Source organism: Saccostrea echinata, unplaced genomic scaffold (genome assembly GCF_033153115.1).
Source record: "Saccostrea echinata isolate AGI-Se365-2 ecotype Australia unplaced genomic scaffold, CSIRO_AGI_Sech_v1 ptg000025l, whole genome shotgun sequence".
In the NCBI taxonomy this organism is placed as follows: domain Eukaryota; kingdom Metazoa; phylum Mollusca; class Bivalvia; order Ostreida; family Ostreidae; genus Saccostrea; species Saccostrea echinata.
The window spans coordinates 13,908,244-13,970,000 of record NW_026889774.1 but is presented as its reverse complement, the minus strand read 5'-3'; the positions used below and the strand labels follow the sequence as shown (position 1 = coordinate 13,970,000).

The 61,757-nt window shown below is 34.4% G+C and overlaps 1 long non-coding RNA gene and 1 pseudogene across 1 annotated transcript; both read right to left on the bottom strand.

Annotated features, from left to right (window-relative positions):
* Positions 1-21,391: 21,391 nt before the first annotated feature.
* LOC133192914 (uncharacterized) lies at positions 21,392-43,962 on the bottom strand (annotated as a pseudogene).
* A 691-nt stretch (positions 43,963-44,653) lies between these two features.
* LOC133192648 (uncharacterized) lies at positions 44,654-47,250 on the bottom strand. The gene is made up of 3 exons (XR_009721843.1): positions 47,191-47,250; positions 45,134-45,298; positions 44,654-44,673 (listed from the first exon to the last, which is right to left on the bottom strand). It is a non-coding gene; the product is annotated as an uncharacterized LOC133192648 (long non-coding RNA).
* Positions 47,251-61,757: the final 14,507 nt, after the last annotated feature.

Sequence of the window (61,757 nt, the reverse complement as noted above, 5' to 3'; positions counted from 1 at the left end):
TAAAAATATCATAAATGGTTTATTTAAAACGTAGATAAACACTAATTTAAAAAAGTGAGGTCAAGGTCAAAGGAAAAGTCAAGTTCAAAAAAGTTGAAGCAAATGATAGCTCTCAGCAGTATATATCAGCATATGAAGCTTGATAAATATATCTTGAATTATTTATTCAAAACTGATCTAGACACTAATTTAAGAAAAGTAAGGTCAATGTCAAAGGAATGGTTAAGATCAAAAATTTTGATGCAGTTGAAAAGCTTACATCAGTATGTATCAGCATATGACGTTTGACTGAAGTCGGACAAGACAAACACTATATGCCTCGGCCATATTCATGGCAGGGCATAAAAAACTTGAATCTACACTATATGAGGATGTTTCCATATCAAAATGACTAACAAGCAAATTCAATCAAAGAATTGTGGTCCCCTGCTTTCCATGTCCTAGTGGATGGGATGCCATTATTTATGACATATTGTTTCAAATATGCACGCCCTATCATATGTCATTCAAAAGTAATCACCAAAGTTAAAATTTTTGTAAATTAGGTAAAAGATAAAGGTCAAGGGGTAAAAAAATCATAGCATGCTCGGAAACATCTTGTTACAGGTAATGTACATGCCAAATATGAAAGTCCTATCTCTTCTCAATCAAAAGTTATAAGGAAATATAACATTTTTGAAAAGTAGGTTAAACTTCAAGGTCAATGTCACAGAGTCAACATTCATGATATATTTAGAAAGGTCATGTCACAGGTAATATACATGTATAATATGAATGCCCTATCTTTTCTCTTTCAAAATGATCAATTTAAAATAATGTTAATTTTTTTTTTAAAGTAGGTCAAACTTCAAGGTCATGGGTTCAAAAATCATAGTATGTTTAGAAAGTTCTTGTAGGTAATGTACATGTGAAATATGAAAGCCCTATCTCTTATTATTCAAAAGTTATAACCAAGGTTAAATTTATTGTGTCAGACGGACAGACTGACAGACAAATGAGATTTAATGACCCCTAGGTCCCTTTTGTGAAAACGGATGACAATAATGCCCTTGCTGTTCATGAGAAGAAGATTTATGATGGAAAAAATCCCTTGCATTTTTCTATGTAAATCATTGGATCCCCATATGTGGCCCCACCCTACCCCAGTGGGTCATAATTTGAACAAATTTGAATCGACACTAAGTCTATGTAAAGAAAGTTTCAACTTTTTGGGCCCAGTCAGTGGTTCTTGATAAGACTTTTTTAAAATGATACCACCAAATTTTAACTAGTTCTTGATTATCCCCCCTTGAAAGATGGTGTGACCCTTCACTTGAACAAACTTGAATCCCCTTTACCCGAAGATGCTTTGTGGCAGGGTTGGTTGAAATTGGCCCAGCGGTTCTAGTGAAGAAGACAAAAATGTGAAAAGTTTACAGGCGGAGAGATGGATGACAAACAAAATGTGATCAGAAAACCAGAAAAACTCAAGTGAGCTAAAAACTTATGATCACAAGTACTTGGAAAGAGTTACAGTATTTGAAAAGCAGTTTTTTTCATGCATTGTTTTCAGAAGCTGAAAAGGTATGCATGTTGAAAAAACTTCACATTTCAGAAAACAGTATGATTAAAAATAGTTAATCAAGGTGCTTTAAGTAGCAAAATAAGCTAAACTGGTATAGCTAATTCAACCACAGAGCTTCGTCAATTTTAAAATGCACGACCTTTTCAACTCTTAATCATTCTTAAAATATTTATATCATCATTTCTGATTCAAGGGAGAACTAGAGATATGATCAGAAGTATATCCGTTGACTAATAAACATATCATGTACATTGTGTTTTTAAGTCATTAATGTTAAAACTTTGTTGTTAGATGTCCCTCTCGGGAATTTTTCACTCATATGGAGACACCAACACTTAAAAATAATGAAGACGTACAAGTCGGATATGAGGTTAACATTCATTTTAGGAGTTTTCAACAATTAAGACGTAAGAGATAACTCCTTCTCCTTATCCCTTCCCCTTCCCAGACCCCTGTTTGTTCATGTATGCAAATTAATACTTTGTTTTGACATAAAAAATGTGAATATATACAAATAGTTTAATGGTCCATCTCTTTGAATGATTTTCATACCTAATTCTAGGAGGGTACATGGGTTGACCCAAATTCATGAATGAAATGTCAAGTAATCTTATCATTGATTCACTTTTATTTAATTTGATGTAGTCATATTGTGAACATTTCCAGTTCATTAAGAGAGTGGGGCTGACCTCCAGGGGTTCATAACTTTAAACCATTAGATGTACATAACATAATAACACAAGAAACAAAATTATGTATAGTCAAATGGAAAAGTTTTCTACTATTTAGGAGTCACATGATCATTTGTCATTTCAGGGACAGGGAGCGGCTAGGGAGATTGGAACCCCCCTCCCTTGGAATTTGCAAAGTTATTTAAATAGGACTATATACTGATTTAGAGAAGCAAATAGAAAATGACTTTGGATGCCCTCCCCCTTTAAAAACATGGACCCCACCATCATTGTTTTTATTTTGTTTGTTTGTTTGTTTGATTTTTTTTTTTTTTGCTCCTCAGGAAATTCTGGGCTGGAATTTTTTTTGACTGAGATGTGGACACCCCCCCCCCTCCCCCGGGAAAAAAATCCTGGATCTGTGCCTGTAACTGAATGTAATGTCGACAACGGGAGATAACTCTTCAGAATGTGAAATTCGTCTATTGTGGCATCCGATGATCCACTCTCTACCATCGGCTCATACATTCAGTGTCTGAGAGAGAAACGAACGACAACTCTGCATAGGAGATATCCGATGATCTTTGATCCTTTTTAAACTTTAACCTAACCATTTGCATTTTGGTTTATTTTACCCCAATCTACACTTAAACTTGTACTTACCGACTGTCACAGGTCCTGTCAACTTCATGAAATATAATCCAATTAAAACACAAAATGAATTAATTTCCACTGATATGTACAGGTAACACTGCACCATGTGCAATCTAAAAATGATAATGGTAAAACTAGTACTGGTAGGGTGACGCAAGCCCAGTGTGATGTAGAAATTTTCAAAAAGGTGTTCACATACATGAACAGTACAAGAACAAATTTTAAATCATCATAACAAACGATGTTTTAACATAACTTTGCCATCTAGGCCTATTTCCAAAAACAGGCAAATTGTGTGTGTGTGTGTTTGGGAGGGGGGGGGGGGCTGACAAATTGATTGGGTATGGCTTTTCAAGGAGGTTTTTGCCTAATCAAGTACTGAAAAAGTTTGCATTTTGATAAATTCATTAAAAACGCTTTGTACTAAAATAATATTATTTGTTGTTGAGAAAATAAACTTAAAAAGTTCCAATTATGGGCCAAAAAATTATACCCCCCCCCCCCTTTATCAAAACCTAATTTACATCATTAATTAAATTCTGTTATCTCAGACTGGTAATGAATTAAGAATATGAAATGCGTATAAGAGGTTCATGGGCCACATGGTCACCTGAGCATTTTATGCTCAATTTGACGAACACATGTACTGTGTAAATTATAGAATTATTTTGACTTTTTCCTTGGTAAGCCCAATATGAAGGAGTGTGCATTTAGAGGCAAACACCTTAGTGCGGGTATTACTGTCTCATGACAGCATCTAGTTAATTATACATTTTCTTTCAATGAAACCAAGAAAGGACGGCAAAGGCGAGGAATTCGGGTCTTGTTTTTGATTATTATTTCAGAAAATATTTCATAAAGGAATATATATATAAGAAATCTACAAAATACACACAAGCACATTAGGCTGAAATCTATATGTAATTGGCTAAGATTGTAAGTATTTATAAAGAAGATGGGTGAACATGGCGAGCGAAAAGCCTATAGTGTGACAAACATGAAGGTGAAAAATTAAATCTCAATTATATCCAAATTTTCCTTCATATTTCATCTAACATTAAATTATAATACAAGTAAAATCTCTACAATTTGCAAAAATCTCTCAAAGATGGAAATTATTTGCCTGTGAAAAATTATGCATACACTAAAGAGGGCAAAACGAGTCATTTTCCTAAACTATAACACTATTTTTCGATATGAGTGGGGCTTCATTTTTTTGAAAGTTAATCCTCAAAGTTTGCATGAAAATATACATTTTTTGGTTGCCAATAATATGGAGCAAAGACCCACTATACCTTAAAAATATACTTTTTAGACATAACCTTCGCATCTTTTCGAAAAATACTTTAAGTCCACTAAGTCAAGGGTCATATCACAAACATGATTTGAATGCCACCCTTCATCAGGACTTGTGTAGTCTAGTGGTTAGCGTGCTAGTCTCGAAAGAAAATGATACTCAGGATTTTTATTGTTTTGGGTTCGAACCCCACGAATACCAAATTATTTTTTTAATAAACGAATAAATTTTGCCGAGAAAATTTTCCTCAGAAAAGTTTTGTTTATCATAATTTCATAAATTTCAATCATGAGAACTTTACTCTTAATACTAAATTCACAAATTGAACATGATTTTTATGTATCCGAAACTGTAGGCTTTCTGCACGCTATGTTCGCCCATCTCCTTTAGTAAGTTTTTAACGACAGAAGATGAAATTTAGAGTATATGTAAATAATACAAGTTCCTACATTATTCATTCATCAAAAATGAATACGAATACAAAAATGCACTTGTGCAGATTTCTGACTGGTTAAGGAAGGCCCATACTTTTACGAATCCGGTTTTAATTTTATACACCGATTATGAAATTCTTGTTATCACTTGTCTATCGAAATGACTTTTTTTAGATGATGGTTAACAATACAGCAAGTGTGTAATTTTTTTTATTATAGCGTCAATTGGCATACAAGACATTTAATATATATTTATGGAAATTAAGACTTTGCACTCTGTCCGTTGGATCTACAAGTCTTTTTATACACATTTTATACGCCTATATAGACCAAATGTTTTAATATTGTTCATACAAATGGACTTGAGATCTATTCTTATTGATTTTGAAACTGCACCATCTTTGTTGTAAAACTTTATATTCCCAAAATGGGGGTATACATGTTCAAAAGACTGTTTTGTAAATTTATGTGGTCAACCATGATAAAATATGTGTTTTCGTTAACCTTAGATATAATTCTAATTTAAAAGAAAAAGTGGCATGTAGACAGTTTAGATTTTGAGAATTATTCAAAATTAAGGTATTTTGTGATAATTTTCTGAAGTATGTGGGCAGATTCACCATCAATTTGTTAATGTTTTCCAGTGAAAATTTAAATTCTTTGAACTTTAAATGGGGCTCTTTATTATGGCATTCTATGAGATAGAGTTCATGTATATGGTAATTTTCGAAATTATGTGCATTTATGTGTACTGAAATCTGATTTGCTTAGGTTCATCGTGCGATTTACAGTGCATTGTTATTTCCCCAAAAATATTTTGAAAAATAAGTTGTAAAAGTGTATAATACAAAGATTTTGCTTAATCTAAGGAAGCTTATAGGGAATGGGGCCCCAAAAGGAAAAGATGGCGTTACAATTAGGTCTCCGTTACAATTAGAACTAGCTAAATATAATTCAACTCGCAGTTGTTTGTTTGTTTTTTGTTTGCTGTTTTGTTTTTTTTTTAATGAGTAGGGACATGGTGTACTGAAATCTGATTTGCTTAGGTTCATTGTGCGATTTACAGTGCATTGTTATTTCCCCAAAAATATTTTGAAAAAATAAGTTGTAAAAGTGTATAATACAAAGATTTTGCTTAATCTAAGGAAGCTTATAGGGAATGGGGCCCCAAAAGGAAAAGATGGCGATACAATTAGGTCTCCGTTACAATTAGAACTAGCTAAATATAATTCAACTTGCAGTTATTTGTTTGTATGTTGTTTGTTTGTTGTTGTTTTTTTTTAAATGAGTAGGGATTTAACATTTTTGTAAATACACAATCATGTTCTTTAATAAGTAGTGCTAATGGAAATCGTTGACAGATCAAAAATATGTTTATGAACTTTTTTCGTTTATATTTATTGTATTCATAAATCAAATCAATGGACACGTTTTTATCTTTCTTTTTTTTCAAAAAATACGAACCTACCCACTCCATTTTATCAAGGCTCTTTCACTGTATTCATTTTCCGTCACATAGGTTTCTGTGCAACTCTTTAGATAACTTTACTTTTAAGTTAAATGTAATTGGGACTAGTATTAAATTTATAAAACGTGTGCCAACATTTTTCCATTGTGGATGAAATGGTAACAATCAGACTTCAAACACTCACCACATGGGCCTGAAAAATAAAGAATATTTCTGTTTATGATATAACTTTACTTCTAATAGAAGGTGTCAGTGATAGAAAATGTCTTGACTTACTCTGGAATGAAAGAGTCAATGAAACTCCAGGTGGAGGAACACTTGTTGCTGTTTGCTGTGAATGACAGTGTTGAGGGTACTGCGTTAACTGAATCGAGTCTGCAGATAATAATTCCATGTACTGAAATAAAAAAAAAAAAAGCAAAGAAGCAAAACAAAACAAGCATAAAATCAATTATTTTTTTTCTTTTCTAACTTATTTCGCTCGCCACTTTGGATATATCGAAATCAATCCTGTTTCGTTGCGTATTTAATACAATGGCTATCTGCCTGTAGCTGTCCTTTCAATGGACAAAGAGGGTGTTGCAGAAACTCGCGATTATTCCCTAAATCGAGAAGGACATTTAAGGATATACGCAACGTACCTTGCTTACTGATAATTTTTCAAGATATTCTTAATTTAAGATTATAGTACCATCAGATGTTCGTAGACAAAAAATCAGCATGTATTACCAGGGGTTTAGAAAAGATATCAATTGATGAAAATTTTTGTATAATTCAAAGAAAAATATGGAAAAATTACTAAACGTATATTCTAGTTGTTTTGTTTATCCAAACTTGTTTTAGAAGAAGTGTACAGCACCATATATAGACATTAAAATGTAGCACACAGTTCCTTTAAGTATCGGAACTCTTCATCTCCAGGGAAAAAGACAATAAAGTTCAAACTACGTTGCGTATGTCCTTAAATACCCACTACGCATGAAGAGTCATCTCTAAATATGATGATAATGCTACGTAGATGACTTTATTTATACGACGGGTATGTCCAGCTTGATATAACAAAACATTTCACATTTTACGTTTATTTCATGCATAGTTTTTTTCCTAACATAGACTGGCGACCTATGTTAACTTTTTTTTACATCTATGGTCACTGTCGCCATATTGCACGAGAAAAGTTAGAACGATAAAAAGCACAATTAATGGCAAGTGCACCTCGCACATCACATCATTTTGAAAGATGTACTGTAGACAGCGTGCCTTAATATTTTTCAATATATAAAAATTTGTCCAATAATCACGTTGTTGATGCAATATCCAAGAAATTCCATGGACTCATTTCAATTTAGTTGTTTCAAGTCAAATCTGAGCCACTAATTAACAGAACAATAATGAAACGATATGCGATAAAAAATTAAATTATTTAAAATGATAGTACTTTATTTTTTAAGACATCGCCATTAAATAATAATATATAAATACTGCATGTAGTTGAGTGTAACATTGAAAATTTTCACCTCAAGAAAACCATTGTCAACCGAGGCGCACTCGAAGTTGACTACGGTTTTCGAGAAGAAAAAATTTTCAATGTTACACTGAACTACATGCAGTATCTATTATATTATACTGAATGTTTAAACAAATACATATTACAGTGAACCTTGCGCGCATAAATTCTGCGCAGTCAATATTTTTTTGGAATAACACTCGTCGTCAAGCATTGTTAACTGTTGCTATGCTGGAGGGCGTGGCTTCATTATTCAGCGGGTAATAGTATTTTTATGCCCCTGGATCGAAAGATCCCAGGGGTATATTGTTTTTGTCCAGTTTGTCTGTCTGTCTGTTGTCAACTTTAACCTTGCCCATAACTTTTGATTGGTTGGAGCTATAACTTTCATATTTCACATGTGTATTCCTTGTGACAAGACCTTTCTTTGGGTACTATCATATTGACATTGACCTTGGAGTTTGACCCATTTTGCAAAATTTTATGAGACTTTAATCTTGGCAATAACTTCTGAACATTTGGTGCTTGGGGTTTCAAACTTCACATGCGTATTCTTTGTGACAAGGCCTTCCTTTGGATACCAACAACTTTGACCTTTTGACCTTGGAGTTTGACCTACTTTTGAATGGTTGATGCTAGGGTTTTCATACTTCACATATGTAATCCTTGTGACAAGACCTTCCTTTGGATACAATACCTTTGACCTTCTTACCTTGACATAGGGGTTTGAACTACTTTGGAAAAACTTTAACCTTGGCCATAACTTTTGAATGGTTGGTGCTAGGGCTTTCATACTTCACATATGTAATCCTTGTGACAAGACCTTCCTTTGGATACAATACCTTTGACCTTCTTACCTTGACATAGAGGTTTGAACTACTTTTGAAAAACTTTAACCTTGGTCATAACTTTTGAATGGTTGGTGCTAGGGCTTTCATACTTCACATATGTAATCCTTGTGACAAGACCTTCCTTTGGATACCAACCACTTTGACCTTGACGTTTTACATGTACTTACTTTTAAAAAACTTCAACCTTCGCCATAACTTTTGAACAATTGCAGATAGGTCTTTCAAATTTCACAGGTATATTCCTCGAGACAAGACCTTTCTTTTGGTACCAACATTTTTTATCTTTTGGCCTGGATTTTGACTTGCATTTGAGAAACTTTAACCTTCGCCATAAGCTGTCATACGGGGGCATCAGTGTTTCACAAACACATCTTGTTTAACAAATGTTTCTCGACGAATCAGATTCAACTAATTTACATGAAAGTATTATATCATTAAATATATGTCTTATTAGTTTTAGATCACAATATCAAGGAAAACAATTTAATTATGCATGCATTTAAAATATTACCCATTAACTTTCTGACATTTTCTTCTCTCTCTTTCTCAAGAGAGATGTTACATTGTACTTCCATTATATAAAAAAAAGATATGTAGATATATACCAGCCATTCCAGGATTCGAACCAATTCTCATGTAAAAAATCTTTGCATAGAGTCCACACGCTTTACCATAGACCAGCTTCGACACTGAAGTATTCTGTGCTATTTTATGTGCGCATTTTGCATTTCGGATAGATATATATAATAATTTTTATTCGATTTTTGTGATTTTTAAAAATATGCCTCTTTGAAACAAAAATCGGAAATGGCAGTTTTGAAGAAAAATTCTGTCTCTTTATGCGTATATCAAATTCATTCTGTTTCAAGTAAGCAATTTTTCAGAACAATGGGGATTCCCTATTTGAAGAACAGAAAACTTGACTTATTTTGCTATGTGACTAATTTACACTTCATTTAATGGCAAATTGGAAGTCAATATGCAGTTTCTAAATATTGTTCTACATTGTGCTGTATATACCGTTTTATCTGGAAAAAAATTTAAGAGTGTTTTCTGTTACTTAAAATTTTTCTTTTAAACTGCTAAAACTTTAGGGAAAATAACAAAAGAACTGCAACACCTTCTTTGAAAACTCACCACAAATCTCAGTTCAAAACTACATGCTAACATTAAGAAGCAGTTAAAATTTGTAAGCGAAATAGTTCAAGGGTTAAAAAATGAATGTTTAACCAATTAAAAAGCGAAGAGGATGAGTTGAAGAAAACACATGCATCTGATTCGTCTTTTGTGTCTCCAGAATTCTTTAAATATTCTTCTTCAAATGTAACTTCATCAATATATAATGAATAAATGTGAAAACATCGATTTCTTTTAAAATCATGATTGTCGCCACTATTAAAGTTTACATTGATTTATTTATGCCAATTTCAGTAAAAGAACTTTTTTAAAATATAAATTTTAATTTACATTGCTTTTTTCGAACACTGCTTATGATGATTTTTTTTTTTTAATTTTTGAAAAGCCTTTTTCAGTGTTGCTTACTTATTTGCCAATTGCCCCTTTTTTCATAATTTTATGTTAACTGACGGATGAGTTCAAGGGTTAAAAAATGAATGTTTAACCAATTAAAAAGCGAAGAGGATGAGTTGAAGAAAACACATGCATCTGATTCGTCTTTTGTGTCTCCAAAATTCTTTAAATATTCTTCTTCAAATGTAACTATATCAATATATAATGAATAAATGTGAAAACATCGATTTCTTTTAAAATCATGATTGTCGCCACTATTAAAGTTTACATTGATTTAATTATGCCAATTTCAATAAAAGAACTTTTTAAAATGTTAATTTTAATTCACATTGCTTATTTCGAACACTGCTTATGATGATTTTTTTTTTATTTTTTAAAAGCCTTTTCCAGTGTTGCTTACTTATCTGCCAATTGCCCCTTTTTTCATAATTTTATGTTAACTGACAGATTAGTTAAACCTCATTTGACAACTACAAGTAACTTACTGGATGTGGTGATAAACATAAAAAATTACTGGATTAAGTTTTAAAATAAAGATGCCATAAAAATGTTTTAGATTTAGATTAAGCGAAGCTTATTCAGTCATCTAGATCTCAGTAAGTAATAATCATTTCATAAAACATTGAAAATTTTAATGAAATTCAAACATGCATCATTAAATTTTTAAGAAAACGATGTTAACATAAATATTTGATATTAATAAAACAGATAATGATATTGAAAAACATAAAACTTACAATGCAAGAAAATCGAAATGTGGTATTTTCGTTTGTTGCAGAGTCGGCATTGTAGAGCGTGGTGTAATACGAAGATGGCGTAATATGAATAGAAAAAAGGCAATGTAAATTTCCGTCAGCTGAAAATAAAATTTAATATATATATATATATATATATATATATATATATATATATATATATATATATATATAAAGAAAGAAAGAAAGCACTAAAAAAACCAACAACACTGTATATCCGGATCTAGCAAATAGATACAAGGTCAAGGACGGAAATTTATATAAAGCACTAAAAATGACCAACGACACGAACAATAGAAATTGTCCAATTTTCGGGACGCCCTGTCCCTTCCTCAGGGCATAGATGAGGTTAAAACGTCATGAAAGAACAAAACAAATAGAAACAAAAACAACTAGTACTGCAACTACGTTACTAAACCCTATTTATTTACACTAACATTTTGAATTTTGATGAAAACTAATAAATTTGAAATGAATCCGGACCTCCGCGAGGCAGTTCCGGTCAGTCTGGTATACTGTGGCGATATGTAATTTAAATAAGTGACCGAATTAATTATCATTTATTAATCACTGCGATGTGTGCAACGTTGTATTCTCTTTCACATAGTATTTATTGATTATATGTTGTTTTACGTCCCGTTCGAGAAATTTTCACTCATATAGAGAAGTCACCATATACCGGTGAAGGGCTTCAATCTTAGACCTTTATAATAACTCGGCACTCAGGGCCATTGAGCCGTGTGGGATCTTAATCGTGCCAACGCCTGCCGTGACACAGGGCCTCGGTTTTTAAGGTCTCATCCGAAAGACCCGCAACTTTCACTCTAAAGTACCGAGCGCTTGGCGAAGAAACAGTTGCTATCTATTTTTTATCGACTTAGGTCAGTCGCGGCCGGGGCTCGAACTCACGACCTTCCGATCACGGAGCTAGCGCTCTACCGAATGAGCTACCGTGACGGTTCGTAAAGATATAGATACTGAAATGAAACAAATAATAATGAAGGAAATTGAATACGAGTAGATCAGAATTAGAAGAAAACTGATAACTTAATAAACCTATAAAATTTTGAAATATCTATTTAAAAGTTTTGACTAATAATCATCGCATTTTTAAAAAGGAAGAAGATAATTAGAAAAATTATGAATTTATTGGGTGGTGATAACTATGTGGAGAGAAAGTCTTGATTGTCATCACCAAACATTTTGGCCTAAATCATGTTCATCCTGTTCATCCTGGTGAAATCATCCAGTTTGTTAATACCATGAGGGCGGAATGACTTCAGCATGTGCATCCAATATCTTTCTTTTCTTTTCTCTGAGCATCGGTCCATTTTGGATTATGGTCAACAACCACTACTGTCATGTCCTCCCATTTGTGACCTTTAAGGTTAAAATATTCCCCGACGCGTTCATTGACTTTCTTTGTCTTAATGATCGGAGATCTCCCGTTTCCCCAACGTACTGTTTGGAACAAACTTTACAACTGATGAGACATGTGCAGTTCTCTGTTTGACAGGACAAATTTCCTAGAATTCTGTAGCTGCGGCCTGTAACCTGGCTGTTAAAGCTGTGTCAGAGCTTGGCTTTTAGAGAAGACACCTGTCAGAGCAAGCTTTAAAGCCTCCATTAGGTAATGGATTGTCCAATCTGGTTCTTACTACCATGTCCTTTAAGTTTCTCGGGCACCTGTATGCAGCCAATGGAGGTTCCTTAAAGACCTCTGCCATTGTCTTGTTTGAGTGAAGAATTGGCAGGTTCTTTTTAAGAATACTGCTGAGGTTCTAAAGGACGGGATGGGATGGTATGTGGTTACCAGAGGAACCCTGCTGCTATTTTTTTTTCTCCTTGTAATGTAACAGGTTTTCTTTGTCGTGTCCCGCCATCTCATCAATAGCAGTTTGAGTCGTACATTGACGCCGTTGACTCATTGAGAAACTCCTTTCCATGCCAGACAGGGTCCGCGACAATTTAAGTAGGTAAGAGAGATCCGCCTTTCAATCATTTAAGAATCGGGATGACATCGTGATCAATAAAGCAGACAAAGGCTCTACAGTAGTAGTACATGACAAAGAGACCTACATGGCGGAGGCACATAGACAACTCTCAGACGAATGTTTCTATAAGAAACTTGACTCTGACCCTACTAAAGAATTCTCCACCGCTATCACCAAATCTCTTGACGAAATGGTTGAAAATAACGAGTTTGGTATAAACGTCTATGAGACACTCAATCCTAGTGATTGTAGACCTGGCCCCAAAACCATAAACTGAGAACAGACTTAAGTCAAAATTTCAAATTAATATAACTTTTGAAATTATTTTGATAATGAAGCAGAATTTTACCATATCTTTGAACTTGAATATCATATAAACATGCAAATTTTGTTCAATATATGTTCAATAAAACTCAAGGTATTCAAAATCAAAATTTTGACTTAATTCTGTTTTCAGTTTATGGTTTTGGGGCCAGGACAGTTTTACCTGCTTCCTAAGATACATAAAGAAGGCATGCCAGGTTGCCCTAGAGCTAGCGCAATCGGACACCCTACGGGAAAATTTCTAAATATATTGATTTGCATCTCCGTTCACAGGTAGAGAGTTTGCCATCTTATCTCAAGGACACCACAGACTATATCAACAAGACGCCCTCTACTGGTCTTCCAGAGCCTTCTCGTGACTATGGACGTTACATCTTCGTACACACACATTCCGCACGATGAAGGTATCGAAGCATGTAGAGAAGTCTGGGATAGTAGATCAATACAGACACCTTCCACTGAGTCTCTTGCCAAGCTCGTTAAGCATATTCTCAATTGTAACAATATCAAGTTTAATGGAGAACATGACCTGCAGGTTAATGACACTGCTATGAGTACGAGAATGGCCCCATCTTATGCCAATATTTTCATGGGCAGACTTGAACACAATTTGTTACTTCAACCACCATTTAGGCCCCCTAGCTGGTTGCGTTTCATTGACGATATAGAGATGAAGTGGGTGGAATGCAGCGAGAGCCTCAAATCATTCATTTCGTTTGCCAACACCTTCCATCAGTTTTAAATAAGTTTTAAATCAAATTTACTGTAGACATATCTAATTCCAAAAACATGATCTTAGAAACTACATCTACACTGATTGATGGCGAAATCGAGTTTAGTCTCCACACGAAACCAACCTATTTCCACCTATATCTTATGCTGATTAGCTTTCATCCCCCAAACACATTCAAGGGGGTGCCTCAAGGTTTGGCTGCCAGAATTCGTAGCATCTGTTCATCCCCTGCCTTAAATCAGGAACCGAGCAGTCTCCCTAAAGTCCCATTTATGCAATAGAGGCTACAAAGCCCACAACGTACAAACTGATATTGATAAAATGGCAGGACACGACAGACAAAACCTGTTACACTGCGAGGAGAAAGAAAATATCATCAGGGTCTCTCTGGTAACCACATACCATCCTGTCCTTAAGAATCTCATCAGTATTCTTAAAAAGAACCTGCCAATTCTCCACTCAAACAAGAGAATGGCAGAGGTCTTTTAAGGAACCTCCATTGGCTGCATAAAGGCGCCCGAGGAACTTAAAGGACATGGTAGTAAGAACCGAAATGGACAATCCATCAACTAACGGAGGCTTTAAAGCTTGCTCTGACAGAAGATGTCTTCTTTGTAAGCACAGCTCTGACACAGACAGCTTTAACAGCCCCATTTACATGCCACAACTACAGAATTCTCGGGAAATCGTCTTGTCAAACAGACAACTGCATATAAGCCCTTCACCGGTATATGGTGACGTAAAAATTTCTGCATACAAACATTAAAACAAACGATTTACCTGAGAAACAAAGTGCATGATTATGATGAGAAAGAGTGCTTCTTCCAGAATTGTGACATATATGTCCTCAGAGACAGGGGCGGAGTTCTTTTATGATGATGTGTGGTAATTTTAAGTCTGCTTTAAGAGAAGTTATTTCCATTTGTAATTCACTTATGATAACTATCACCGTAAATAATGAAATGCAATAAATTGAATAAAAGAATTATACAAGAATTTTTGTATATTATAAAAAAAGTACTTTAAAATTAATAGTTTTTAAATAGTCAGGATGACTTTTGTTTAAATAATGGATAAAAATACCTTATATATGTACATTAGCTATTATACAAAGACCAAGAGAGCCTAATGACCAGGATGTATTCCGTGAATAATGTGTTGTGTTCGAAAGCAGTTGTTAAACAGGGCCACTGATGGTGTGTAGATAGCACTGGCATGTTTATCCGATGAATCATTTTTACGACTCTTGATCACCCTTTACTTATTTCTTTTGATTTTTTCAAGTTTTACATTATTTTCGGTAATTTTATGACTATTTACCATTCAATGGAACTATGACAGGGTTGTATTATGTTCATGTGACTGCTAAGGCCTTTTTTGTTTTAAATTTTTTTGGTCTGTAAAAACAATTATTGTCCTTTACTATCATGATAGTAAATAATTAACAAAAATCCTAAAATGTAAGCATAAATGTACTTGATAACTATAACTATTGTAAAATTTCATTAAGAACTTTCGGTCCCTCTGCAAGAACTCCTACGGACAAAATCCGATATAATAATAACACCTCCCTTATTTCAAGCAGACATACTTTTACAGTTCTTGCAATTTCTACATATGTGCTTTCCGACTACTTACAACAAGTAGGTAACAGATAACATTGGATCATTTCTTACAGCAATAAAGATTTGAACAGATTTTCAAACGGATTTTAAAGATTTGGTTGATTGCTTTATAACAGACATAGACAGTTTTAAAAAAAAGTTAGGATACATTTGGCCGTAGGAATGTCTTTTTGGTGTCATTTTATTTTAAAGCCCCGAGATTAGGGTGCATTTTGTTTTTGTCCTAACTGACCACCAGCCATTCTGTATTCATATATATCTGTCACAAACTTTAACCTTCCTTTGAATCGATTTTTTTTATCATCATTTTAACTCACTCATTTTTCTGAAAAAAAAATATTGAGCATAACAATTTTTGTCTATAACAAGATAGGCATTTTATACAGAACTTATAACTTTAATAACATTTATGCCCCCGTAATCAAAGATTCGGGGGCATATAGTTTTTGTCCTGTCCTTCCGTCTGTCTGTTTGTCCGAAAAAAAATTTAACCTTGTCCATAACTTTTGATCGGTTAGAGCTATGGCTTTCATATTTCACACGTGTATTCCTTGTGACAAGACCATTCTTTGATTACCATTATAACTGACTTTGACCTTGGAATTTGACCACGTTTCTCAAAATTTTACCTAACATTAACCTTGGCCATAACTTTTGAACAGTTGGTGCTAGGGCTTTCATACTTCACATATGTAATCCTTGTGACAAGACCTTCTTTTGAATACACCTTTGACCTTTTTACCTTGACCTTGGAGGTTGCTACCTTTGAAAAACTTTAACTTTGGCCATTACTTTTCACAGTTAATGCTAGGGCTTTCACACTTCACATGTGTAATCCTTCTGACAAGACCTTACTATGAGTACCAACAACTTTGACCTTGACCTTAAAGTTTGACCTGATTTTGAAAAACTTTAACATTGGCCATAACATTTAAATGGTTGCTGCTAGGGATTTCATATTTCACATGTGTATTTCTTGTGAGAAGGCCTTTCCTTGGGCACATTAATTTTGACCATTTCACAATGACCTTGATGTTTGACTCACTTTTGAAAAATTTTAACATTTTCCATATCTTTTCAATGGTTGCTGCTAGGGCTTTCATATTTCACAGGTATATTCTTCGAGACAAGACCTCACGGTAGCTCAGTCGGTAGAGCGTTCGCTCCGTAATCGGTAGGTTTTGTGTTCGAATCACGGTCGCGACTGACCTAAGTCGATAAAAATAGGTAGCAACTGTTCCTTCGCCAATGGCTCGGCACTTTGAAGTGAAAGTTGCGGGTCATTCAGATGAGACCTTAAAAACAGAGGCACCATGTCACCGTAGGCGTTGGCACGATAAAGAACCTTCACTACTCAATGGCCCTTAGTGACGAGTAAATGTCTAGATTTGAAGTCCTTCACCGGTATATGGTGACGTCTCTAAAAAATTCTCGAATGGGACGTAAAACAATATACAATCAATCAATCAATCTTCGAGACAAGACCTTACTTTGGGTTTGCATATTTGATTTGCATTTGAGAAAGTTTAACATTCGCTGTAAGTTGCCATACGGTGGCATCAGTGTTTAACAAACACATCTTGTTTAATAGTTAATATGACATTAAGCATTCCGGTAATAAATCAAGGGGTCTTAGGATATATGTATGTTATGTATGTCACTGTTCAGTGCGGTTTCATACGCGGATCCAAACATTTTCAAAAGAGGGGGAGGGGGTCCAGAAAGTTTTTACGAAACTGTACGTACATGCATTTAAGGTAAAAGTGGCATATTTCTGCTAGGTATAAGGGAAACTGTCCAATTACATATACACAGTTGGCATATTCACTTTTACAATATATGATATTATACATTTATTGTCGCCCGCGTGGCGCAGTGGTTAGAGCGTCTGCTCTAGAGTCGCGAAGTATGGAGTTGATCCTTACGTCGCGGGTTCGAATCCCACTGTGGGACGTGGAGACCGGTCCTTCGGATGAGACCGTTTAAACCGAGGTCCCGTGTCGCAGTAGGTGCTGGCACGAAAAAGATCCCTCACTGCTCAATGGCCGTAAGTGCCGAGTATAGGACAAAATTCAGCTCTCCACTGGCAAGTGGTGGCGTCTCCATATGAGTGAAAAATTCTCGAGAGGGACGTTAAACAACATACAAACAAACAAAAAATTATACATTTATTGACTGTATTCGAGGGCAACATGCGTTTTGTCGGACCCAAGAAGCAAACTGTTTGCCTGAGGCCGTTAGGCATCAGTGTGACGTAAGCGGTCATATATCTCATCGACAGGTCCAATATCTCACTCTGCGTTCAAACATCGAATTTTTTTTATTGCCGCTCAGTCAAACATTGGAAATGTTAGACTTTTTAAAATATAGATTTATATAGGAATCAATTTTTAAAGGTAAAACAATGTTTTGTATTTTTGATACCCCATCAATTAATTGTCTGTCATTAGAAATGACCTCTCTTGGGGCATCTGTGTTTATCAATCACAGCTTGTTACCGGTATTACATACATTGCTTACTTGAAAACATAATATCATTGGAACACCTGCTATAATCAAAGGTGAAAGTAGTGTTTTGACTACAGGCATCGAGGGAGGAATTAGACTGGCAAATGCTAGCCCCATGTATATCTTTGTAGGTGTAGCTCCAGTTCCCTCTAGCTTCTGCAGGACATTCTTCTAACTCCGAAAGGACACTTCCTATAAGATAAAAAAGAATCGATTTACTGCTGTTTAAGACATTAGGTATTGCTATTTTAAATCAGTTTAGGGTGTAAGCTACTGTTTTTCATATGAATAACCGTTTGTGAGAAAGAAGCTGATTAGACTAGCTTTATATTCCTGGATTTTAAGCTCACGTGAGCTGAAAGCTCAAATGAGCTTTTCTGAACACTCGTTGTTCGTCGTCCGTCCGTCCGTCTGTAAACTTTTCATATTTTCAACTTCTTCTCAAGAACTACTTGGCCAAATTTAACCAAAGTTGGTACAAAGCATCCTTGGGTAAAAGGGAATAAAACTTGATAAAATGAAGGGTCAAGCCCCCCTCCAAGGGGAGATAATCAAGAAAAGAAAGAGTGTGGAGTCATGAAAAAGTCTTCTTCTTAAGAACCAGAGGGCCAGAATAGCTGACACTTATGTGGAATCATAGGTAGTGTAGAATCCAAATTGTTCATATCATGGCCCCTGGGGTTAGATTACGGCCATAATAAGAAATCAGTTTTACAATGAAATATACAGGAAAAATCTTTAAAAAAACTTCTTTTCAAGGATCAAACGTCATGGTAGCTCAGTCGGTAGAGTGCTCGCTCCTTGATCGGAAGGTTTTGTGTTCGAATCACGGCTCCGACTGACCTAAGTCCATAAAAAAATAGGTAGCAACTGTTCCCTCGTCATGCGCTCGGCACTTTGAAGTGAAAGTTGCGGGTCTTTCGGATGAGACCTTAAAAACCGAGACCCCGTGTCACGTTAGGCGTTGGCACGAAAACGAACTCTCACTGCTCAATGGCCCAGAGAGTCGGGTAAAGGTTTAAATTTGAAGCCCTTTACCGATATGTGGTGACGTCTCTATATAACTGAAAAATTCTCGAAAGGGACGTTAAAACAACATACAATCTCAAGAACCACTGGGCCAGAAAAGCTAAAACTTATGTGGAATCTTCCTGATGTAGCATAGATTTTAAATTGTTCAAATTATGCCCCCCCCTCCCCTGGGGGGGGGGGGACACGGTAGGGAAAGTTTGACAATAAAATATATATAGGGAAAATCTTTAAAAAGTGGTTCTTCTGAAGAACCACTGGGCCAGAAAACCTGAAACTTATGTGGAATCTTCCTGATGTAGCACAGATTTTAAATTGTTCAAATTATGCCTTCCGGAGGTGGGGGGAGGGGTCACAATAAAGAATCAAAAGTTTTACATTCAATTATCAAGGAAAAATTTTTTCTCAAGAACCACTGGGCTAGAAAAGCTGAAACATATATGGAATCTTCCTGAGGTATCATACATTTTGAATTGCTCAAACCATGGCCCCCAAGGGTCACAGTTGGGAATCAAATTTTTACATTGAAATATATAGGGAAAATCTTTAAAACCACTGGCTCAGAAAAGATTAAACATAGGTGAAAGTTTCCTGACTTAGTGTATATTGTAAATTTATTTAAACTTTGGTCCCCGGGGTAGGGTTGTGCCTGATAGGGAATCAAAGTTCGGTATAGATTGAATATGAAAAATATTTTAAAATCATTTCAAGAACAGTTAAGCCATGATTAGTCATATTAATATGGAAGCAATTTAGGAAGTGTATATTCAAGTTTGTTCAAGTCATCACCCCCTCCCTTCTAGGAATAAGGTGGGGCCACAATAGCCAATGAAAGTTTAAATAGAATTTTATAAGAATAAGTCTTTAAAACTTCTCTTCTCAAGAAAAGTGAAATGATGAATCGTATATTTAATGTGGAAGCATTCTAATGTAGTGTAGATTCAAGTTTGTTGAAATCTTGAACCCCCAGGGATTTATAGGAAAAGATTTTAAAAACCTTCTGTGAAGAACAGCAAAGCCATGATTAGTCTTTTTTATATTGAAGCTTCCTCTGGTAGTGTAGATTCAATTCTATTCATATCATGGCCCCTGTATATAGGATATGACCACAAAAGGTGAATTAAAATTAAAAAATTACACGAGACTTACCTGTAAGTTGAAGTTTGATTGAGATTCTGTTACGTCATCAGGATACCAAAGGGATTACGTAAGATAGCATTCTGCCTGCGCAATAGGGTCAGTCTTTAAAAGATACAACTTGACTCATCAAGAACTACACCCACAGCCCCAAAACTGGGTGGGACTAAACGGGTGGGCACGTAATCCCCTTAGTATCCTGATGACGTAACAGAATCTCAATCAAACTTCAACTTACAGGTAAGTCTAATTTAATTTTTTAATTCTGTTACGTCATTATACCAAGGGAATCACGTGAGATTTTGAAGCCTTGATATGCCAAGTTGACTTAATGTCAAGTAAACCAGAACCTATCAAACTTCCTCTTACAGCATTTACATTACATTAAAATATGAAAACCAGAATTCAAATGTAATTCATTTATTACATAAAACTTCAGCAATAAATTTTTTTCACAATCAGCAATGGTATGAACACATCTTTGGCAAATCAAGAAAGTTACTGGTTATTTTTCACAATATCTAGATTATAAAACCTAAGAAAAGTTTTTTCAGAACTCCATCCAGCTTGTTTAAGAATCTCTCCATGGGTACACCACTCAGCTTGAGTGTGCTGAGAATTTCTTTATGTCAATTCCAGCTAATCCCAGAAATGTTTTGATCCATCTTGCAATGGTGCTTTTGCTTACTTATTTATGAGGTTTTAAATAACTAATAAAAACTTTGTCAGACTCATTCCTAATAAGTTCTGTGCGTTTCAAATATTCTGTTAGGCATTGAAAAATACATAGTTTTTCTTCACTTCGAAAATTTTTCAAATTCATATGAAATGATTTACAATTTGGTCTAGATTGCTTTATCTTCCCTAAATAAAAAACATATTTTGAATCATCAACATTCATATTTGACAAACATTTATTATGAGTAGACTGAACTCGTTGAGAGGAAATCATTGCCATTAAAGTTGCAGTTTTCAATGTCATTTGTTTCAATGATATTGATTCAGTACTCTCCATGCTCCTAATATATTCAAAAACAACATTCACATCCCAAATCTCACTATAACGAGATTTTGTTGGTTTAATCTGAAAAATACCTTTCATAAAACGTGATACCAAAGGATGTTTTCCAACATCTATTCCATCTATTATCACAAAACAAGACAATGCTGACCTGGCAGTACTGATACAACTGTAACTTAAATTTTTGTTATGCAATAATAATAAAAATTCTAACACATCATTCACAATTGGTTGAAAGAATTGAAAACACCTTTCACTACAGAAGCTTGTCCATTTCATAATGAATCCTGCATATTGACTTCTGGTGGATCCTCTCCATGATTCTTTGATGATCTGTAATACTTCTCTAGAAATTCCTTGTTCCTGAAATTTGATCGACACACTCGACATGCCATCAATGTCATCTTCAACGAATGTGCCTTTTCCGAATGTGGCAATTTTAACCAATTGGGAGCTTTCCGAATTATCTGGGGAACATCTACTAGAAGTTCCATGAGACTAGTGTACCATGTTTGTGTAGGCCATACTGGGACCACTATTACCCCCTCCGCCTTTTCCTCTTGAATCTTCTGAAGCACTCGACTTATGATACTAAAAGGAGGAAAAGCATAGAAATAAAATTCTTTAAAGTTTCTTGAAAAAGCATCAATGAACTCTGTCTGGGGGTCAGCTTTCCATGCAATATATCTTGACAATTGTTTATTAAGTCTAGATGCAAACATGTCAATATCAAATGGTCCCCATAATGCACTTATTTTATTAAATATTTTTGGATTAAGCATCCATTCTGTGCGATCATTAAAAATTCTTGAACATCTGTCCGCTACTGTATTTTTGAACCAGGAATATGAGTTGCTGACAACCAAATTTCTCTCTCTATGCACCACAACCAAATTTCTCTTGCTATCTTATTGCATGATCTTGATTTGGTACCTCCCATAGCATTAATATAGCAAACTGTTGTTGTGTTGTCAGATAGTATTTGGATATGAGCTTGAATTATCTCTTTACAAAGTGATTTAAGTGCAAATAACACTGCTAATAATTCTTGTTCATTAATATGTAAAAGCAATTCATGCTCACTCCACCTACCACCAGTGGGTGTATCATTAAACTCAGCTCCCCAGCACATGCTGGAAGCATCAGTCATCAACACAAAACTAGGTTCACCTTGTGAAAATTTCCGTTCCTTATTTTGTATATTTTTTATCCACCATTCTATATCCTTTTTTGCTTCACATGTAATTTTCATTTTCCCTTTGTAATCTCCACGAGAAATTCTCAATGCATCAATTTTGTTAAGTGCGATAAAACAAAGGACCATATTCAACCCCTGGAAAAATAGCTACCATAAACCCAAGTAATTGTGAAACCTGTAAAATTTCAACCTCATACATGTTCAAAATTTCTTTACAACACTGGTATGTGTTGTTAATTTTATTTTCTGTTAATCTCACATTCATGTTCACTGAATTTAGAATGAAACCTAAAAATACTATTTCTTGTTTGGGAATAAAAACTGATTTATCAATGTTCAGTATAAATCCCAAGTTCTACATGCTAGTCCCATTACAAGGCAAGTGTACTGAAACAATTCTCCTTCCCAAATAAATCTCATGAACTTTCTTTGTTCTTCTGCCAAAGGTACTGAATAATATGCATCTTTTAAATCAACAGAAGCCATAAAACATCCCTGTTTCATTAAACTTACAGCTGACTGCAAAATTTCCATTTTAAAATGGTTGTATTCTACAAAGTTATTAAATTTTTCTCAAATTCAATATGACTCTATAAGAATTGTCCTTTTTCTGTCTGATGAATATATTTGATATGATTTCATCTGAGCAGTGGTTGCATTTCTCTATAACATTTTTGTTCAATAATTTCTCTACTTCATTAGAAACAATTTTAACTTCTTTGTCATTAAATTTCAAGGGATATAATGGCCTTAGTTGATTTAAATTAGCTTCATCTATCATTTCAATTTGACATCCTTCTACAGATTCTAATATGAATTTATCTGAAGTATTTTCTTTCTATTCCTTTAAAAATTGTTTCAGTCTACCAGTTCTGAAATTTTCTGGTAATAAAACGTCAATTGATTCAGTTTGAAATTTGACTTTAGTAGTTCTTACCTAATTGAACTTGTCAGTATTCACTCTTGTTTGAAGTTCTTTTTTCCTTTTGAGAACTTCCTGTTGTAATCTCCTTTCCTGGGAGCCTGGCCTAAAAAAGGCGTATTTCTACCTCTGTAATTGCCTTGAAACCCTTGTCGGGAATACGGTTGAAAACGCCGACCTCTGTTTCCCTGGTAACTTCCTCTTTGCTTTGCAGCTTTGCTAGTCATGACTTTGTTGACTGTTTTGTTGGTCTTTTCTATTTCATCCAGGCTCTTGCCCAGTTCTCCACCAAACAAATATTGGTTTATCGGTACTCCCGAAGAGAAGAGAGCCAAGTAGTTAACACTGTCTATATCACCTTTCAAGCATTCTCTTCTCCTCATATTAAGTTCATAGTTCCATTGATTTTATCAATTCCTTAATCAAGTCTTCTTTTTCTAGTTCTTTGACCGTTCACGGTAGCTCAGTCGGTAGAGCGCTCGCTCCGTGATCGGGAGGTCGTGAGTTCGAATCTCGGCCGCGACAGACCTAAGTCGATAAAAAATAAGGTAGCAACTGTTCCTTCGCCATGCGCTCGGCACTTTGAAGTGAAAGTTGCGGGTCCTTCGGATGAGACCTTAAAAACCGAGGCCCCGTGTCACGGCAGGCGTTGGCACGATAAAGATCCCTCACTGCTCAATGGCCCTGAGTGCCGAGTAAAGGTCAAAATTTGAAGCCCTTCACCGGTATATGGTGACGTCTCTATATGAGTGAAATTCTCGATTGGGACGTAAAACAATACACAATCAATCAATCAATCTAGTTCTTTGTTCGACACAATTTTTTTTCCAAAATGCTCACCAGAACCGTAACACTTTTAACTAAAAATAACTGACCATGTTGAAATCTGCTATCCAACTGTTTGGTAGATATTTTTAGTCTGTTCCAGATTAACTCGTCAACTTTAGTACATACCAAACTCTCACAATTTTCTGGTCTTTTGATTTTTTCAGCAGACTCTTTAACTTGATCTGCTAACTTTTTGTCAACTTTAATTTTGAACATCAGATCATCAACAAGCTTCGCCAAGTCTTTGTGTATTGGATCAGTTGTAACATCTTGTGAGGTAATTTGTTCAGCAGCAACTTCCAAAAATTGCGACTGTGACCCACTTTCGTTTTCATTTTTCCCGGAATCTCGTGCTTTTCCGGATATCGAAACAGATATTTTTGTTTTTTATAATAAGTCATTCACACTCTTAGTCGTATCTGTTACTTGTGAGTTTAGGACATTATTGTCAATCTCAGAATCATAAACCAAGTAGCCTTCTGATTCATAATCGTTACATGGATTGTTTAATTTGATCGGAAATCAGTTCGACTATGTCTGATCTTAGCCCTCAAAATCCTGCTGTTATAGTGTTTGTTAACATATCAAAACACTTGGCTAAATTATCAACGTTTTGCGTAGAATTTCTATTTTCAACAGACATGTTTTCATTCAAATCACTAACCTCATTTCGTGGAGAAATGTATTTGTAGCTGTACTACTACTAGCCCGTGGCGTGTCTCGTTTTTCCTGTGCACAATCAGGATTTTTTGTAACAGTTGCCGCACGTATACGGTCAAAAACATTCTCATTTGAAATGTTATTCAGGGGAATTTTAACTGGCACTGATATTGACTCACGATCTGTACTTTTTCCCCGATCTGCCGATTTTTTCAACATGGCGGATGCTATGATTGCACCACGTGTATGATGATTATCCAAAATGTTCACAATGGAATCTGTCTTCGACAGATAAAGATACTTCACCAAAAGTTATTTGTCTACGACAAATTTGGTGAAAGAAAAAAAAAGAAGTCTTTTGTATAATTCACCGTTCACAACAGTAAGGAGCTCTTTGCGCCCTATCACTTCAAGCAGAAGCAACGCACTGACTCTATTACGCAGACACAATGCTATCTCACGTGATTCCCTTGGTATGATGACATAACAGAATTTTACATAGGAATACACTCGTATATAAGGGAGAAATCTGACGAAGAACAACAGAGCCAAAGTGTTGTGGCCCATGGGCCTCTTGATGGGCCTCTTGTTTATGCTTACTTTGCATATTGACCCACATTTTCTTGTTTTGTTTATCAATTAAGTTAAATGAGTACATACTATACTTGACAATTTTTTTTCAGACTCTTAATAGCAGGATCAAACAATAATTAATTAATAATATAGAACCCCGTTGTGCATACTAAAACAATTGAACAAAAACTGTTAAGTTTAACAATTCGAACCGACATGTAACATAACTGTAACTAAAGCACCCAGAATCCAATTTTTTGTTGGCATTGCATGTACATGTTGGGAAAAAAATCATATTGCATCGATAATTTTTAATAAGATATGAATTATTATATAAATAAAAATATTCCTGTCTGATTTATATATGTGCTGAGTACATTACATGCACATAGTGATTACTTTTCACAATTGAAAATGTTCATTAAAAAGCTTGTTGCCCCCTCCCACTTTATGTTAAAATCAGGGTAATGTCCTAACATATGAAAAAAAGAGGTTACGAAAAAGGTTGGAACCCCCCACCCCACCCCCCGACTCGAAATAGGATTTCGAGTTTGAACAATTTTCCCTCTTTTTTGCTTGTGTCAGTTATTTTAGGTAGATAGATTTTTTTTTTTTTTGGCTGGCCCCCACTTTCAAAAAACGATACTACATGCCGAAATAACTTGATAAAAAAGCCCTTTCACAATTGGCGCACGAGTACTTTACAACGCTTTGCCATCGGAATGTTTTAGCCTCGCACGATCTCTCGCATACATTGCACGATGCATGTCTCGCATTCGCTGCATGCGTTTTAGTGGTGGCATCAAGTCTCTTCAAAATAGTGGACATGCACACTACTCAGACGCGACCGAATGCGAACCAAATCAATATTATCACAATGCAACATTAGTACGAACGTCTTACAACGTTTTGCGTACTCGCAAGATTGATGCACGATTTTTAAAGGTCGTAAGATGAATCGCAGTTATCTATGCGTGTGATTTGCGACCATGAGTGTCCCATGAAATATATGGAGATAACGAACAGTATTCAAGCTCAAAAGTCCATTAAACAATACAAAATAGGAGCAGAGCAAACACGGACCTCCAAACATCAGAGGTGGGATCAGGTGCCATGGAGGAGTGAGCATCCCTTGCCGACCGGTCACACCCGCCGTGTGCTCCTTGTCATGATCAGGAAATAACGGAAAAATCCGTCGACAATTCAGTGTGTAAATAATGGCCTAACAATTAGCATAAAAAACGTCAGTCAGCATTTGACTCAATCGTAAATTGTATTTACTGACAAGGTCATTGTATCGACCATAGAACTTACCAAATGATGACTTTAAACGAGACAGCTGAAATTCTTGTGTCATCAACTTGTTTGTCAATAATTTACCTTGTTTTAGAAATTGTACATACGTAGAGCATGCTCTTGCGTATCGAATCAACTGAGAAATATATACCCCGTAGGCAGGTGATGAAGGTATATTGCTGCATAAGTAAGGGAAGTTGACGATTGAAAAGTTAAAGTAATCACGTTTATCATAAATTCTAAATCTTGGTTGTTAGATTACCATTAACGTATTTTTCAAGTAAAATATCCAAATATGAAACAGATGTGTCAGACTCTGTGGTATATTTTATCTCAAGCTCACCAGGATATATCGTATCGACATAAGAATGGAAATAGCCATTGTTAATTGACAATACGTCGTCGATATATCTAAATGTCGAGTTGAAGGCCACAGCTAGTGTTTTTTTCTTTTCACGTACAAGATTTTGGACAAATTCTGCTTCATATGAATACAAAAAAAGGTCTGCTAATAACGGGGCGCAATTGGTACCCATGGGAATTCCAATAGATTGTTAGAAGACCTGGTCTCCAAAAACCACATAGATATTGTCAATCAGAAACTCAAGTATCTTTTTAATGTCAACTTCAGAATACTTGTGTGTACAATCAGAATGTTTTTAACAAAATAATTTTACAAATGACCAATGACAAGGTAAGTGTATTTACGAATTCCATTTTTATTGAAAAAGCAGCTGTAAATTATATCAAAAAGCCTGGATTTTAATTTATCGTGGGGAATGGTTGTGTATAAAGTAGAAAAGTCGTAAGTTTTTAAGCTGTTGATTTTGGTAAAATCTTGTGATTTCAAATTTTCCAAAAGTTCCTTGGAATTTTTAAGTATCCACATCTGACTTACAACACTTCTCGAATATATTGTTGCACAGTACTCTTGAAGTTTCTCCTTCACCAGTGTTAATAACTTAGTGAGGAGTAAAGAAAGAGGCTTGGTTGAACATTTAGTAGAACCCGCTATGTGTCTTTGTTTGTAAGGATTTTTATGAAGTTTCGGAATCCAATATAAATATGGTAATTCAAATTCATTTTGGTTGTTTGGAATATTAAAAATATTCAAAACTGACATATGATTTTGAAGAATTTCTTCCTTAGAAAGGGAACTACGAGTATAAGTTGGATTACCACTTGTAGAATTAAATCCAAGTTCCTCTAAAATACCTTTAATATAATGAGCCTTTCAAACAAAGACAATGTTGTTACCTGCTTTGTCAGCAGGGACCAGTACATACTGATCATGTAATCTTGCAACTTTATACTATCGGTTTCAATTTGTCATGCTTTGCCACTAGTATATATACCCTGTATAAGCATCTCTGTTTCAGATCACAATTGACCATGAATGCTGCTGCACCAATACCTCCTCGCCCAACTACGACAACTAAAGAGCGTCGGAAACGGGTGGTATATATACCCCCTGTGACTCGCACGAGCATTCGTATCATGATCGCACGAGCGCTGCACGCCCAATCGCATTGGCGTACGTTCAATCGTTCAAACACCTGATCACTCGCGCGATCCTATCGCATTATCTTACAACACTAGCTTTTATTGTACAACAGTCGCATATACATGCAAGATAAATCGCAAGAAATAATGCGTTTCCATCGCACAACGGTCGCTTTAGATCGTGCGAATTTCGAACGTATTCTTTTTCATGTGTGATTATTTCGGCAACAGTTTACGATTCAATCAAAATTTCTTGGCCGCACGAATATCGTGCGCCAATTGTGAAAAGGCCTTATAAGATTTGTGTTTCCATTCTGCGTGCAACACAGCTGCATATCCATTCCCAAACGGCAGTCGTTTGATAATGCAATAGTTTCGCTACAAAAACTAGGCAAATATTTATCAGCGATTCCTTTTTTTCGTTTACACTCTCAAATGCAGCCCTTTGTCAATTTTACCCAAACCATTTTGATAAATTAATAGCAAGTGCGCTAACCATCATGTTCCCGAACAACAGGTGTACAGTGGCATAAGCCCTTTGTAAGAAACTTTTTGAGATCTGGCCTTCAAGAAGATTACAACATATCTTCTAACTTTTCAAAAAGAAACAAATCAAATAAGTACCTTTTTTCAGCATCATGCTATAAGATCCAACTGAATAATCGGTCCTATCACACACATCTGTCAATCCCAGAGGGGCGTTTAAAGCAGCTGATTTCAGTCTCTCGTTCGAAGTGCTTGGATTTTTAACTGTAATATAAATCAAGTTAATGATATAGAGGATATTCAATGTTTTGTAGATGAATATGGAATTTATTTCACAAATGGGACAGGATTTTTTTTATATATCTTCACGAGTGCAAAGCACGAGTGAAAATATCAAACAAGCTAATTCAGAGAATTTGTGTCCCCCGCTTAGGGAAAAAAGAAGAGCATGCGCAGTTCGGGGGGGGGGTCGGACTACCCCCCCCCCCCCGGTAGAATTATTAAATGTATACATGTATATTGAAACAAATAAAAAATGCCTATATGGATATAAAGATTTTATTGCTCATTCTTTAATATGCGTATAGAAGATCCTTTTTATATATGTACTATTTATCACACTGTAATAATGATTTTATGAGTTTGTACAAGCCAGACGTCATAACTTTTTCATTTCACATGTTGAATAGTATCATTTAGTAAATCAAAAAAAAAAAAACATTTAAAAAAATAGAAGCGATCGGGGATAGAACCCGGGCCTCTCGCTTGCTAAGCGAGCAACATACCCCTAGACCACGGAAGCACTTGATTATACAGGAAATTAAAGGCAAACACTACATATGTAGGTCACACACAAAAGTCAGCAATGATAATGTTGTAAGTTATGCTTCTTTGACTATGTAACAAGAAGTTGATTTACTCATTTCCATAATATGACTCATATTGAGTTAAGTCTGATTAAATGAAAACATTAGGTCACGTATAATGTTCATATTCACGTTTGATATTGTCAAAATTTTACACATTACATATTGTCTAATTTAGCCTTTACTAAAAAGTTCTTATAGATGAAGTCGGCCAACCTGTATTATACGTAATAACTCTCCACATGCCCCTGTGCTAAAAATAGTGCCAAGCGACTTTTAAATATACAATAAAAAAAACGGGGCGGGACACTTTGAGAGGGGCGAGAGATGCCATAGGGAGTTATGGTACAAAATTTATTTGCAAAAGCTCAAAGACTTTTTGAAATATCGCCCGGAAACGAAATTAAGTGTTACAGACGGAATTTGTGAATTTACGACCTTGAACTTTGACCTTTTGACCTCAAAATCAATAGAGGCCTTCCTTAGGCTATAGGGAGTTGCTATGCAAAATTTAATTGCGAAAAGTTCAAAGGATTTTTGAGATATCGCGCGGAAACGAAAGTGTTACAGACAGAGAGAAATACAGAGAGACGGACGGACAGACAGACCCAAATTAATATCCATTATATATATTTATTATACTTTCATGTTAAATACTAAAATCTGATTGGTTTAGACGCATTTAACAATCCGTAATGTTACCCTCAGCGTTAGCAACACACTTGACAACGGGTAGCATTACGAAAATATCACATGCGTTCAAATCATGCGCGTAAGGTTCACCGTAGAATTCTCAAAACGTCGGATGTGCGTTTGAAAGAAGCCGAATAAACGACGTCAATAAAAGCTTGTGTCCGATGTAGCTTACTTGAAAACAACAAACGACAGACGAAACATCCTTGCGACTGCATTCTTTAGATGATAAAGGACTTTTTGAGTAGCGAACAAACAATAAAGAGGTTGGTAAATCTTTTCCGAAACTTTCTTATTGAGAAAAATAGAAGCTGGGAGTTTGAAAGCTTTCTAAGCGTGAACTTAACGACGATCTCCGATTTTTTTTTATGACATCCGAAATCAATAAGACATTCAGTATAATAAAATAAATAGTGCACGTTTTTGAGGGTAACAGTTGAAATTGACACCCCAAGGAAAACCATTGTCAACCTCCGCTGACGCGTCGGTTGACAATGGTTTTCCTTGGGGTGTCAATTTCAACTGTTACCCTCAAAAACGTGCTCTATTTATATAATATATATATTAATAATAAAAGCGGGGGACAAAAATCGTGTCTCACGAGTAAAATAAATAACATATTCATCTACAAAACATAGAATTTCCTATTTATTACATTTTCTTAGATTTTCCCTTTGCCTTTGTCTTTTCGTAACACAGTGTCATGGGCTGTGACGTCATAGTTGAGCGATTGAGACGTCATAGCTAAGTGACTGCGAGATTGTAAAACGTTGTAAACATGGATTTTTAACGACATATTTGGAAAAAACGTTGGCAGTTTTACCATTAGTCTCTGTCAGGTTGGCTCATTAACTCTATCTTATAACAGGCAGGGGATTTTTTTTAAAAAAGCACTCTTTGAAGGGAAGGAAAATCGTAAGTTTTGCCGCACTTCTGATATTCTCACACTGTGAGAATATCATTTTGATATCCTTTTACACTGTGTCAGAATATCACTTTTATTCAGTTAATAAATTACAGTATTTCGCTGTTGAAAATGTAATAAATACCGGTACATGTAAATCATCTGAATTAGACTTAAATTGAGCACAGCGTTATACTATAAGGATACGTTTTAAGACTCGATAATTCATTGGAATCTGATCGAGTTATTCTTTGCCAATGACCTGATACGTAACAGTCCCGTAGTAACGTTTTTAAAGAAGGGGGGGGGGCAAACTTCCAAAAAAATCTGACACGCAAAAAGAAAACCAGGACTGTCCTAACTCAAAAATCTTATTTCGTTGAGGGGGGGCTTACTTTTGCTATATTTTTTTTTCCCAAATCCTAGATATTCCAGTGCTCAACTTTACAGCAACAAAAGGGGGGAGGCGAGCACGTAGCAAAAATACTATACTCGGAAAAAAGAAAGGGGAGACCGGGCCACCATTCCCACCCACCCGCCCACACGCGTTCTGCATATTGAGCAGATCTTTTAGCATCTCTCGCGTGTTTATGTAATATTACACGATGCATATTTATTAAGAATCTTTTTGCATAGAACGGATTCGTTTTCTTTAAAAAAAAAAAAAAAGAAAAGGGGGGGGGGTCTTTTACATGTACATTTAAATGACATGTACTTTTTACAGTAAAGAAGTAGGCTAAAGAAAAAAAAGTCAAGTTGATTTTCAAATTCATATGGTAAGGAGCGTTATGGGTCACTATCGACTTGAAGCGCCTCTAAAGGTGACCTTGTAAGGGCTGAATTTGATTCTGATCAAGAAATCCAGTAGTAAATTCCCTGAGTTGAGAGTGGTTTGCCAGAGTATCAATGAAAAAACAGGAGGCGCGTGTTGCGCACAAAGATCAATAGTTTTGAAGAACAATGATCATCACTTTAGAAGACATAAATTACTTTTCTTTTGGTGCACCAACCTATATTTATATTTATTTATATTTTAAAAGATTTATTAATTATTGTAAAACTTGGAATTCATGATCAATAATTGTGGCTTTTAACTATTGACAAGAAGAAAAAGCTATGTTAGCAAAGAGAAATCAAATTGTTCACCCTAAGACTTTTTGAGACAAAAGTACAATGTGTATATGTTTACACGGGTCGGGCGATTTTTCAAATATGGAAGTCAAGATCGATAACCGTGAATTGCTATAAATACACAGAATTTATACACAAGGTGCTTAACCTTCTGACCAATCAGATAACGCATTTAGACAAACCCATGATAAAATAAATCATACTTTTTTGCTCAAAAGTCTTTTAGAACAAACTTTTTGTAAACTTAATGCACATTTGGGAATGATACAGCATATAAGACAATTGTGAATCCGTGAACAAACAAGACTTGAAAGCTTACTACGCTTATAATAAAGGGGGAGTTTCGATAAGGCCGCTCAGCGGCCCACTTTTTTTCATAAAAATAAATTTCAATATATTTTTTCAAAACTAGTTTAGAATTCAAGATAAATATGTTAACTTTTGTTATTTATATTTCAAAAGTTAATGTGAGATGAATTCACACCGTAGCTGATACATACTTAGATGTACCCTCAGATCCGTTAACATTAGGCTTATGGGAAAATATAAGAGGGTGGCATTTATAAATCGATGTTTAGAATATGAAGTGCATGAGAGACACTCACCTAAATTTGTTCAGTAATTAGATATACTCTGCACACTAATTTCTTGAAATGTGATGAGTGTCGCGTGTGCACTTCATATCCAAAAATTAAAAATTACGTAAAATTTGCATATCTAAAATTAGAAGCTCCTGGTTTCTTGATCTGACTCTTTGTTAAAATACTAAGCCAAAAGTAGCATATTTTTATTAAATCAAAGAAGATTCTCGATTATATTAACAGTAGAAAACGTTATCATAACCTATCTTCATTTCGATACTTTTTTTGTCGCCAACGTATAACGTTAACGTCACATATTTAGCTCACCTCCTCGAAGTTGGGGGAGCTTTTGTAATACCGTCAGCATCGGTGTTCCAGGTAAAAAGTTTTTGAAGCAGATTTTTTTCAAGTATATCTATGCCCTATATTAATCAGAGTCACCTGATCTAGCGTGTTTCCTTGTCACAAGTCAGGTTCAGATGCTGGATTTTTAGCCAAAGAATGACCAGGTAAATGTTTTAAAAGCAGGTTTAAGTTTTTGAAGCAGAGCAGCTCCAAGCACTTGTTGACCAGACTTGCTTCATGATGCATCTATGGATGCACACTACTAGATTGCTTCAGATGCTGGATATGACCTACATTTCCTTAATGAGCAGGTTAAAGATTTTGAAGCGGGTCTCATTCTTATGTAACTATAAGCCCTATCGTGACCAGACTTGCAATGATGATGCATCTAGGATTGCACACTACCAGACATGGTTCAGATGCTGGATCTTTCTTACATTTTCCGACTGACTGAATAAAAAATAAGTTTTAGAGTAAGTCCATTCCTTATCGTTATTTATCGTGCATAGTTATATTTTTGACTTTCTTGTAAATAGAAATCCACGCTCCAACATGCTAGAGAGGCGCCCATATATTTCCGTGTGGTTGATTTAGGGAACGTGGCTTGTTTTAAGTCTGGATGTCGAGGCGCATATGTCTGCCTGATTAAGGATTAAACACATATCTTTGGCGTTTACACATGTATTTCGAACTGCGCTCTGGTCTAGCAAATCATATATAATGAATTCTAAAACTCTCTAAATGAGAAGTGACTAGAGTTGGTGAAGCAACTTAAGTATCTATGGTGAGTTGGGAAGCGAGAGGAAATTAGTCCTGGCTGGGATTCTCTCAGATATGCTGAAAACATAATGCAGATCTATATGGGCAAATACTTCTTAGTTTCATAATTGTTTGTTAACAACAATCTAAAGTTGCTAATGTTATGAATTTCTTAACCAATGAGAATCTAGGTCACCATTTGAGAGACGCTAATTATGTATCGCCGAGATTGTCACGCCTTACTGAAAATTCAAGCAGAAATGATATTTGTACTATCAAATACATTGCAATATACTGAAGCCGGTAGGTGCTAGGTAACAAAAAAATATATATTTAGTTTCTGCATGGCGCCTGCCATTGAAATATCTTGCGGTCGCCAGATAAAATTGTAATGTTTTTGCCAATCAAGTTGTAGCACCCAATGATGTACCTTAATGCACTTGATTGACAGAGGTACACAGACCGGGTATTTTTGAAGGCGGTGCTTAAAATCTCTGCCTTTAACGACATCTACAACTTCTGCTTGTAGTCAAATCTGAGAGTTTCATGCCTTATTATTTACATTTTATACAAATTAAAAAAAATCACTTCATAAGGTCTTCAACTCATAACTTTAAATTAATGTTTTATTAGAGTACATGTCTACACCGCAAGAAGGCTTCTAGGTATTTACGTGGCGGCCGCGAGATAAGTTTCTGGTCGCCGCCAGTTATTTATGTGGTGGCCGCAGGAAAAGTATTTCGCAGCCGCCAGATATATATTTTCTAGCAGCTGCCGAATAATTATGTGGCGGCCGCCAGATAAAATATTTTTCTTACCTTGCACCTACAATGTACAGGCTTACATAGCAATATGATGCTTTTAAATAAACTTTTTATGTATGTATGTATGTATATAAAGTTGCATTTTTTTTTTAAATTCTTTTTTATTTCAAAACATTTTGTTTAATTTCAATTTTATGATATTAAGGTATATTTTTATAAAACATGTAGTTGTATAACCTCATTGATGAAAATGGACTGCATATACCTGTATATGACGTTTTTACGTTTACCTAGCTCATGTCTACATATCTTTTCATTTGCATTTTTCGTATGGGAAAATGTTAAATATTGACTTTAAAGATTATATATAAACTGTCGATTAATTATGAGGTTAAAACTTTCTATATATATTAATTTTACGTTTTATGAGTTAAATTCATCCTCTTTAAAAGAAAAGTAACATTTAACACACCAGAAAAATATTGCACCTTAAAAAAACATTCGCATAAGACCAATACCATTTTCCATAAAAAAAATTGTTGAAATTGGTTAATTTATGTCTTTGTTCATATTTATCCTACTTCATTTACGATTCTAACGGCTAAAAAAATCCACTTTCCCCCTATAAAAATGTCTACTCCAAAAATATACGAAAGGGGGTATACTTAAATTTTCAATTATCACGTGACCGGAAAATGCGTAACATAGATTATTTTCATATTTTTTGGAAGATAAGGAGTTTTTCTACAAAATATCAAAATTTCATAAAATTTCGTGAGGGGCCGAAAACGGCCTTATCGAAACTCCCCCTTTAAATGGGATTAGATGGGGGGATGAAAATGTCAAATTTGTTCACAATAAATATGCGGGGAATACCTTATTCTTCCAAACTTTTCATCTTATTTCTAAAGATTTTTTGTCAATAGAATCTTTTTGAGGTAAAAAAAAAAAAACAACAGCAAATTATCATTCTTGACTTTCATATTTGGAAATCGTCCAGACCAGTTAAAATCACAGTCTCAAACGGTTTTCTCTAAAAGACAAAATTGAAAGCGGTCCCTAAAGGATTCAGGCTTAAGTTTCTTTTGACAGCAAATGTACAATACTAACCACTCGCCAGGTAATACTGATACTTATTCTCCGACAGGTAGACGAATCGTAGACAGATGTATACTTCAAAGTCAACACCATGTAAATTGAACGTCGGAGATCTAAAAGGGGAAAAAATGAAAATATCAAAGAAATCTGCTCTTAGTTAAAATTCACTTTAAATAAACGTAGCAAGACCACTTTCACATTTTGTTCAAAACAGCTTCGGATATCAGGTACAATTGACAATTGCAATCAGCACGAGAATTACAAAATTTTGGCGTGTTGATGTCAATGTCTCTGATAAGTAAATAACTACTGGCGTATTGAAAGTTTTCTATAAGGGATTATAATACAACCAAACTATAAAATTATCAAAGGCCACTTTGTTCATTTTTTTTCTTTATTGTGTTCATTCAGTCTTTTCGAATTAAAATCATATTATTTGATATTAGGAAACAAATGATTAATTGGCTATTGTTTTTAAACATGTCCCTAAATAAAAGCTTTCTTGAAGATTTTAGCTTTGAAAATCGCATTTGGCAAAGAGAAAAATATTTAATTCAGAGGTAATCTCCGTTTGTTATATTTGGGTCAGTCTCATAAACACATTGACTAAAATAAAAAAAGAAATATTCATTGGAATGATTTTATGTGTGAATTAGCAGAAAATGAAGCTAAAATATATATTTTGAAAAAAAAAATGTTTGGTTTGTTTGATAGAAAATAGAAATTCATAAAAAGTTGAAAGGAAGTTTTGAAACATGAACGGACCTCTCTCTTTTCTCTCTCAAAGTTGTTATTACAGTACTAATTGAAGTACCATTGGTTTGATCTAAGAAACATGCATCTCATACATGTACATACTTTGCCATATATCTATCCCCAGTATTGGTATCGCATGTGTACCCTAATGTTCCAAAAGAGAGGCTGGGAAAATTGTCGACAGTGGTGTTTGAAAATGTAAGTATTCCATGATCACTGGTTTCCCATGTCCCCGTCACTGGAAAAGTACACAAGCAATCTGGCGGGAAAAAAGTAATGGTTTATTATATTTTCAACAGTGATTTTTTTTATTTAAAGTGATATTCTGTCACAGTGTGAAAGGATATCAAAGTAATATTCGGTCACACAGTGAGGGAAGAATTGCCGCAAAATTTGCGATTTTCCGCCCCTTCAGTAAAAGTGTTGTAAAAAATACCCTCTGGTCTCTCATAAGATGGAAACAGTAACTAAATTATCCTGATAGAGACTAAAACCGCCTATTTCTTCCGAAATATATTGCTAAAATCCATGTTTTCAATGTTTCAGTCTCACAATTTTTTTAGACACGCCATCTCAAACGCTCAACTATGATCCCACAGCCTATGACATCATTGTGTTACAAAAAGACAGGCAGATGGGAAATCAAACAAAATTTAATTAACACAATAGACAATTCAATGTTTTAATTTGTAGTTGGATATGGAATTTACTTCACACGTAAGGCAGTCGTGAAAATATGGGGGAAAAAAATCCTGTCCCAATCGTGAAATAGATTCCATATCAAGTACAAAACATTAAGTATCCTTTATGTTTTATTGCATATATAAAACATGTCTATACTTACTTAAGTGTTGGATATTCCATATTAAGAAAAATATGAAACTCCAATATAACATCATTTTTTCTTCATGTTCCAAATTGCAATACGTATCTACCGAAAAAAATACATCGAAACGAATTAAGATACTTCAATGGAAGATTGAATTCATGATTTAGCAGATTAGTGTAGATTAAATATACTTAATTGCTCTAGCTTGTGAGAAAGTAAATGTCGCATTACAAAGGGTTTTAATAATCTGTTTAAAGGGTTGAGTTCAGATTGTCCATAATCTGGTATTATTTCTAATGTTTTGCTACCTAACATATTTATTTGATATCAAGTTTTACTGTCCATGAATAAGTTGATTTTTTAAGTGGGCTATTATAGCCAGTCAATTTTCTTGGCGATAAATGAACTTCAGTAGTAAGTTGGTATTTAACCCGCCCACCAGATTGCAGCACTTTAATTTTACATTTTTCTAAATACTTCAGTTCTTACCCACAGTACCAAGGTCATCACTCTCAAAATACGTAAAACACTGGCTTTCAAACAGGGTTCAATCAATAGTTATGATGGCAAATTCAAAGGAATTTAACATTGCACTGCGGAAACGGGTATATCTCAGTACCTCACCTGCATAATTACATACGGTACAGCTCCGTACCTAACTAACCAACGTCTGTGACGGTACATATTGTCGTTCTGTACATATTGTCGTCGGCGACAATATGTACCTACCCTCACTGCACATAGTCATCCATCGGTATGTCCCTGATAAAAAAAATACTATAGTAGACTATAGTTAACTATAGTTTACTATAGTTAACTATAGTATTAAAGTAAAAACTTTGAAACTTTGATATACTATAGTAAAAACTTTGGAACTTTGATTTACTACAGTGAAAACTTTGGAACTTTGATTTACTATAGTAAAAACTTTGAAACTTTGATTTACTATAGTGAAAACTTTGGAACTTTGATTAACTATAGTAAAAACTCTGAAACTTTGATTTACTATGGTGAAAACTTTGGAACTTTGATTAACTATAGTAAAAACTTTGAAACTTTGATTTACTTTAGTAAAAACTTTGATACTTTGATTTACTATAGTAAAACCAGTCGGATTATGTTTTTGATTCCCATTCTTGATATTTTATGATATCCATAAAAGCTTCAGAGAACTTTTTATAAACCGGACACCTCCCCTAAAAAGAATAATGTTCAAGAAATAAATTTTAATGTAAAGTTGTCTCTCGCGCCGATAGATAATCAACATATTTTTAAATGTATTTCATTTAATGCAGATATACGTAAGTTTTTTTAATGGAGGAAAGAAAATAATATACTATAAAATAAAATTTGCGTCATTTAAAACAAAAATACCTGCTCCATCAATTTCAGTAAACATGTATTTTTTCAATTTATAAATGTAAATAAAGCATTTCAATTGACTAATTTGTAAATTTGAATGAAGATGTACAACAACCCCTAGCCCCCACCAAACCCCACCTCCACCCCCTAAAAAAACGGTAAAATAAGCAAAGAATTATAAAAATACTTTAATAAGTTGATAAACTATTTTGATAACTTTGGAACTATAGTAAAAACTTTGAATCTTTCATTTACTTTAGTAAAAACTTTGATTAACTTTAATAAAAACTTTGGAATTTGATTTACTATGGTGAAAATTTTGGAACTTTGATTTACTATAGTAAAAACTTTGGAACTTTGATTTACTAAAGTGAAAACCTTTGAACTTTGATTTACTATAGTAAAAACTTTGGAACTTTGATTAACTATAGTAAAAACTCTAAAACTTTGATTTACTAAAGTTAACTGTAGTAAACTATAGTTAACTATAGTATTTTTTTGTTAGGGGTATGTCGCCGGCGACTATATGTACCAAGACGAACCTTTCTTTTTTTTCTCCAGCTGCATAATGGACGACAAAAGGTACAGTCACGCATCGGCACATTTTGTCGTCGGCGACAATATGTACTGTGAACATTTGCACATTTTGTCGCCGATATATTGAAGAATATCTACTAAAGTCGTGAAGAGAGAGAGAGAGAGATTGACACACACACAGAGAGAAGGAGAGACAAAGTGTATGACAGACAAATTAGTAAACAAGTTATATTTATTAAGCATAACTCGAAAAACTGTAGGGAGAAAGGTTTTGGTCAGAAACTTGTGTCCAAGATTGGTATACTGACTACATCATCATATATATCAAGATACCGTAATTCTTGAGATATCTGATAAATCAGTCTATTATTTTAATATAAATATATTCTTTTCTTTTTAACAAAAATAGCGTCGCCATAAATCGAAGGGTTTTTTTTACAGTGCTTGGATCTGTAGCTCTCTGGTTTGTCTGTTCAAATTTTCTCAACCAGTGAGCTACAGTTCTGCAGCTAGTCACCAGGCGAAGCTTTTAAATTAAAATGCGTTCAAAACATAATATTGAATTGCCAGCTCGGTCTTGATTTTAAATTTTTAATTCAGGTTCTTACGTATAGCAAATGGATGTACAGTGTATAGGGTTCCCTTGGTGATACATAAACATGTTTGATGTGATGTCACATGATTTTATTGATCACGTGACGGCCGATGATGTTTTTTTTTAATGTCCCCGTAATTGAAGATTCGGGGGTACATAGTTTTTGTTCTTCCGCCCGTCTGTCTGTCTATCTGTCTCTCAAAAATTTAACCTTACCCATAACTTTTGACTAGTAGGAGCTATGGCTTTCATATTTCACATGTGTATTTCTTGTGACAAGTCCTTTCTTTGGGTACCATCAAATTAGACCTTGACCTTGGATCCACTTTTGCTAAATTTATCAGACTTTAACCTTGGCCATAACTTTTAAATAGTTGGTGCTAAGGCTTTCAAACTTCACATGTATCTTGTGACAAAACCTTCCTTTGGATACCAACAACTTGACCGTTTGACCCTGGAGTTTGACCTACTTTTGAAAAAAGTTAACCTTGGACATAACTTTTGAATAATTGGTGCTAGCGCTTTCTACTTCACTTGTTTATATCTTGCGACAAGACCTTCTTATGGATACCAACAACTTTGACCCTTGAACTTGGAGTTTGACCTATTTTGAAAAACTTTAACCTTGGCCCTAACTTTTGAACAGTTGATGCTACGGCTTTCATTCTTCATATGTGTATTTCTTGTGACTAGACTTCTTTTGGATACCAACAATTTTGACCCTTTGACCTTGACCTTGGATTTTGACCTACTTTTGAAAAACTTTAACCTTGGTCATAACTTTTGAACAATGGGTGCTAGGGCTTTCATACTTCACATGTATATTTCTTGTGAAAAGACCTTTCTTTGGATATTAACAATTTTGGCCCATTGACCTTGACTTTAAAATTTGACCTACTTAGAAAAACTTTAATCTTGGCCATAATATTTGAACATTTGTTTCTAGGCTTTCATATTTCACGTACATGTTTATCACCTGTGACAACACTTTCCCTTGGGCACCATTTGACTTTGAACTTGATGTTTTACTTACTTTTGAAAAACTTTAACCTTCGCCATAACTTTTCAATGGTTGGTGTTAGGCCTTTAATATTTCACAGGTATATTCCTCGAGACAAGATCTTTCTTTGGGTACCAACTTTTGACCTGGAGTTTGATTTGCATTTGAGAAACTTAAACTTTCGCCATAAGCTGGCATACGGGGGGCATCAGTGTTTCCCAAACACATCTTGTTTTGCTCAAAAATCGCTTTTTGATTCACGCAATAAGTATTGATTTTTTTTGTTATGTACATGTATACTAATTTCTCATTATATTTAGGGTTCCATTGTATTGCCGAATTTTCCAATAATTGGCATATCCTATCTTGTCAGTGATTTGTACGTACATGTGCCTTTGTCGTCTAACGGACTTATGTGATGCTGAACAGTTGACAAAGCGTAATTAACAAATGTCATATCATATTTTATCTTTTTCTTATCACTAAAAAGGTAAAGTCGGTATTAAAAAAATAAACATTTGAACATCGTTCAGTTTCACATTTTATTTTTTCTTATTACTGAAAATATGAGGTCGGCAAAATCAACAATGAAGTACTGTGGAATCATTTAAATTCGTGGGGGTCAATGTTCGTGGGCAAGCAAAATTTTATTGGTTCCTGGGGATGTAATTTCGTGGGCAGCTCGTTTATTTGGTAGATCTAATTAATCGGTACGTTGACAAAATAGTTGTTCGTGGGGATGTAAATTCGTGGGTAACGATTACCCACGAAATCCACGAACATTGATCCCCCACGAACAATGATGATTCCGCAGTAAACATTTGAACATCGTCATTCGTAGAATTACATTTTTACATTACAATGGTATTTGAATTGAAATATAAGAAATTTTATTTATAACTGCATTGTCTTTCCCTTTAATTCAATGAGACTCAACCATTGATGGTAAAGAAGCCTTTTGTTTTAACACTATACACTTCTCTAATGTATACAGATATGCGCTGAAGCACTTTCGGGTGTTTGGTGCATGAATCGTTCTACGCAGGATACGTTTCAGCGTTTAAGTTCTGTAAATTTGTTACCATTTTTCCTCTATGAATAAAATGGGTTTGCAATATGGTGTATATTATTCTTTTTTAAACTTCTTGTAAGACTAACAAACATTTCCTATATACCGTCACCTTGTTAACATTAGTAACAGGTTACATCAGCATGGCGTCGCCCGCGTGGCGCAGTGGTTAAAGCGTCTCCTCTAGAGTCGCAAATTAAGGAGTTGATCCTTACGTCGCGGGTTTGAATCCCACTGTGGGACGTGGAGACCGGTCCTTTGGATGAGACCGTATAAACCGAGGTCCCGTGTCGCAGTAGGTGCTGGCACGAAAAAGATCCCTCACTGCTCAATGGCCGTAAGTGCCGAGTGTAGGACAAAATCTGCAGCTCTCCACCGGCAAGTGGTGGCGTCTCCATATGAGTGAAAAGTTCTCGAGAAGGACATTAAACAACATACAAACAAACAAACATCAGTATGGCTATCGGCGAAATCGAAAAGAAAACAATTGTCGGTGTATTGCGTAGGTGAGCAGCTTATCTGGGAATCAATTCGAAGAAAGAAAGATGACTTAATATGCGATATATATATTATCTATTATATATTATGCGATATAATATATTTATAGGCCATTCCAAGTTTTTCCTATGTTTAGCGTCCGCGTGCGCCTTGATTTTGAACCCAATATCAGAAAAACCAAACAAAATCAGGAGACCGGATATTGATTATTCTGGTCGAAATCTTTGAATTCTATCATTTCCTGTAATGATCTGTCTACCTTATTTTTAATTTTGGTATATTTTAAGCATTTAGTACCTGATTTTGTTAAAGTATAAATCTAGAAAGGAGAAAAATATAAATTTTTTTAAATCCAATCATTTGATTGACGTTACTTTTATTACTATGAAGTCTGTTTTCTTTTTTTGGTTTGTGTGTTTTTTGCGAATAGGAGGGTAGGTTTTTGAAAGATGGGTGGGCGCTAAACATAGAAAAAACTTGGAATGGCTTTATCTAGTCAAACACAAGCAGTTTTGTTTAACTCTAGATGCGATGTCGTCATCTTCCGTTAATCTAGCTTCTTGGGGTAGTGTAAATTCTAAATTCTACAAATCATGGTCTCCAAGCTTAAGGTTACAATAGAGAAACAAAGTTCTACAGTAAAAAATCTTTTTAAATTTTCTTCTTACGAATGACTGGACTAGACAAATAGAAACTTATGTGTATGATTCTTGATATATATAGAATCTAAATTGTTCGGAATATGGCCCCCAAGGGTAGGAAGTGGTCATAATAGCTGTTAAAAGTTAACATAGGAATAAGAGAGAACAAGCTAATTCAAAGAATTTGTGTCCCCCGCATAAGGAAAAAAGAAGAGCATACGCAGTTCGGGGGGGGGGGGGGTCGGACTACTCCCCCCCCCCCCTTTTCCCCGGATTTGTAGAATTATTAAATGTATACATGTATATTGAAGCAAATAAAAAATGCCAATATGAATTTAAAGATTTGATTGCTTATTCTTTAATATGGGTATATAAGATCCTTTTTATATATACTATTTATCACACTGTAATAATGATTTTATGAGTTTGTACAAGCCAGACGTCATAACTTTTTCACATGCTGAATACTATCATTTAGTAAATCAAAAAAATAATTCCAAAAAAAGAGGTTCGTCCGGGATTTGAACCCGGCACCTCTCACATGCTACGCGAGAGTCATACCCCTAGACCACGGAGGCACTTGATTATACAGAATTAATTAAATGCAAACATTAGGTCACATATAATGTTTAAATTCACGTTCGATATTGTCAAAATTTCACACAATACATGGTGTCTAATTTAGCTTTACTAAACAGTTCTAATAGATCACTGCGTGAAATAAGCAGTTTCCGGTCATGGGAAACTATATGGAAACCACATGGAAACCTCATGTTTACATCATGTTTCCTAGTGGTTTCCGCAGCGGATGCCAGGTTATTCCGTCAAGTTTCCGTACCACGGAAACTACTACGCTCCGATTCCATAAGGTATCCCGAACCACGGAAACCTCAGGAAACCTGAAGTTTCCCGAGCCTCCATGTAGTTTCCCATAATGGGAAACCTGAAGATTCCACTGGTTTCCATAATTAGGAAACTATGTGGAATCGGAGCGTAGTGGTTTCCATGGAATGGAAACTCAATGGAATCCTCAGATTTCCCATGAACGGAAACTAGAGGAAACCTCGTGATTCCTCAAGTTTCCATGACTCAGGAAACTATATGGAATTGGAGCGTAGTGGTTTCTGTGTGATGGAAACTTGGTGGAATTATCTGGTGTCTCATGAAAGGAAATTACTGGGAAACTTCAAGATTCCCTTATTTTTCTGAGACGGGAAGCAATGTGTAATTGTGGTGTAATAGTTTCCATACCATGGAAACTACAGGGTAGGTTGAGCATTTCAATTTCGAAAAATGATTGACAAGCAACTGGAAGCTCAAGGATCCCTGTATTTTCCATGGTAAATCTTTCTTGTCTAGAATATGAAAAGAGAACAGCAGGTTTAAATCAAAATATATATTATTAATTTCCTTGGTAAACTGTGTTTTCTTTTCAAAAATCTATCAAGAAAATGTATAAAAAGGAAAAAGCATTATCAAATCATATGTTTAATTATTCATTTGATGTGCAAAAACATTATTTGAAAATGATATAAAAATTAATAAATAAAATCATATATCTTGGTACACAATGAAGTAGTCTTTCACATCTAAGTCCACTCATAAAAACTTCATTAAATACTCTATACTTCTTTCAACGTCAGCTTCCTTTGTATTTTTCTTCACATCATCTGCGATCTGCAATATATTTTCATATAAAATTATTATTTGATGTAAGAATTGTATGCTTGAATATTATTTAGAAATCTTACAAGATCACTCAATGTTCTTTAATGTACCAATATCAGTGATTATAATTAGTTTCAGTCTTTAAATTTAATGACATGAAATCCGAATAATGAACATTACATAGTAAGGTTTTAAGCCAGATTAATATTAAAGCAGGTATGAATGAGAATGTGACCATCTCGTACATGTAGAACACTGCTTTTAGTTGAGTGAATTGGAGAAATGTGCTCTGGACAAGGATATTACAAATCTTCTTTTTTTTCATATTGACATTTGACCTAGAAATTTTGTTAAAGATCACTAAAAACCCTTCATCCCATGGCACACAAGCCAGATCATACCAAGGGAGAAAAATTATGCTCTGGACAAGGACTTTAAATAAAGATATATAGTGTGTTTTGATACTGACCTTTGACCTTGATAATTGGTCCAAGGTCACTTTTTACCCTCCATCCACAGGCACTCTATGAGTTAAATTTGAGTGAGATTGGGCTAAGAGGAGAAAAAATATACTCAGGACAAGTGATATCAGATGGACAGACAGATCATCTCATGGCATCTGCAGAACAGGACCCTAAAAAACAATGCACATACATGTTAAGCTATATCCATACAAGTCAATATGAATTCATCATATGTTGCATTGCATACACATGTTTTAATCATATTTAATACCTTATTAATAATTTCATGTTGCATGTACACTCAGTTTACATACAAATAATCTAAATTTCATCAAAAACGACCAACATATCAGCCATTCAAGATTTAGCTAATCAACATTCAGTACAAGTTCTATATGCTATATCATATGTACAGACACATACTAGAATTATTTACCTACATTCTAAATCTTGTTTTATATCATTGAAAATTAAGGTGATAGCCATTACCGGTAACCAATTTTTAACCCAAATTTACATACATGCATGTTGTAATGTTTGTTCAAAACTTCTCATTTATAAATATTACCTTATTATAGTATATTAAGTTAACATATACCTACAGTTAAAGCTTCAAAGTGTTTCATTGAATATTTTAGAAATTACAGTCATCAAAATACTGACCAGCCAGAAACCAGTAAATTTTTATTTTTCATTTTTGTCTTGTTTCATTTAACATATTTCAATGTTAGAAAGTTTTAGTAAGTTATAATATTTACTACTTTAGCATAGCCATACAGCTGAACTTTGTCATCTCTAATACCATAGATATGTCGAAGTAATTTGGAAGTATTCTTTAAATATTTTACTCCTGATATCTCGAATCCTCAAATACATGTACCACAAAATAATTTTAATTGAACTTTGAACCTTGACAAAAGGACTCTTAAACAAATATTCATTATTCTTAAAATAAAGTCTACAGGATACAAAATTATAAGTTGCTCAACAATGATCATACCAATAATATCTGAAAGAGTTGATCATTTCCTCTTGGGGTGAAAGGGGGGGGGGGAGGGGGCTTCCTCTGTACAATTTAAAATATCCTTACTTTGTGTTCAACCTTGGTTAAAATTTGTGGTTCTTGAGGAGAGGTTGAAAATGTGAAAAGCTCACTGATGGATCGACAGTTTGATGGAAAAAAGACAAAACAAAAGGTGATCAGAAAAGTTCACTCGAGTATTTAGCTCGGGTGAACTAAAATCCTCACTGCATGGTGTATATTATGCTAGATATCATCCAGACAGAAAATTTTATAGAGAAGTGAAAAAGACTCCAAGCCATACAATATCATAAGGCCAAACAAAAAAATAAGTTTGTTTACTGTTACACGCTGAAATAAAAAAGGGTTGGTAGGTAGGATTTTTTTTTATTTTATTGAATTTTTTTATACACAAATTCACATGAATGGTTGAAATACAAAACAGTTTTACCATTGTGTGGTGCTTTACTTCTGTTTGGGCTTCCATATAGGCGATAGACAATATCTTTCTTGCCAACTGCCTTACAGCTACCACACAATGAAAAAACTGTCTTGTATTTCTTCTTTAACTCCATGTTGCACTAACTATTTCTAGTCAGGGATGGGCACGATTACTGAAAAATGTAATCGATTAATAATCGATTACTTAGAGGAATTTTGTGTAATCGATTATTAATCGATTACACTCATTTTTGTCCTGTAATCGATTGTAATCGATTACTTTGGAAGATGTAATCGATTACGATTACCCCATCCCTGTTTCTAGTACTTTCGATTCAAACGCTTGACAGATTAAGATGCATGAAAAAGTTAAACTGACGAATGAGTGACTTATGGATTTTTACAATGAAAAAAAATTTGGGTTGGCTATTAGACATTGGGGGGGGGGGGGCGTAAACAAACATTTTTTTATTATTATGCCTAACCTGTTGTAGTTTGCAGCTGGTAGTTCAACATTCCAATTAAAATTGGAATCAAGTTCTTTTCTTTTAATGCAATTGTCATACATGCCTATTTATGATTGAGTTAATTACCACTTACCACATGATCACATCTTGATTCATCATACATCTTTAGTTACTGGTTCTCCTTTAATGTCAATTTTCTTCCCTCTGAAAGAATATATTATGTACAGTTACTACACTGTATTGCATTCTGATTTCACTTATAAGACCAACAATAAACAAGAGTCCTAGGGTCATTATTGCTCACCTGAGCACTTTGGGTAGGAAAAAGCATAAATCAGTTCAGTATTTAGAAGTTTATATATATAAAAGTGGTTCAGAGGGAAGGGGGGGGGGTATGAATTCTACACTTTCGAAGGATGCTTTTGAATTAATATGATACACATTAGCATTGCTGTTCTTAAGAAGAAAATTTTTATTGATATATTCCTTTTCTTCCTTTTTACAGTGAAGATGATGAAGGAGTAGATCTTATATTTGGGGTGGGGGGTAGGGGGGGGGGGGGGTGTTACAGAGACACAAACGAACAAGCACAGGCATATAAACATTATAGTGACTGTAGTATTAGTGTGTAGTTTTATGTTAGAGGGTAATAAAAGTTTTTATATATAATATAATTTCCCTATTACGGTGATTATGAGTTCATATCCTTAGTGAAGTTCTTCACTAATCATAGAAAGGGGGTGTTCCTTAATAAATTTGCTGATAATTAGTATACTATAGAAAACAAAGCGGTTTTCTGAGGGTGACCAGAGACATTCATGTTTCTGGTGTGACCCCTCAAATTATTTGACTTGGGGGGGGGGGGGGGGGGCTTGGTACGTAGTGCCCATCCAAACAGAAAATGTCCGGTTATCCCCCCCCCCACTACTTTTTCATTAAATTATTCATTATTCTGATTAATGTATAATGTCACAACGAAAGATGTTAATCCTTTATACATGTATACATGTTTTAAAATTTGAAGCGTCAGAAAATGAATATTAGTTGAGGACCGTAGGAAATAGGGAGGGGGGCATAGTGGACATGCCATACGTCCCTAAACATATTTTTTGCAGTATAGAAAACAAAGCTTATTTTCTGTTGCGCCCCTCAAAATAAACGTTTGATGACTCTTTATCAGCTGTTTATTATTTTGTGACAAGAATGTTGTCCTTTGAACAGTTGAAGTCTGCCGTAAATTTCGATCTGCATTTGGCATGCAAATGTACTACATGACATGTATACAGAACAGTATTTTATTTTTAGTGATGATGGAAAAGTTCGGTGTCAAAAATTGCTAGTTAGTAGAAGGAATCAGGGTATGTTAGACTAGTATACACTTGTGAAAATCAAGACAAAATAATTTAATTACCAGCAAGGACGGTTCAAAAATAATAAAGATTTGATGATTTTTTTTCTCTTGTTCGGCTTTAGATACTTTTTTGAACCCCCTCCTTTTTTGGTTTCGATTTTAGCCTGATATCAATAATAATCAGTGGACGAAATTGCTGGACTTTTTTCTATTTGTTATATTTTACTTCAAACATCTTTGCCTTTAGTTAAGATAATTCTCACTGTTATAATGTATCAGAATTTTTCACATTAAATCTGAAAATTGATTTATAAAAAAAAGGAGAGTAAACACAAGGTGAAAAAACGAACCAATATCTAAGCAAAGGTAGGGAAAACAGTATTTTAATTTGGAAAACACCGGCCCGTAGAATGCGGGGGGGGGGGGGGGTGAAAGTAAATGGTTATGCTCTTCTTCTTCTTTTTTTTTTTTTTTTTGGCTTGTCAGATTTTTATGGAAGCCCCCCCCCCCCACTTTGAAAACTGTTGCTACTGACCTGAAACACATAATTAAAATAAGCTCAGAATTACTGTAGGTAACCTACAATCACGTCCATTGCGAATTTTAGTCGTGACTGGTAACAATTTGTCAATATTTGATCATCAGATTTGTTGGAAAATAATGCCCGGTGTATACTCGTTGATGTGCAGGGCTGTATATATATACGTGGCTTTAACCAATCAGCCAGTACCTCCCTGTATCTTTCTCTGGTAATTTCTGGTAAGGTTTGCTAGTTAAGAACTTTCTGGTAAAGTTTGTGCCCCAAACTGAAATTATACAGGCCTGTGGTTTGAGTAGACAGTTTTAAATGCAGCTTTTTAAAAAAAAAAAAAAAAAATAAGTAATGGTACATGTAGGGGTATAAAAATCAAGAAATGGACGGCATATATATAAAGAAATGTTTGTACATGTAGAAGTATTGACAATCACCACATCAGTATATTATACCTAAATATCGAAAGAAACTATTTTCTCTCCATTTTTTGAAGGAGGGGAGGGGACTTAAATTTGAAAGGGGTAACCTTCTGTTTAACATAATACACGATTTAAAAATATTAAGTTTTCACTAAGCATCTACGTGTAAAATAATTAATAAATTATTGGGTTTTTTTTCTTCAATGAACTGCCTTAGCACGCAGTAAAATCATGTTATATAAATATAATAGACTTTTCTTTATTTAGAGCCAGCATTGGTCTTTGTGTACAAAATGGCTAAATTAAATATACGTGCATGTATGCATTTAAGACCAACATTATTGCAATTCCCTGCGAAAAATGAAGACATTTACTACATCAGGGTCTGTGTACAGATATAAATTTTAAAAAAAATAAGTTATTTAGTTAACATTCATTAATTTTGTATATGAATATTATTCTGCTGTATTATCAATGTCTTTGTAGAGGACTATATACGAATTTCACACAAAACATTAGTAATTTAGTTCTTATGTTGTATAATAGATCTATCTGCATCCTTTCTCATAAACAATTTGCGAATTAAGCAGGCAACAAAGTTGATAATTAATAATTCTTTCTATGTTTTCAATATTCAAAGTTTACATTGATGTCAAACAAGGACGATTCGTTATTTACCGATTAAGAAATTTTGTTTCATTTATCTATGCACTTACAAATTTGTTGGAAAAAGAATTATGATTTAACACATAACGAGAATTTAGATTTATTCTAGACCGATAGAAAAGTATATATTGTTAAACGGTTAGAAAATTTTGTTTTTTAATCAGTAATGAAAAATTAAAATATAATTCTTTTTTTTTCTTCTTTCGTTGAACATCTTAAAATTAATGTAGCTTATTTTATCAATATTCTGTGGTCTTATTGATAATTTAAATTATTTTTTTAAAAAATCAAATCAATGGCCAGCAATTATCACCTAAATTTAAACTGAGTTTGTGGAGACTATGTGTATGTACATGCTTGACCACAGCCTATTGTTCCCCTTAGGTAGAAAACCCTCTCAAATCACATAGAATATACAAAAAATACACAGTCGCAGGTGTCTTCGCGACACGTGTCTCCACCTGTGGCACGTGAGAACAGGTGCCCGCGATTACAAGAGTTAGCGCAATGATTGAATTTTATCTGAATAGTTTACACTGATTTTTCTAAAATTAAAAGTTGTATTAAATCTTCTCTTACTACTAATTCCAATTCACGTGTCTTTATGAGTTTTACCGAGACTAAAATATTAAAAAAAAAATTTATTTGTCACAGAATGTTCAATTTTATTACACAGAATTACACAAACAGTTTTTTTTATTATTCTTTTGATACACGTTTCCAAAATGTCTATTATCGGGAAAATAGGTGTAAACCACAGCATACGTGTTTTCCATATCTGGAAAACATGCAGGAAACTACAGGTTGATTGCTTCCATATCGGGAATATACGTGGAAACCACTACTGCATGTTTCTGCGGTTTCCCATATTGGGAAACTTACGGGAAACCACAGGTTGATTGTTTCCATATCGGGAATCTACGTGGAAACCACTATGTAGTTTCCATAAAATGGAAACTATATGGAAACTACTGATGTAACGATTCCCATATGTTTCCATCGGGTTTCCAAATTTGGGAAACCTGGCTTTTCATCCTGTGGATGTAATAAGAATATTAAGTCCGCCGACAACCTGTATTATACGTAATAACTCTCCACATGTCCCTGATCTAAAAATAGTGCCAAGCGACTTTTAATACAATAAATAATTTTAAAAAACGGGGCGAGACACTTTGAGAGGGGCGAGAGAGGCCGTAGGGATTTATGGTATAAAATTTCATTGCAAAAGCTCAAAAGCTTCTTGAGATATCGCCCAGAAACGAAAGTGTTACACACAGATGGAATGTATGAATTTACGACCTTGAACTTTGACCTTTTGACCTCAAAATCAATAGGGATCTTCCTTAGGCCCAAGGAAGTTTTTATGTAAAATTTCATTGCAAAAGCTCAAAGGATTCTCGAGATATCGCGCGGAAACGAAAGTGTTAAAACAGACAGAATTTATGACCTTGACCTTTTGATCTCAAAATCAATAGGGTTCTTCTTTAGGCCATAGGGAGTTGCTGTGCAAAATTTCATTGCGAAAGCTCAAAGGGTTCTCGAGATATCGCGCGGAAACGAAAGTGTTACAGACAGACAGAAATGCAGACGGACGGACAGACAGACAGACCCAAATTAATTTCCCCTATTTTCGGTGAAAGCGGGGGACAAAAAAATTAGAAGCCTTCTCATGAACTACTGGATCAGAAAAAATGAAACTAACCTCTCTGAGGTAGTGTAGATTCTAAAGTTTTCAATACATGGCCCATTGGCATAGGATGAGGTCACGAAAGATGATCACATTTAACACTGAAAGATATAGGAATTACAAGTCTTGAAGTTCTCATAAACCAATGGAAAAGAAAAAAAAACCTGAAACTGAAGTTAAATCTTTCTTATATAATGTGGATACTAAATTGTTCAAATCATGGCTCATGGGACAAACACAATAGTCATTGGACTACAAAAAAAATGTTTAAAAAAATCCGATGAATCATTAATTTTATTTGTAAGCATTTCCAAGATGTACGGATTCATTTTTTTTTCTTTTAATTATAGACCCCGGGTAAATATTGGCTGAAATTGAGATCAAATTTTACATCAAATGCATGTATCTAAAAGAAAATTCTTCTCCATAACAATTATATTGGTCTATAATACTTAATATACATATCAACATTTTAATACTGAACTAATTTTCTGCTTATTTTTAGCCAAGTGAGCAATGTGACCTATAGACAAATTTGTTTTGTCATCAGTTTGATTGATGATTCACAATAAGAGAAGCTTGTCCGAAAAAAAGCAAACGAAAGTAGTTAGGGGTCCCAGGGCCACGAGTGGACTCAAGACCCAAGCCTTGAGGATGCAAGAGCCGATTTATATAGGACAAGCTAAATCAGAGAATTTGTGTCCCCCCGCTTAGGGAAAAAAGAAGAGCATGCGCAGTTCGGGGGGGGGGGGGCGCACACTGCCCCCTGTATTTGTAGAATTATTAAATGTATACATGTATACTGAAGCAATTTAAAAAATGCCAATATAAAGATTTGATTGCTTATTCTTTAATATGTGTATAGAAGATTCTTTTTAATATACAGAATATTTATCACACTGTAATAATGATTTTATAAGTTTGTACACGCCAGACATCATAACTTTTTCATTTCACATGTTGAATAGTATCATTTAGTAAATCCAAAACAGTAAATTAAAGGCAAACACTTGGTCACACACAAAAGTCAGTAATGATAATGTCGTAAGAGTTACGCTTCTTTGACTATGTAACAAGAAGTTGATTTACTCAATTCCATAATATGCATGTTGTCTAATTTAGCCTTTACTAAAGAGTTCTAATAGATGTAATTAGAATATAAAGTCGGCCGACAACCCGACAAAAAATAGACATGTGGACAATAAATATATATATTTATACCCCCTCTATCCAACGAGTTAAAATGGTGTATATTCGCCTGGTTTGCCAAATTTTTAATTTTTCTCATTCGATTTATGTTTTACAAAATTTGAACTGCGTGTGTATTATACTAAGTCTTGGTGATTTCTGAACCGATGACGTATTATATCTTTGCCATGCTGAAGCATCAAAGTAAATGGAATAATACCTCCGGATACATCCTTATACACCCTTGATTGAACCTGGATAACAATTATTTACATAAAACATACAATACAGCGTTTTGTGCAACTTATGCAAGTCTTGATGCCAGCTCCAGACGTCGTTTGTAAGAGTTGAATGCTCGAAAAAATATTTAATCATACCGAGTTCATTTGGGGGGGGGGGGGTTGTTTAACGTCCCTCTCGACAATTTTTTTTCACTCAAATGAAGACGCCACCACTGCTTTAGACCTATACTCGGCACTTAGGGCCTTTTTTCTTTTTAGTGCCAACACTTACTGCAAGACTGAACCTCGGTTTATACGGTCACTTCCGAAGGACCGGTCTCCACGTCCCGCAGTGGGATTTGAACCCGCGACGTAAGGATCAACTCCTTACTCCGCGACTTTAGAGCAGACGCTTTAACCACTGCGCCACACAGGAGTATGGAACGCCTTCACTGCCTTCTAGCAGAACACTTTAATTGCATTATGTCAACCTTGTGTCAACTCTTTATGGTGTTCAATAAAAGTTTATAATGTGATGTGATATTTTAACCTTATTTCAACTCTTTATTACGTGAGGTTAAATGTTCATTACATGATATAATGTTGTGTTCATATCATTGCGATTAAGTACGTGTTACATCAAGTCTAACATTCTTAAGTTTATGTAGAAATTCATTTATTTTATGTCAACATATCTATTATGTCAAGTCTTTATCAAATGTTGTCGAAAATTCATGAATGATTTTAATATACCTATATTGCATATTGTTACCATTACATTATGTGAACTCTTAACTATTTGGTGCAAGTAGTTCATTACATGATGTGAATTTATCTTTACATCAATATAAAGTCTTTATTATATGCTGTTAGAGTTTTATTACTTGATATGAAAAAAATGTTCACATATGGTCAATTCTTTACTTCATTAAGTCAACAATATGCTGCATGATGGCGTAAATCTATGACGTGATGTGAATTTGTCATTACATTTTGGCAAATCATTAATACTTTATGCCATTGTATCTTAACATTGTATCAAAAGTGCTTAGTCTATTGTCAACATCTCTTATATTTATTCAACTCTTTATTGTGTGATGTGAATATATCTTTATATGATACAGAAAGTTTACTATATGATGTGTGTTTTCTGATCATTACACAGAATAATATCCTTCACTGGGTTATGCCAAAAGTTCATTTTGTGGTGTCAATATTACGTTACACAGGTGCGGATCCAGGATTTTTTTTTCCGGGAGGGGGGCACCCAAGTCAAAAAAAAAAAAATTCCAACCCAGAAATTTCTTGACAAGCAAAACAAAAACAAAAAAACAAACAAAAACAAAAACAAACAAACAAACAAAAAGAAAAAAAATTAAACCCCTCCTAAAAAAAACTAATTTATTTTGAATTGCTCTTTAAAAGTATTTTACTTATAATCTTGCTTTTCGACATTGTCTTAAGCTTTTTCTCGGCTGTTAAACCCTTCCATTTTTTCAAGAAGTGTAAATACATCATATCGCATGTGTGTGCTTGGATTCTAAGGCACAATCATTAAATCTAGATGAGGGGCTGGCAGATTTTGGAAATAGACTTTCTGGCCCTGGAATTGTTGAAAAAATGACTGATTCGCCCTCCCAGTCGTGAAAATAGACTGTCGTCCACTTCCACTCTACACTAAATTGACGCAAGACGCAAGCCTCCTGGATCTTTCAACAACACATTCACTGAAAACTTATCAAACATTCGTTATCGTGTAATGGGTATTGACATAATCAAGTTGTGTTCACATTACATACAGAAATTTTGACAAAAGAGATACAGATTTGAAATAATGTAAATGTATTTTTACATCACGTAATGAACTTTCGGCACTAACGTAATAAAGGTTGAACACATTTACAACAAGTCTAATTGCAATTATTTACATAGCTGTCTTAAATGCAATTCCTTAAATCCTTTTGTTAAGTGTTTCAAGGCTAATACAACTATACTGTGTCGGAACAGTCTACATCACAAACTAATTTCAATAATCATTCGCGTCTTCATTCCAGGTACCAGCAGTTCCAGTATTCAAAGGGCCTGTCACAGTCCAATTCTGCCACATAATCGTCAGCATTTATAAGAACCGGTCTTTCACCTATCAATTCCCAAAATCTAGATCAATTATTATCTACATACCCAAATGTTCAAGATGCTCATTGTTTATCTTTGGGTTTCAAGTTTGGATTTTTCCTTGAATTTTAATGGTCCTAGGAGGAGTGTGGATCGAGTTTAAGAACATGAAATCAGCAGTTCAATAGAGCTTTCAAGTACAAGAAAAAATTGATAAGGAAGTTAAGTTAGGGATAAAAATGGATCCATTTAAATATCCCACCATATCCAATTTGCGTTGCAACCCCATAGGTTTAGTCCCGAAAAAGGCAAATGCTCACTAATTTGTCATATTCAACAGATGACAGTGTTAATGACTACATAGATCCCAATATATGTTCAGTCATTATTCCACTTTTGATGATGCAGTTTCTTTAATTGCAAGTAAGGGTTAGCGTGTCCTATTAGCAAAAATGGACATTTCCAGTGCATTTCTCTTGTTACCAGTTTGCCCACAGGAGTGTCTCGCCATGAATATGGTCTGGGCATATGTGTTTGTCATGTCCGTCTTCCATCCTTCCACCCTCCCGTCTGTCCTTCCGTCGCGCTTTTCGTTTAGCTTAGTTCAAAGCTCAGTTTCAAAGAAACTATTCAAGATATTTTCATCAAACTTCATATGCTGATAGGTAATGATGAGAGCTTTGCAACTGCTTCATCATTTTTTTGATCTTGGCCTTTCCTTTGACCTTGACCTCACTTTTCCTAAATTAGTGTTTAGCTCAGTTTTAAAGATACCATTCAAGATAGTGTAATGAAACCTCATATGTTGATACATACTGATGAGAGCTATTCAACTGCATCAACATTTTTGACTTTGACCTTTCCTTTGACCTTGACCAATCTTTACTCAAACTAGTGTTTAGCTCAGTTTTAAAAACCCCAAGATATTTTTTCAAACTTCATATGCTGATACATACTGATGAGAGATATTCAACTGCGTCAACATTTTTTGACCTTGGCCTTTCCTTTGACCTTGACCTCACTTATCTTAAATTAGTGTTTAGCTCAGTTTTAAAGAAACCATTGAGGATAGTATTATCAAATTTCATATGCTGATACATACTGATGAGAGCTAATCAACTGCATCAACATTTTTTGACCTTGACCTTTCCTTTGATCTTGACCTCACTCTTCTTAAGTTAGGGTCAAACTTCATACGCTGATACATTCTCATGTAAGCAATTCAACTGCATCAACATTTTGACCTTGACCTTTCATTTGACCTTGACCTCACTTTTATCAATTTGTGTTTAAGCCAGTTTTAAAGAAACCATTCAAAATATTTTTTATCAAACTTCATATGGTGATACGTATTTCTGAGAACTATTAAACTGCATCAAAAATCTTTGTCCTTGCACTTTCTGTGACCTCGACTTTTCTTTTGCATTTTGCTTAGTTTTTAAAGAAACCATTCAAGATGTATTTATGTAAGCTTATGTACTTATACATAATTTGGTGAGAATTTATCATCTATATCTAAATTTTTAGATTTCAATTTTAAAGAAACTATTCAAGATATTCTCATCAAATTTCACACACTAGTACTAATTTTTATGTTGCATTACTAATATACCCTCGGCGGGGCATTCACGTCCTATGGACATATTTCTAGTTGTTTATTAGGCTTTAAACACTCTGGTGCATATTACATCGACAAATGTTTTTTATTTGAGAAATTTTCTACATTCCTTCACTGGGAATTATCTCAGAGATCTAAATTGGAAAGTATTGTTCACTATTTAGATGATTTTTTGTTTGTAGATAGGACCAGTTCATCTCAGTGTGTGGATTTATTGAGGCAGTTTGAAGGGATATTTTTAGATTTAGGCATTTCTTTAGCTTAAGAGAAAAAAAGGGGCCCTCTGCTCGTTTGAGTTTCTTAGGTTTAGGCATTGATACTATTTCCAGAACTATATTTTTGTTCCAAATGATACAGTTAGGAAGTTATTAGCAAAAATAGATGTAGAAGTCAAGTAGAAAAAGGTACCTTTGAAAGAAATGCAGTCATTGGCAGGAGCACTTGCATTATTTTGTGGTTAAAGCATTGTCAGCAGGAAGGGCATTTTGTACAAGGATTTATGGCTCAATGGCAGGATTCAAAAAAAATTTTCATTTTGTAAGAGTAACAGAAATTAAGTTAGACTTATTAATGTGGGTTCAATCCCTTAGCAATTTTAATGGCAGGACACAATTTTTCCTAGTCTTGTATGGCAGGAAGATGATGCACTCCATTTTTATTGGGATAGTTCAAGTTCTCATGGTTGTGGTGTGGTGGTTGGTAAATATGGTGTTGCCTTCACTGGCCTGTTGGTTTGCCAGAGGAATTGTACAGAGAAATTACTTTCTTAGAACTTGTGCGTTATGATCTGGGCTGAAAGATTAAAGAATAAAAAACTACTTCTTCATATTGATAACTTATCTTTGGTCTACATCATTAGTTGCAAATCTTCTATAGACAACATAATGATGACACTGGTACGGATGTTAGTTCTGCAGACTCTTAGATTTAATGTACAAATGAAAGCTCAACATATACAAGGTATAAAAAATGAATTGCAGATGCTATTTCTCGGTTTCACTGGACGAGGTTTCGTCAGTTGGCTCCTTGGACCGACCCTATCCCTCCATGGTACCTACTCAGTTTTGGAGAACTATCCAGGAACAGTAGCAAGTCCTCTTCAGGCCAGTGTATCTCAAAATACAGCTAGCATGTACCGTCAGGGATTGCAAAGTTTTTTTTTAATTTTAGGCCACAGTTATCATTTCAGGAGATTTTGTCCCCTCCTGTTGATCATGTTATTAATATCATAGCTTATCTGTTACATAGTAATCTTGCTTTTTCTACTGTTAAATGCTATTTATCAGGAATCATTTTTGGTATCAATTGTCATGGGTGGCAGAATCCAGTAGATTCATTTATTATTATGAAGTTATTGTCTGGTTACAGGAGATCTAATGTGTCACAGGATATAAGGAAACCCATTACATTACCTATGTTGAATAACATTGTCAGCGTTTTGCCACATTTGTGTTTTTCTGATTTTGAAGCAGTTGTATTTCAGTTTGCTTTTACAATAGCTTTCTTTGCGTTACTAAGGGTGAGTAAAGTGGTGGCTTTAGGTATCAAGCATGTTACTGTCTCTAGTAATGATACTGAAGTTATTATTAAAACATCTTAAACTGACCAAACTGGTTCTGGAGCATTTGTGCATGCGCAAAAATCAAATGTTTGTTTATTGTTTAACGTCCATCTCGAGAATTTTTCACTCATGTGGAGACGCCATACAATATTGTTTCAATCTTTGCAGAATTTTGCTGCATTAAGTACCGATTTTGAAAGTTAACTACTTTACTTTTCACACTTAAACTCCAAGCCCTTAACTCAATACCAGTTTTCGTCCATGTTAATAAAACAAAGCTTTGCAGTTCTTAAATATTCAGTCGACTGAATTTAAGACACACTCGTTTCGCATGAATTGGGGGTGCAACCCACTTCTTTTGACGTGATATAAAGATACATTCACATCACTCAATAATGCTTTTATAAATGAGATACGTTCACATCAAGGAATGGACTTCTGACCTAACGTAAATCTAAGTTTCATTAAAGAATCCATGTAAGGATATTTTTACTTGACGTACGCAAATTTTGACATCAGGTAAAAAAAGAAATCAAACATTTAAAGAAACATTCATTTTACGTAATAAGGGTTTGATTCAATGTAAAAATATTTTCACTTCACATTATGAACTTTTGACATCAAGTTATAAAGTGATGACATAAAGGAAGATTATATTTTCTTCATGAAATACGGTGTTGACATAATGTTTAGATATTTTTTCATCACATCATAAAAATTTGACATCACGTAAAGATTAGGGGTGAACCAATATATCGATATATTAAAATGTACCGGTATAAGCCTGTCAAGCGATATACGGTACAGTGGAATGACGATATGCCGATATTAAGTCGGGTTTGAAGAACGCGTTTTAACAGTCGGGATCGGAGTTCTTAAAATATTCAATTTAAATATGACTTCTAGAAGCACGAGCAAAATATTGGAGTATTTTACGAAAGAAGAACAAAAGCTTGCAAAATGTGTAGTGAAAAAGTTGCAACATCTGGAGGTACAACAAATTTGATGGTCCATCTTCAACGACACCATAAAATCATCATCAAGCGTGGCAAGTCAGCCCAATGTTCCACGAAAATTAAGTTGTTAGATGTTTTGAACATATTTATTGAGTACATCAAAAGGATTGGAAACAAGTTCTTTACAACTTACAAAGTTCCTCTCCTTATACATAACAATTTGTCATGCAAAATAGAAGAAAAATAATACAATTAATACAAGTGAAAAAGCAATAAAATAGCATATCAACTAGAGAATCTACATGTTTCTTCAATAAATTTATGAACAGCAGCAAAAATACTGTTATTTATCTGTAAAGGCAAATTAACATCACCTCATAATAATAGATTTATATCAATAGTAACCAGTTCAAGAGTGAACAAGCGATTAAAAAAGAGTACTTCTTGCATTGGAATAATTTTTGCATGCAAAAAAGAAATGGTACACATCTTCATTTTTTCCACATAAACATAAGGGACTATTTATAATGTTTCGTTTATAAAGATCATAATTTAGCATACAAAAATGTCTTAGCTTAGTATGAATGGTATTGGTGTATCGCTTACCAAAAGAGAAGTATGATGGTGGATTTTTAATTTTTGTTATCAAGTTTTTTCGGAATGTTTTGATTGAGATGGCTTCTCTGACCTCTGTTTTTAGTAAATTCCATTGTTTTGCAGCATCAGGTACGAAAGAATTTCTAAATAATTCTAATCTACACCTTGGAACAATATAATCTTGTTTATTACGGGTATTGTATAGGGATACATGCTCACGCTTATTGGGGACAATATCATGCAAATACTCAGGTACTCTTCCCGTGTGAATTTTGAACATAGTTGTCATTTTTGCAATATATCGCCTGGTTTTTAAAGTTTCCCAACCAGTTTCAAAATAAAGTGCTTCTCTAGACACAAAAATAGGAAGTCCTGTTACAATTCTAGCGGCGGTTAATTGTACTTTTTCAAGCTTTTCCCAAACAACTGAAGCATATTCAAGCATTGGTCTGGTAAACGTAATATACAATTTTGATACGTTTTTTCTACCCATTTTGAACTTCAATTTCTTTAAGAGGCCTAGTTTTTTTTTTATAAGCACTGTTTACAACACCATCAATATATTCTAACCAACTAAGATTTTGTGACAATAGTAAACCCAAATGGCGATGGACTGGAACACACTCCAGTCTATCGCCTTTAAAAAATAGCTTAGGCATAACAGAAATGTTTTTCTTACTGAAATAAACGACCTTTGTATTGGATGGATTGAATTTAAGATGACACTTGTTTGACCATAGTTCCAAATTATGTAAATTATGATTCAATTTGTATTCCATATCTAATATATTGTATGATGATTGTTAAAGGGAATTATCATCCGCAAAAAATCTACACATTGAAATCATATTTTTAGCAACATCATTAATATAAATGAGAAATAATAGTGGTCCTAAAACAGAACCCTGAGGTACACCTGCAAAAATATCTTGTTTTGATGTTAACAGATCCTTATACATAACTTTTTGTGACCTTTGACATAGATAACTGGAAAACCAATGGAGAAGATCACCAGATATACCATAAGTTTTTAATTTAAAAATGGGACCTTTGTGCCATACTCTATCAAAAGCCTTTGAAAGATCACAAAAGACCATACAACATGATTTACCATCATCTATGTTTTGAACTATACTATGATACGTTTCTAGTAATTGATATACAGTTGAATGACCAGGTAGGAATCCTGCTTGGTATCGATAAAATAAATCATTAATATGAAAATAATTGTACACGTGTTCAAATATTATTCTCTCCATAATTTTACTAACAGAGGATAATAACGATACAGGTCTGTAATTGGAAACCACAGAACGGTCATCCTTTTTGAAAAGAGGAATAACGTGCTAATTTCAAAAACGATGGAAAAACTTTTTCTGACAAAGACCTATTGAATAACATAGTCTGTGGTTTAATAACAGTAAAAAGAGTGGATTTTAACATTTTATGGCTAATACAATCAGGACCAATAGCTTTGTTCACGGGAAGTACATGTATTGATATTATTTCTAATACTTCTTGTTCATCAATTTCAATGTTGCATAGTGTGTCATTACACATATAATCATTTGTGGCAGTGTTTCATTAGAGTCATCAATAGAGGAAATCGAAGAATAATACGAATTTAATGCTTCAATCTTGTCTAAGTCGGAATAAGCTACTTGTCTTAAACCGTCATTAAATATTTGTATTGGTGCATGGTATTTCGTTAGATAATTTAATATTAAATGAATCTTTCATTAACTTCCAATATAACTTATTGTTATTTTTACTTGAGTCTTCCAAG